Here is a 72,089-nt window from a genome sequence, read left to right as displayed (position 1 = left end):
AGAGAAAATAAGAAATATCAACGACCTGTTAACTTAAATGAGAAAATTGGAGACGGGAATTCAAATAATCCGCAGAGAAAGAAGGTCACCCAAAAATATCAAATGTCCCATAACCACCAATGCGTTTTGATCTGCACGATCTTTGTCAAGGTGTATGAGACAAGTCTAAGCGGGCATTAAAATACCCTAAACAATCACTCAATTGCATAGTCAAATTCAATTAGTGAAAAGATCCTTTACCTATGTATGTATACATCAAACTCAAGCAAAAAGTGGGACAGAAAGTCTATTATACATGTTCCCACCACATGCACTACACCCATCACCAGGTCTCCAACGTCGTGTCCTGAGTGCCCAGTTCACCCCCCGTCACTCTTTCAGTGACGCTCAACTGCAGCTGACGGACTTCCTGTAATGGTTGGCATGGATCTAGATGACTGACTTCCAGAAGTTGAAAGAAAAATCAGGTGTGCCAGTCCACCAGCGCAAAAAAAGACCTGTATCATGCATTTTTGGATTATGCCAATCAAAGCATGTGATTCCAGGCCTTTTTTAATATTCCTAATATGTTCACTTAGACTTAGGAATATTAAAAAAGGCCTGGAATCACATGCTTTGTCCCAACACTTCAAGTTATTACATAATTGTTTCATCTCCAATATCAAACGTTTCGCAGGTATTAAATTAGTAAAAGGAAACTGGAGAAGGAATGATTTAGCAAAACAACTAGCAAGGAGCGAAATGAAATTTATATATGATTTCAATACGCTCCAACCGGGAGGAATTCCGATTTTGAAATTAAATGGTTTTTATAGATTGATTTTAAGTTGACCCTGATATATATATATTTTATTTATATATTTATCACTACCAGCATTTTAGTTATAGTGAGCTTCTTTCCACCTTTTCTGTGCTAATATCATGATTATTGTAATTTTTTATTCTAACATATGTATTTATGTATTTACTTAGTGTTTACACCCTGCTGAATACCCTTTGTTGAGCATGAATGGACCATATCAAGAAACCTCTGATGTATAAAAACAAGAGGACATACAAGAAAATACTAGTGATCCCTCTATTTTATTTGTATATATATTTCCTGTGGTAATTACGTTTACCACATGATCGGACCTTTACATAAAGGAAGACTTCTGTTTTTATTCATTACCATGACAACAGTGGCTCACGTAAAGCCTTTCCAGGATCACATGGTCCGGACACGTGAGCGGAATCCTGGAAAATGTCAGGTACCGTCAACATGCACCACATGGAGAAATACTTCCGTATTGGTCAGTTGCCATGACACCAGATGGACACGAGATGTCACAGCTCCGGACACGTGGAACACACTGCGGAGGATATGATTGGTCCCCGCATCAGGGTAGGAGTGTATGTATAGTTAGATTGAGGTAGGGATTAGGCTGATTGGTTATCAGCGGTATTTAAGGGGAAGAGGAAGTCTCTTACCTATCCTTTGACTTTGCCTTGAAAAAGATCCTAGTAAGGGTTGAAACGTGTCGGTTGCATATAGTGCTTTCTTGAGGACTGCTTTCGCCAGAGACAACACATATCCAGAAGGGTGTTCCCAGGACTCCTAAAGGATTTTCCATCTCACGCTTAACAGAACTGATACCATCCAGTTCTGAAAGGCCTGCTGGTAATAGCCTTTTATTCATAAGAACTCTGGGTGGTTGCACACCACATGTTTTTTTCTTGTCATTTAAAGATCATTATTGTACATTTGTAATTTATGTGTGTCTGCATTAAATGGTGTTACACTATATGTCTCTTCATGTGTTTTATCCTCCATACCATCCATTGTGAGAACATTGGCATGCTGGAAGAGACACAGTGAAAAGGAGAATACACAAGGATATATCTTGACATAGCGTTTGATGAACAGGATGAACTCAGATACATTACAAGGAATGTGATTTTTCCTTAGACTCTAAGTGATACAGGTTTTTTTTTGCGCTGGTGGACTGGCACACCTGAGTTTTCTTTCAACTGCATTGTGTCACAGGTGGTGGGGATCACCATAATAGGGTGTTTTATCCACTAGCAGCAGACTATTGTGTGCACAGTAAACCTCACGTTGCTTACTATTTTGTGCACTTCCAGAAGTGATTGGCGTAACCCGTGGTTACGTTCTCCGTGTGACTGACTTCCGGTAGTGGTTGGCATGTCTGTCATTATCAGAGTTTTAGTTCCTTATTGGCATAATCCGAAAATGCAGCTGCTTAATTTTCTAAATCGCATATAGATAGCAAAGCCCTTTTCTCCATAATCTTTTCATTGCCGGAAATGATGTCTTTCTAATCAATTGACATACTTCCGATCATCACTTGGAGGTAACAATTTTTGTTTGGTTGTTGTCTTGGTAACAGTCTCCTGGACTTGATTCCTTATAGGAGGTAGATACCCTGATGACATATAAAATATATAAATTAATAAAACATGTATATAATACCTCCTACGTATAAATACAACCCTACATGAAAAAATGGGATCTAATAAACATCCATAACATGTAGGAGAACCAGTAATATATAAAACATCAAAAAATATGAACATAAGAAGTATATGTGTTTGGCGTAAAAATGACTAAAAAGTTAAATCCACAATGAACCCTCATAAAATCATACTATACATCTAAAAAACAAAAGCAATCTCATAAAATCATAATAAAGTGAACCACACCATAAAATGTTGGTGAACCCAAAATTAAGAAAGTACAATAAGTAGATAACAGGCGGAAAAATATATAGCTAATGGGAAGAGTGTAAACATATGTAACAGCCAAAATTTAAAGGAACCACTTAATCTCAAAATCCTGGTTAAGACCCGTAGGTGCTAGGGTTTTATAAGTGTAAATTTAATTTCCTGCGTGATATTTGGTATATTATTGCAAAATTGTACAGAATTCTTAACCACTTTTATTCCAAAAAGATTTCTTATTTCATCCATGGAACACTTATGCATCGTTTTGAAATGAGTGGATAGTGAATGTGAGTCTAGACCCTTCCTGATGTTACAGAGGTGTTCTCCAAGTTTAGTTTTGAGGTCCCTTGTTGTACGGCCAATTAAAAGAAAACACATCTGCACTCTATGGCATAAATGACATTTCTTGTCTTATGTTTTTGGGAGAATTAAGAGCCTTAATCAATATGTATGTGGAAAAGGGCACAATCTCAACGATGGAATCTAAATTTCTTATTGTGGAGAAGCCAGTGGTGCTGGTTATATACGTATTGTCCAAAATACATAAGGATCCGTTGAACCCTCCAGGGCCGCCGATTGTTTCGGGCATTAATTCCAACTTGTCCGAATACATCGACTTTCACCTCCAACCACTGGTTCTTTTGAATTTATCCCATCTAAAGGATACTAGGGAATTTTTAAATAAACTAAATAACATACAATGGGTGAGTGAGAGTGACTTCATTATGGTTAGTGCCGATGTAAGTTTGCTTTATACTATTTTTAATCACGACCAGGGCATTAAGGATGTTGAAACCACCTTACGAGGATCAAATATGGAGTCTAGATTACAGGAATTTTTAATACAAGGCATTGAGTTAATTTTAAAACATAACAATTTTATTTTTAAAGTGGACTTTTATTTACAACAGGTCGGCACAGCCATGGGCACTAGGTTTGCCCCTAGTTACACTAATTTATTTATGGGGGCTTGGGAAAATGAGACTATTTGATATAACAATCCCCATGGGGCAAACATAGTGCTCTGGGTTAGATATATCGATGATATATTTTTTATTTGGATGGGGATAGGTTTTTAGTAGATGCTTTTTGCACAGGTCTGAACACCAATGATAGAGGTATCAACTTATAATTTGATAACCAAAAGGAAACCGTTAATTTTTTGGATATTATTGTTTATATAGAGAAGGGACCAAAATCAGAAACCCATGGATTCTCTCTCATATATCCATGTGAGCAGTTGCCACCATGATCAGTGGCTATCTTCTATACCCGGTGGACAATTCAAGAGAGTTATAAGAAACTGCAGTCAATTAGAGGTGTTTAAAGATCAGGCTGAAAAAATGAAGGAAGCATTTCTGGTAGGAGGATATAATGAGGAGAAGGTTGTGAGGAATTTTGAGTTAACTGAGAAAATGGACCGTAATGAATCATAGACTTTGAAACCTAGCAACGCTAAAGATGGAAAATATCAATGGGCATTCATTTCAGATTTTAACGCACAACACAAAGAAATAGAGCTTTCAAAAAACATTGATCCATTCTACAAAGGGATCCAATTTTGGGAGGTGTTATACCATCAAAACCGGTACACATATATCGTAAGGCTGCCAACTTAAAAACAAAATTGATAAAAAGTGCACATTTGGATATTAAGGATAACCAGAGCAATAATAAGGCTGTAGGCTTCCATAGATGTGGTCCCTGTCTAGGCTTTAGGCACATAAAAAGGTTAACAATGAGAAAAAAAACACTGGTTAACTGCAATGGAAGGGAGCATAAGATCAGTGATTTTATCACATGTAACACAAGATATGTCATTTATGCCATAGAGTGCAGATGTGGTTTGTTTTATCTTGGCCGTACAACAAGGGACCTCAAAACTCGAATTGGAGAACACCTCCATAACATCAGGAAGGGTCTAAACTCACATTCACTATCCGCACATTTCAAAACAATGCATAAGTGTTCCACCAATGAAATAAAAAACCTTTTTGGAATAAAAGTGGTTAAGAATTCCATAAGATTTTGCAATAATATATCAAATATCGTGCAGGAGGAAATTAAATTAATTTACACGTATAAAACCCTAGTACCTACGGGTCTCTTAACCAGGATTTTGAGATTAAGTGGTTCCTTTAAATTTTGGCTTTTACATATGTTTACACTCTCCCCATTATGTCTAGATTTTTCTGCCTGTTATCTACTTATTATACTTTCTTAATTTTAGGTTCACCATTTTATGGTGTGGTTCTCTATATTATGATATTATGAGATGTCTTTTATATTTTTTAGATGTATAGTATGATTTTATGAGGGTTCATTGTGGATTTAACTTTTTAGTAATTTTACGCCAAACACATATACTTCTTAATATGTTCATATTTTTTTATGTTTTATATATTACTGGTTCTCTCACATTTTATGGATGTTTATTAGATCCCATTTTTTCATGTAGGGTTGTATTTATATGTAGGAGGTATTATATACATGTTTGATTCATTTATATATTTTTAATGTCATCAGGGTATCTACCTCCTATAAGGAATAAAGTCCAGGAGACGGTTACCAAGAAAACAACCAAACAAAAATTGGTATCTCCAAGTGATGACTGGAAGTATGTCAATTGATTAGAAAGAAATCACTTCCGGCGATGAAAAGATTATGGAGGAAAGGGCTTTGCTATCTATATCCAATTTAGAAAATTAATCAACTGCATTTTCAGATTATGCCAATCAGGAACTAAAAGCCCAATAATGACAGACATGCCAACCACTACCGGAAGTCAGTCATACATTATTGAGCGTCACCAGGGGAACGAAACCACGGGTTACGCCAGTCACTTCTGGAAGTCAGTCATCGAGATCCATGCCAACCATCTCAGGAAGTCCGTCAGTGGCAGTCGAGCGTGACCAAAAGAGTGACGGGGGTGAACTGGACGCTCAGGATATGACATTGGAGACCTGGTGATGGGTGTAGTGCATGTGGTGGGAACATGTATAGTAGACTTTCTGTCCCGCTGTTTGCTTGAGTTTGATGTATACATACATAAGTAAAGGATCTTTTCACTAATTGAATTTGACTATGCAATTGAATGATTGTTTAGGGTATTTTAATGCCCCGCTTAGACTTGTCCCATATATCTTGATAAAGATCGAGCAGATCGAAACGCGTTGATGGTACGGGACATTTGATATTTTTTCTGGACATTGCTACTATACATTTTTTGGGGGGGACCTTCTTTGTCTGCAGATTATTTGGATTTCCGGACAGTTTTTCCATTTGAGATAACAGGTCGTTAATATTTCTTATTGCAACTATTACTTTATTGATTTATTGTATTCTTATCCACACCATATTAAATACATTACTTTTACACAAAACCTAATTTCCTCTTTTTATGTTTTTTATGTATGGGGAGGATGAGTTATTGAAGTAATCGTACTGGTGAATATTGGAATATGTCGAAAGAAACCCTGAGGTGCTTCACTAAATTTTCTCTGGTTGTAAGTGGGGTATGCATCCATTTTTTTCACCAATCAACTAATTATTAGGAGATATACGAAAATATACCTTGATGTGTATATCCCCTACTTGCGATATTGTAAGTTAGGGTACGTCATTTTGTCTGGACACACTTTTAAGAAGTGAAATGAAAGATACCTTGATGGGATTGCTCCCCACTTGCTGTGTTGTAAGTTGGGGTGCGTCTCTGTTTTGTTATACCTAAAAGAGTGTTTTTCATCAAAACCTATAGGATATTATATTGAACACATTTTGAAACAAATCATCTAGAATATTTCTCCTTTATGTGTTTAGTTTTTATGTGCGTCATGGAGAATATCGGGATGGTATGAACCCTACATCAGGAAACACACACAGTGGTTTTCATTCGTCTGGAATCAAATCTCCAGATTACTTATTAAGGATTAAGTATTATTTCTGAACACTATTTTCATATTGCTTATATGATTTCTATATCCAGCGCCATCTCACACTAAGCTGTTCTTTTTATAAAACCATGTCCAGATCATGCTAGATACATACAAGAAATATATCCAGAATATGCACATATCTCACACTTAATTCATGCACTCATTAGGCCTGATTTAGTGATGGATGCAATGCTCATGCTAAGGGCAACATCTCCAATTCTAAAAACTCTCACTTTAGTAAATGTACCCCCTAGTCTCAAAACCACTAGCAGTTTGGATGTGAAACTGAATCTGTTGGACATTTGTGGAAGTTTAGAAACTCTAAAACCTGAAGCGGTTTAGGTGAAATCACCAGAAAAACAGCTATATAAAAACAGAAGAAAAAGAAAGGTGGTTGCCAGAGGCTAGATTGCTTAAAACGCTGGGCCTGATTCAGAGATTTACGCAAAGTGATATTTTCATAGATGGAGCTGCTGTTTCTAAGCCTCACTGCACATTTGCAGCGTCTTCATTGCGATTACTCTCATACATAGGAACCACTCGTTTAAACGCCTTCATGGGCGTGCATAAATTAGTCATTTCGATCACCTTCAAGGCATGAGAACTCTCTGTGTGTCAGGAGAGCGGCGGTGTTTGTGGCTGGTCTGACTTGACTTACATGTTATATTACTGGCTAATGTGCATCAATGATACCGATGTTTACGCTGTTGCATGTCAATGTATGTGTGTGTCACTAAGTGTAATGGTGCTGTTGACAGTATATTTTATACTGTCTACAGTGCCATTACACTTACTGACACACAACACACACACAATGTTAATATATATTATATACTGTATATTATATATATTAACAACACATGTATGCTGAGTGTCAGTAAGTGTAATGGGGGGAGGGGGACATAGGCTGAAGTTCTGCCTAGGGTGCCAGGAAACCTAGCACCTGCCCTGTCTAAAGTATTACAAATCTGTTTTCTAATCTCAGTATGATTCTCTCTAGCACTCTTTTTTAGATTCAAGTGTTCATGTGATTTATTGTATTTTATTATGTTTGTAATATGCTCATAATATTTTATATAAATACATACCACGCCTGTATTTGGTTTATGTTTGTACACATTAGACACTGGTATATTTTTTATACATTAATTATTTTAATAGTTTTTACGCCTCAAGTTCTTACTATTAATAATCAAATAGTACTGCCCCTGTAATATAATTATTAAATAATATTTCCCTGTTACTATAATACAATTTTACCCTAATGTTCCCCACCTACTTTAGTCATAAAATAATATTGGTCCCATAAGTTAATTAATTGTGTTTGTCCCCTTAATTGATAAATAAAATTGCCCTCATAGTTAATAAGTGTATTATGCCTCCACTTATGTTCTGAATGGCTATATAGCATAAAAATCATGCAGTTTTTTGGGGGGAAGTTTATCAAGCTGATAACTTTCATGCTTTAGGGGCGATTCAGTGTAGTGCAGATTATATCGCACATGCTTTAAGCGCAGGTAAAATGCCATGAGCAATTCAATTACAAGTCATAAGATTAGCATCATAACCTGGAACAGGACTAAATACTGCTGTATTTACATGCCCGATGCACCACCAACCACTGTCAGTTTTACAAAATCACTTTTAAGTAAATTCAATCCCCAGCCTGCAGTACTTCAATCACAGTTTAACAAGTCCTTTTAGAATGCAACACATATAAATTCTATTTTATTTTATTGGCTAGATAAGCCATAATAAGATACACTAGAGACACAGTGGGCGTGCTGCAAGGGCGTATCTTAAGGAGTGACTGATACTGTATCCAAGTGGCTAAACTTTGTGTTTCTGTTTATGTCAAGAATCTTGGCTATAAATCAAGACAGTCACAGCGCCAGTTTGCCAGTCAAGAAAGCCCAAGTAACTTCAATGGAAACTGCTTGTCATATAAACATGTATCACTTTGTTTTGTCTTACAATATTCAAGGTGAATTAAACATTGATACACAATCCTTATGCTTCAGATAAGGGCACAGCATCATAGTATACATGAATGTGCATATTATGATTTTATGCAGTGAACAACTGAATGATGTCCATTGTTAAGGTGCAAGTGTTTATTCTGTAAATATTTTTTCTAAAATGTAATATATAAATTATTTTGTTAATGCTATTCTATCAGTGGAGGTTGTCAACAATTTGCATGGAAGACAAGCACAAACAAGTGCCAAAGAGAGCAGGGACCTGGCTCGACCCATTGAAAAGTATACATTCAAACCTATAAACAGTTTGTTCCATTTTCATAGTTGCACTTTGCATTTTTATTTATTATATATAAAACTGAATGGGAGTTGAAGTCAAAGCTTAAATAATAAAGGACAGAAGTATTAAAAAGGCACTTTGGGTGGGTTGGGTCAGAATCCCAACAGTCAAAATTCTGATGCATATTGGCGAGTATTCTTTTTTATTAAAAAAAAATATTTTAATTGAGAAAAGCATCATGCAGAAACAGAAAAATAATAAAATCAAATATCAAACGAAATATAATTCTAAATCTAACACTAAAATTATATGTCAGAGTAATATAATAGTAATGGAACAAGAAAAAAGAAGTTAAACATGAAAAGCACTGTAATGGTGCATACACACGGTACGATTAAAATGCACAATATGAATGATAATGATATTGATCATATCGTTTATATCGTGCATTTTTCGGTGCCTCCAATCCACCAACGACCTGCAATCCACCATCGCCCGTGCATGCAGGCCAACCTGATCGATATCGACCAGGTTACTATAGGGATATTGATCATCCAGAAAACCCGGGAGATTGTTCAATGATATCGTTATTGTTGACGATCGTCCCATGTGTATGCACCATAAGACTGTGCCATAAGTCCAACCCATAACAAAACAACAGCTGGAGGGCATACATAAAAATCTATAAGAAGGATTAACAAAAGGAGACCTTCTATCACATGGGGTTCAAAAACACCTGAATTGATATCAGGGAATGGCCTGAATGTAGCTACATAAAGGGAGCCACAACACAGTTGGTGAGTACTCTTACCCTAACCCACCCCTCCCGCAACCAAACCCTCTCATCCCGAAGCCCAGCCCTAACCCTACCCTTAGTGGCTAAAACTAACACCTAAGCCTAATACTCATGATGAGATTGTGACCGTTGGGATTCTGATGCCTGCTGGGATTCTGGAGCCGTACTGACCATCGGGATCCTGACTACATCCCCTGGTATATACTCTAGAGCAGACTGGCAAGAGAGCAGGCTAGTAATTGCGCACCATATGAGTCCCCCACCATTACTTAGAGGTCTACTGAGGTGGCCAGGGCAAGTTATAATTCAATGTGAATGCTGACTCTGGAATCCCAGTGGTCTGAATCCCTATGGTGAGTATTAGGGTTAGGATTAGGCATTAGGGGGAGGGTTTGGGTTAGGCTGTGTGAGGGAGGTTTAGGATTAGGCTGCGGGAAGGGATGGTTATGGTTAGGATTAGAGGGAGGGTTAGGTTAGAATACTCATGAACATGTGACTAAATTTTAAGCGTCAGGATTTTGACCATCGGGATCCAACACTATACCAGGCCTAGTGCACAATATAATTCTGTTGCAGAGTAGAAGCACCCATGAGCCATTTTCTGCACCAAATACTGCCATTAAATTATGCCGTCTCCATTTCTTTGGAGTCTATTCATCATCACTATATCTATACAAAAGCAGGTGAAAATTTAAATGTTGTATTTATTAGGTATTGGGGACATTCATTTCAAAGGTAACGCAGGAGATATCAGAGGTATCTCCTGCTTACTTTTCAGTTCCAATTTGGTCAGCTGTCACCATACATTAGTATGGGGACCTAAATTCATCTAGCTCCAAAAATACAAGATTTTCAGAGCTTGACTGTAGATTCATCATGCCCCTCTCTTATGGGAAGGAGTCCCGGTCGCGAAGTTGAATCCATTTGAATCCCTCTGCCACAGCTCGGCTCGTTCCCCTCGAAGCCGTGAATGCATGAACCCAAGATGATCTTCTGATAGTAGATCAGCTGTCTACACGCCGGACCAATGTTGCATAGCTCGAGTTGAATGCTTAATTATCGGGGTCGTCCGGCCCCGATAATTAACATAATGAATAAATGCACTCCTCTGTACTTTCCTAGGAATACCCTTACTATTGCCAGCTCCTCTCATCAGTCAGGGCCTAATTTAGAGATGGAAGGAACTGCAGAGCCACATACAAGAGACAGCAATTCCGTCTATCTAAAATGCTAATGCAGCAGGAGGTGTCTTAGGAAACAGACACCTCCTTGCTGCATCTACAATTCCAGCGCTGCAACCGAGGTCGCAGCCTGGGATCACCATCAGTCACAATGGTTGCTCCTTTAGCCAGGCTGAGGAAGCTGAAACTTGCCATAGCCTGGCCAGGTCCCGGTCACTTGCGATATCGGAGCCTGGCCAGGTCCAGGTCACTTGCAAGACTAGGAAATCTGCATCCACTGACGCAGAACCTAGCCTTGTCCCTCCCAGAAAACTGGGGTGACGCCTCCGTTTACGGGAACGGTTGCCTGCCATGCCCCTGCTCCGCCCCTCAAATGCCCCAGCATTTCAATCATGAAGCAGCTTGGGGGGTTTGCAAGCTCTAAAGGAAACTTCAGACTATAACAGAAACTAAACAGTGAGTAGTAGAACAGAAACATTAATCTGCAGCACTTTGTCCTACAACTTATGTGTGCATAGGAGAAAGGGAGGGTATAGATGCATATCTCTATAGGCAACATTATAAAAATGTAAAGGCAGTAAGAAAACCTTGCAGTACCACATATGAACAGCAGATGGCAGAAAGCTCTCATTGAAATCTCAACTATTTAATGTGAATCTCACTACTGTACGATTACTTTTAAGGTCATAAATTTTTTCCATATTGCCTAATGCACTATGTTAGTGTATAAAAACAGTGGCCGATTTAGAGCTACATGCTGAGTTGCATGTATCTATGTGACCTCACCACCCCTATTCTTGGTGCATCCGAAAATCAAGACAGGTCTCTCCATACGAACAGCTCATCATAGACCACAATTTTGCCTATATGCCCTAACTAAACTTAGCAAGTGGAGATGTGACCGAGTTGTGTACAACTTGTAATCTCCTGTAGTGATGGCTGTTATTTTGGTGGAGCATAAATACAGGGGAAAAAACATTATTGATGTAATTTGTTTAATAGATGAAACAGAGCATGTAATAAAAAGCAGCTATGATCAGAGGGCCTGATTCAGCTTTTGGAATAGGACAGGAAGATCTGGGGATGTGATGTACGACCCCGCGGGAACGCGCAGCACAATATCAGGTACGATATCGTGCCCATACACGGCACAATATAGCACCTATATCGTGCCGATCCGTCGGCACGTATATCGTGCCATGTATGGGGGCCTTTACTTATTATATCTTACTCTATTCCCAACTGTGAATCAGGCTTAGAGAGCCAAACAAACCCAGTAATAATATAATGTTACTTAATCTTAATGAAAATGGTGCAGAGCTAGCGCTCACTCGTGTGATAATAAGCAGACACAAATTGTCACTTTCTATATCAATTTATTGAATAATGAATAGATTCTTCATACCCCTTTTTGTCCTTTTTACTCTCTCATTGTTTATTTCTCCATTCTAAGAACTGGCCTCCTTCTCTCTTCTCCCATTTGTTTGAAAAGTCCCCTTAGTCCTTCCCCCCCCCCCTTTCCTTATTATTCTTGTAAATTAACTCCTGCCAATCCCTTTCCTGTTATCATATCGTTTAACAGACAATTTAGCAACATCTTTCACAAGTGACCTTTAGATACTAATTTATAATGATGTACTTTTATACATCATTGCTATTTGTGTTATGTCTGTCTAAAATGTCTGTTGTTTGGAGTCTTTTCATTATGAATCTTTTTATAATTTTTTCTTCTGATTTTCCAGCAATTGCTGTTTATAAATAAATGAATATATGTGTGAATACAGAGTTTCAACAATGAGAACTACTATTTATTTAGACCTAATCTTTGGACAAGCTGTGCACCTGTAAAGGATTATCTACCCCTAATGAATTGAAGTACCAATTGTGAGCACTATAAAAAGAGCTTCAGTACAGGAGAGCAGAATACCCAAACCTTGCCTGACAAAGCCCGCTGTGACGGGTGAAACGCGTTGCCTTGTGGGAAAACGGTACACACTGAATTCACACAGCGTGATAATCAGTCTGCCGGCGGACGCCCTACCACTGCATCCTGCTACCTGGAGTGCTCCTTTTCGGGACAGCGCAGCCACTTTGATCGGAATCTGCCACATCGTGGAGCCGGTAATTATACAGGCTCACCTCGCCTAGTCACACCACAATACTGCATAACAGTGATTCCAGCAATGATATTCTGACCGGGATACGCTGCACCAGAGAGAAGGTAACTTCATCACTGGTTTTTTCTTGCCATGTCGTGTGAGAAATGCCGTAGGTGAACAAAAGTATTTATTCAGATCTACTATCAAGTGCCAACTACACTATATAGACATGCCTTTGCCACTTGCTGGATTTTTCCTCATTAGCAGGACATGGAATTAATTTAATTTTTAATTTTAGAATTTTTTGATTTTTCTATATATGTTTTATGTTTGTATTGTTTAATGTCTGTATACCGGTATTAGCAACCCCTTTTAACCTATAACTGGTAAGCAATATTATTGCCATTTTTTATTGCTAATTTTTTATTTAATTTTTTTAAATCTATTCATTATTCAATAAATTGATATAGAAAGTGACAATTTGTGTCTGCTTATTATCACACGAGTGAGCGCTAGCTCTCTGCGCCATTTACATTCACATATATGTAGGTGAGGTGACCTACTGAGCTGTAGCAGCCCTTAGTGGAAAGTATATGTAGAAGAGCGCTTGTTCTCTTTTCTTTTTAAACTTAATCTTAATGAATCAAAAAATGTTTAGAGCAATTGATGTGATTACAGTATGAGCAATTGAGGGCATGTGAGAAATTGTGAGGGGAGATAAAATGCATCTTATTTCTGTAATTATTAAAATGATATTGCTCAATCAAAATGTATTGGTGATTGATGATATTAATTGTAGATTATTACATGATAAATAGTCAAATTAGTTGAATATTCTCAAAGTAAACTTATTTTGCCAGTGGCAGAGCCAGATAGCCAATGCAAATCAAATCTAATACTATATAGGCAAATATTCTTCCTCACATATTTGTTTTTTCATAATTTAATGTAACCTTAATTTAGAGAGTGGACAAACAATAAAGGTGCATACACATGTAATGATTTTTTGAACGATTTGTCAATAATGACGTCATTATCGTTAAATTGTTAAAAGAAATCGTTCCGTTTATGAGTTATAGCGATGAACAATAATCACAAATGCGCACTCCCGTTTGTAGTTTGTAGTTATTGTTCATCATCCATTTCAGATTGTCCAACATGACGATTTTCATTAAGGGAAGGAACTTAGGCTCTCATTCAGAGGCGCTCGCAAGAAGCGAGCGCTCTCTCTGAATGAGGGCGGCCACTTGATTTTTAAAGTGCAGCCTCCTGGTCGCTAGCTAAGCTGTGTGTTACCACCCACACCTTTAGCGACCGACCAAGTTGATGGTCGCGATGGTCAAGACCATCGGGGCTTGCGACGAGACCCTAAGGTTGGGTCTCGGCAACCGCAAGCCCCTGGGAGCTTCCTGCTCTGATCGAGCAGGAAGCTCCCCACTGACATCACTGCTGATGTCACTGCTGATGTCAGTGCGGCCGCCCACAAAACGGCAAGCGTTCCGTCGGGAACGCCTCCGTTTGTGTAGCCCCCCCCTGCCCCGCCTACAAAACGGGGCAAGCTGTCGATCACCATCGTCAGCCACCCCTTTTGTAGTGAGCTCCGGAGCAAGAGAATTTCTCTCTCGCTCCGGGGCTTGCGCACGCGGACACGCACACGAAAGGTTTTAATCTTTTATTAGAATGCAGATTTTGTGGTCAAACCTCCAAAAATGACATTTTTGGAGGTTTGGCAGCTCACCACATATGCACCAAGCTCTGGAATGTGATACATTCCAGGGCTTGGATGCAGTGGGCAATGCTATCTTTAGATGGTGTGTGCTTCTATTCTCTATTCTCCCTGAAAGGGATCCAATCTAATCCCTCCCAGCACCCCCCACGGTGTGTGCAAAACTCGACGCATGTGCAGAAGGACTTCTGGGGCATAAAACTGAAAGTCCTTCTATCGCAAAGGACAGCCCTTACTGGGAGAGCTGTCCTTTGTGATTGTTTTCTAGCAAATGTCGTTAATAAATAGCATTATGCTTACGATGAGTAGCAGGATGCACAGCATTGAAAATGTGGTGCACCATGCATCCTGCCTGCTTTCTACTAGGCCTTCCATCTCCTTTTAATATCTTTGTCTCCACAGCCTCGCATCCAGGGGACTCAGGGCCTGAATCAGACCCGCTCGCGAGCGCACAAGCGGGTCGATGGTCGGGCAGTGCGCATGGGGCTCACAGCAAAACGGGGCGGCTGTCGATGTTGAATGACAGCTCACCCCGTTTTGTAGGCGAGTCGGGGGGGGGGGGGTGGCTGCATAAACGAAGGCATTCCCAAAGGAACACCTGCTGTTTGTGGGCGGCCCTACTGACCTCACACGTGACGTCAGTAGTGAACTTCCTGCTGTATTAGAGCAGGAAGTTCACTGGGGCTTGCGGTGGACGAGACCCTACCACAAGGATCTCGTCGCAAGCCCGATGGTCGTGATAATCACGACCATCGCCAGGCCGCCCGCCCAAGCTGTGGGTGCTATGCGAGCGGCCTAGAGGCTGATATTTTATTTTTAAAAATCCACCATGATTCAGAGCGAGCGCTCGCAAATAGTGAGCGCCTCTGAATCAGGACCTTAGCTCTTCTCTTTACCACTCAGTCCTAACAAAATCCAGCTCAAGCAGAAAAAGGAAGCTGACAGTTCTGCAGAGATTCTGATCTGGGATCCACTCCGTCGTTGAATGGTATTATTATTCCATTTCACTACAAACACTTATGGTGCGTACACACTGGGGTGATAAAGTGGACGACTGAACGATAACGATATCGTTATCGTTCAGTCGTCCACTTTATCGTCCATTTTTAACCCCAAAAAGATGAACGATGATGACGACGCGCGTTCCCGCGGGTCGTTCGTCATCATCGTTCATCGGGTTGACATGCAGGCCAACCTGGCGATCTCGTCAGGTTGCTGCATGTCAGGGAATGGGGGAGAGAGCCCGGCGCTGAACGATATCGTTAATGATATCGTTCAGCGGCTGTGCTCAATGTCATGAACGACATTGAGCACAGCCTGCCGGGGACAACACTACACGATATCGCTCAGGGAGCATATCGTGTAGTGTGTACCCACCATTAAGGTGCGTACACACATAACGATTTTTTGAACGATTTAACTATAACGATATCGTTATTGTTAAATCGTTTGTAAAATCGTTCATCTTTTTAAGCTGAACAATGAACGATAATCGTTCATGTTTGTAGTTTATAGTTCATTGTCCATTCTGACTGTCCAATAAACAATTTTCGTTCAGAAAATCATTCATGTTGTGCAGAATGAACGATAAATGATGGACGATTTCCATTCACTGTATGCATGATTAAAAAATCGTTCATCGTTTTTGAAAATTGTTCATTATATTAGTAACCAACGATTTGTAGTGAATGATTTTCGTTAACTTTTTCAAGAGAAAATCTGAACTAAAATCGTTGGTTACTAACATCGTTGTGTGTGTATGCAGCGTAACCGTTATCCATTACTCCTCCAGACACTCCCAAGCACCAAATAATATATGGCATACTGTGAGTGCTGCTATCAGTCTCCTTGCTGGAGGCTGGAAATCGCAAGCTCCCCCACTTTGGACGCTCTCAAGAAAAAGATCTAGCTTATTTATGAGATGGAACTGATGACAACATACTTACAGATTCCTCAATCTCATACAATAAAACTTGGGATCCTTGCACTCAACATCATAGCATTTCTTCTCTACTATACTACATATATACTATCCTGATTTATTTTCCCACTGATCTTCTTCACCTTGCTGTAGTGAGAGGCCGCTAACCATACCTCTCTACCTTCCTTCCATCCCTTGTTCCTAATCCTTTTTTACTATGTAACAAAATAATGTTTGCGTACAAATATGGGACTGGTGTTACAAGTATTAAAAATATCGAGGGGTCACTACTGGTATAATTAATATGACTAGGGGCACTTGTTATAGAAAAACTTTAACTTTGGGGCACTGCTGATATGAAAAATTGTGGCTGGTGGCACTATTGGAATAATAACTACTACTATGGTACTTCTGTTAATAAATATAGCCAGAAATACCATTCATGATGGGTCCTTTCCGCCTAGGGTCCTCCTTGTAGTGGGAGCCATTGGAAAGGTGGCATGTGCCCCAGTTCTCACTTTGCATGCATGTTGGAGACGGGACAGACTTTATCATATTATTATAAAGATTTATAGAAGTCCAGTAGCCATTATTCCAGTCATACAGCTGCAGAGATGAGACCGCGGAGCTGCAGGAGAGGGAGAGGCAGAATCCAAGCAGGGAAGGCTACACAGCAGAGGACTAGCCATGGTCCCTGATTCCAGACTGCACCATGGGAGATAGGAGAGGGAACTGCTGCAGTGTGACCACTACCTACTAAGCCTGTAAGGTGGGAGAGAGGGGGACACTATATGGTGTGCCCCAATGTGTGTGTGTGTGTGTGTGCTGTGAGCGTGACTCTGCATGTGATTGTTGTTGGCAGATCCTATGATGTTAATAGGTGTCAGCGATGTGCGATGGAGGTTAGTCCACACAGCAGATAATGTAACCAGGGATTGGTTTATTAACTGGTAGAAAACAAATGCACAGAGTAAATCAGTATGCAACAGGTACACAATGCAGTATCTCCAAGTGGATCCAGGAACATATGAGGTTAATGCAAGGTGTAGCACACACCTATTTGTACCAGAGTGTATATATATATATGTATATGTAGCAGAGTGGATAATATGTATATAGCGGTGGTGACAGTGTTAGAAATGTAACATACAGTATACGTGCAAGAGACTTTCAGGAGCACATTCTTCACTATACAGCATGGGGGAGAGAAGAATGCATTGAGAACCGTGCATGAGCAGTAGCGCACTCTTTGGGGAAGATGCACTAAGTCATGGAGAGTGTTAAAGTACCAACCAATCAGCTCCTAACTGCCATGTTACAGGCTGTGTTTGAAAAATGACAGGAGCTGATTGGTTGGTACTTTATCACTCTTCACTTATTTTATCACTGTCATGTCTGAGGGTTGGTTTGGGTTGGAACAGGTGTGGAAGGCTGAAGAGGAGATTTGAGAGGTGTGGATGAATTTAGGTGATTTGAGCCAGGACCTCCTCGTGTATTGATGTGAGGAGGTAGAGATACGGCAGTGGATGATGGACCTGAAGGTGAGAACAGAAATAGATAAGTCTATACTGAACAGCAGGTTGAAATGGAACTGGATATATAATACTGAATGACTGAGCAGAATAAGATTGGGACCGATGATGCTGGATTGAGAGCTGGATTGGTTTGCGACCGATGTTGATGATTTGAAGAACTTGATGGATTTGAATCCAATGTTGATGAACTGATGAACTTGATTGGTTTGAGACCGGTGTTGAAGAATTGAAGAACCTAATTGATATGTTTCCGATATTAATGAATTGATTAACTTGATCGGTTGGGACTGATGTTAATGAATTGAAGAACTTAATATGAGTCCAATATTGGAAGCATCGGATGAGACTGATGGTTGGAGGTATCGTCTGGAACAGATAGTGGCTGTAAGAACAAATCTCAGTGGTAAAAACCAGACTGGTGTACAAGATGGTATAGCAGACTTGTTTACCAGATCTAGGAACTGTATATACCAGACTGGGGCCATTCAATTAAAGAGTACTTGGGAGCTCAGCACTGAGCTGTAACTACAACAGCAAGAAGCGACGTTGCACTGGCAACTGAGGCCAGCCAGGTGATAGAAATTATAGGGGAGGATCCCCAGGGATTGGATGCTGCGATCAGCTGTTTTGGGAGCAGCACTCTGATTGGAGGAAGAGTGTCAGGTGACAGTCCAACATGGCTGGGCCCATACTGTTGTTTATGCGGGAACTCTTGCGTGCAGCTTGTGTTCCATCATGCTGGGAAGACACACTGTCAGCAAGGGGCTGGAGAGAGCCATCTCCATGCTCAGTGACAGGACACTGAGATGACGGGGCAGGAGCAGCACAGACAGACCTCAGCGCCAGCCGGGAGCAATGTGCAGTGTGAGTGGATCTCTGTGCTATCCTGGAGTGATGCACAGCGCAAGCGGACCTCAGCGCTAGCCTGGACAGGCACTGGAGTGGTAAGAAAGTGGTTTTAATAGTCTGGAGCGTGACAATCACATTTTACAAGGCTTAGTGCATCTCTCCCTTGGTCAGGGTCTGCGGTTGCTCCTCTGGCAGTCCAGGATCCTAGTGCCTGGATGGAAAAGTAGACAGCGCAGAGTGACTCTGCATGTGCCAGAACATGCTCTTTTTGTACAACCTATCAGAGTTCCTGTCCCAGCGATTCAGTAATAATACATTTAGGTGAATGAGGATTCCTTATTGTCGTGAATTGTGGCGATAAGGAATCCTTATTATGGGAACTGAACACATCTATTAATAAATATGCCTCCTGCGTGATCCTGCATTTTAGATTGTTTTATTCCATTCCAGGAATATCAGATGGCAGCCACGCAAAAACTAACCGATTGCAAATTAAATTACGAACTCTATGATGATTAATAGCAGCTTTTATATAAGGTAGTGGTGGTGGTTGTAGAGAATGTCCTCACACCTGAATGCTAAATGCTTAGAAGCGGATTGCTGAGAACAAGGGGAGGTCTGAAGGCTGGCATATTTTCAGATGCTTAAATCAATTCTGACTTTGTGGGACTCCTCTCTGGGAGGTCCTGGAGGAGGATGTCCCATGGGCAACTGGAATTTGTATCATTTTTCAGCAAGAATCAGGGCCTTGTTGATGCCTAACACAGCTCCATCTACCTCAATGCAAAAGTGTACTGGATAGGATGCGGAAAGGTTATCTACTCTCCCGGGATTATGGTAGAGCTCCCCTTAATTCTGGAGTAAATTATGGAGTAACTAATATGCCTGTTGCATTAATAATCTTGCTACATTTTTATCTGCTGTTAGAATCAGAAAAATGAAAAAAAATTATGCTTTTATGTCTCATGTTTTGTTTCAGATCCATATTGACAGAAAGAGTACATTGATTATTTCCCAGAACTCTAGCTTCCTCTTTCATGCCTATGTTCATGCTGTTATTTTAAGCATGCATACTTGGCAGGAAAAGCAGTGTACCAATTCTTTCTAGAGATTGAGGTAGAAACGATTCATTCAAATAACTAATCACCACACTTTGGGCCTGATTCAGACCCACTCGCGAGCGGCTGTCCGCTCGCAAGTGGGTCGATGGTCTGCACTGTGCATGCGCACGACGGAGGGAGCTCCGTCGTGCGCATGCGCGAGACGCGACGAGCGAAGGACTTTCCTTCGCTCGTTGTGTCTGATCAAAGGGGGCGTGCTGTCGATGTTGATTGACAGCACGCCCCCTTTGGTGGGCGTGCCGGGGGCGTGCCTCCCAGACGGGGGCGTTCCCAAGGGAACGCCTACCGTCAGAAGCCGGCCCCACTGACATCACTAGTGATGTCAGTGGGAGTGATTTTGGCTCTGATAGAGCCAAAATCACTCCGGGCCTTGCGGTTGAGAAACTCAACCGCAGGCTTCGGCTCGCAGTGACGATGGTCGCGATGGTCAAGACCATCGCGACCATCATCCTGCACGCTCGTATATGCTGTGGGTGGTGACCCACAGCTATACGAGCGTCCAGGAGGACGCTCCATAATTATGGAGGTGGGCCCTGATTCAGAGCGAGCGCTCTGGTCAGAGCGTCCGGCTCTGAATCAGGGCCTTTATTTGCAAAGTCCAAACCTTTCAACCAACAATCACAATAGGTAGCTCTGCTTGGGATTCAGTGGATGAGGATGGTGCAGATCCCTAAAAAACTCTGCCATGTAGAATCATTAGTTATCCTCTGCAATCCAGGTAAAACATTTGTAAAGATTCAGCAGTTACAGCTATGGAAGATTTTTGGATGAGTTTTTATTTCTGATGAAAGGTTTTCCCTTTTCCTGGTACACACTAGACGATATGTTGTCAGATCCGGCGGACCGGATGACATCGTCCACATCGGCGAGTGTGTAACAGCTATGTCACTGACGATGCGCGCTCTAGCGCATCGTCAGACTCTTCACCCTTCTGACGTGCATGCAGGTCCGATGGGCGATATTGGCAGTATGGCCCCCCTGTTGCCTACCGACATCGGCTAGTGTCATCTGCTGCGGATTACATTGTGCTGGGCACACATCGTTAAGTGTGTACCCAGCATTAGAGTCAAATGGATAGGAACAGAAAAAGCACAAAACTATGTTAGGCAACCAATTTCAAACAAGTACACCGGGGTGTACTGCAACATGCTGTAGACGTGTATTGTATGAGCACAATGTATTTTTGGTATGTTAAGTGTTTCAAAACAGCCTCTATAGTATGTATGAATTTGTTTCATATCTGTGGGTACAGTATGTTTCATTTAATCATCTGCCTTTTGATAACTAAATGCGGGCATGGCCAGTAGTGAAAGTAGGGTGGTAAGGGCCGGTACGATGTTCCTGCCCCTACTACCTTACCACCGCCATTAGCTGCACCACTGTGCCAGCCACAGCGCTCGGCAGCAAGATAGACCCCGGGACATGGGCTGGCTTGAATGAGCTAGGGCAGCCCGGTAGGTCACGGAGAGTGGCAAGAAACAGAGGCATGTCGAGCGGCTTATTTTCTGGGGCATATCCTGGTTGGCACATGGCTGCAGGCACATCCGTCCCCCACAGAAGGACATTGGGCCTGATTCAGAGCCGTTCGCTATTTGTGGTCGTTCGTTCAAAAAGAAGGGGTGGCTATTCAAATGATCCGTTCGCAAATTGCAGTCTGTTCCCACCTCTAAGTCTGAACGAGCGAGCAAAACATACGCTCGTTTTTTTTATAAAAACGCCCCCTGGCCGCACGCACCATACGTCATGTCCGCTATTTATTAGATTAATCGAGTACATCGTACAGCGTATGAACTGCTCGCTATTCTTGTGGTTGGTGTTTTCAACAGCTATTTTGCGAGCAGTTCTGAGGTAAAAAAAACCAAGTGACGTGGTCAATGACGCTGCTGTATTAATTATGCACTCCCTTAAAACGCCCGTTTTGACCTTTAAGCACGCCTGCGTTCGGATCTCCACTCCCCGTTTTCAAGCACCTTCCCCTGTTACCACCCACATACGCCTCATTCTGTCACTCAAAATAGCAGGCCCTCGCTATATTGCGTACCAACGATTTTCGGCCGCACTGACTGGTTCGCGCATGCGTACTAAAAACCGTACGCATGTGCAGATGTGCGAACATCGCTCGGAACGAGCGTACTGCCGCTAGCGAGTGGCTCTGAATGAGGGCCATTGTTTTTGCAATACCCTGTAGTTTACTTTTCGCAAGTTTACAGCAGATTTTGGGGGATCCAGGCTTTAGCCTGTACATACAGTGGTATGCCTTCTCTATCTTCCAGTTTCACTGTACATGGGAAAGAGCATTTCTGATTGTATTTTTATTTATTACCCACATATTAAAAACATTGAAATGTTTGAAAGTTACACATGTCTACAGGAATCTCTGTGTCCTGCAGCTGCCTATGTCATTATTTACTTAAGACATAAATAAAATTAAAATGAACAGTAATTTAAGACAAATGCTTGAAGTGCATAATATGAGTTGGTGGTCCTAAATGAATAGCAGCCTAGACTATAAAGTAATATTATTACTCAACAATTCACATTTGCAGCTGAGCAAAATCACCAATCCTGCCAAATGTTAAGCAGAGCAATTGTGAAAACTGAAATGTAGGAAAGCTTATTGTTACCCAAAAGAAAATGTTTTGTACACCCACATATTTGCAACTTGGAAATTACCTTTTTTTCTCCAAACATTTAATTGAAGTCATCCTTAAGGATCATTTTGTATGTGTATATTTTAATGTTTTTTGTCTTGCCAAGATTTTTCTTTTTTGTTTCATTTCTCAGAATCAAATGTATAATACCAGTGGTAGATTTTACCTAGGGCAGCCCCTCAGTAAAATCTGCCACCTCAATGAGCCAGTTGAAGTCTGTGAGTGCACTGGCTCAGGGGCGTTTGTAGAGGAGGGGGGCCTGTGTGCAGACTCTGTCACGGGCCCCCTCCTCTCAGGCGGGCAGTGTACCGAGCGCCTCTGGGCACTAGAGTGTGCCCAGAGTCTATAGCACATGAGCAAGTCACCGGGAAAATGGCCGCAGTGCCCTGTACTGTGCATGTGCAAAACGATGGGAAAATGGGTGAGTCGGCCATTTTCCTGCTGTTTTTACAGCGCTGACACCGGTGCCGATGTGGGACTCCGGAGAGGTAAGTGCAATATGGGTGCAGGGTGTGCACTGCACACCCTGTACCCATTATAAATATGCCCCTGCACTGGCTACACTGTGACTGGTAGTGGCTTCCCATTGGAAACGCTACCTGCCAGTCACATACAGGCTGGGCTATTTTTCTGGAAATATAGGTTCTGGAACTGTGGATGGAGCTACTGGGGGTGGAGCTATAGAAAAACAATGACATATTATATCTATATATTATATATACATATATATATAGCATTTAGAAAAAAAGGCACTTAAAAGGGAATAAAATTGGGGGCGTGGCCTGACTGGTTTACTGGACAGCAGCAATTCTTTGGAGCTCCTGGTCCTTGTGCTCTAAAGGGCAAATAGACACTGCCTCCTGCCTCCCTGAGCCTCCTCTCACCTCCAACATGTGCCCGCTCTCACCCTGACCTGATTCCTGCACTCTGGCACCATTCTGCGGGTTCTAGAGATCTGCGGCCTAGTGCAGCTCCAGAAGCCGGGGGCTAAATTTTGGAGCCCACATTGCAGTACCTGGATGCTGCCTGCTGAGACCCTGCCAGCTCCTGTTAATGTACTCCTCTCATGTCTCCTCTCTACTCCTGCACCCAGGTTGGTGATTGACTGTTTATTTTTCACTTGCCTTTCTGAAAGGCTGTGATTCCTTGCCTCACCATGCTGTTCTAGTGATACTATGTTAACCTCCTCCATGAGACCTCTTCAGCTCCTGCTCTTCTGATTGAACCTCTGCTACTACTATCCTCCTAATGTGATCTACAACACTCCATACCTATTTGCCGACATACATATCCATCTCCTTCCTATATGACACCATAATCCAGCATCTCTAAAACCAACTAACGTGCAGTCTCTATTTTTCTGACACCTGTGCCTCCAACCTCTGAAGACCGTTATGTCTGCCAAATGAGGCAAACTCTCTACCCTTGCACCCCCTATTAAATTTGTTTCACAAAAAACTCCTGATGCTATATCTGCCGGGAAGACCTTGGTAGCGTCCACCTCCATGGCCGCTTCCCCATCCAGTCTCATGACCAATCTGGACCCCCACTACTGATGCACCGCTTACAGTCTGTATGCTCCATCAGATGCTCCAAGCGTTCCGGACAGATCTCCCCTCTGACTTCCAAACCTCAGTTAAACAATTATCTGCTGAAGTAGCGAATGTGGGTGACCGCTCTAACCATTTAGAAATAAAGATGCAATAACTTGTGTCCTCCCATAACGATCTTCTCACCTCCCATAATTCTGTCCTGATGGAATTAACAGCGGTTAAGGATAAACTCGCTGACTTAGAGGACAGATCCAGGAGAAATAATATTAAGATAAGAGGGGTCCCGGAATCTGTGCTTAATGATGGTCTCCAGGGCTTTGCCCTAACCCTTTTCCAGAAATTATTACCGTCTGCTGAGGTCTGCGACCTGTTTATTGACTGCATCCATCGCTCTCCCTAAACCCCGCACAGCCCCTGGCAGTTCCCCCCGAGATGTTTTGCTACACCTTCATTTTTTCAATATTAAGGAAGATGTCCTTAGAGCTGCAATTTTGGCAGAAGACACAGAGGTCCTTAATAATCTCCAACTATTCCCAGATCTCTCGATCCATACCATCAACAAACGTAGATCTTTCCAACCTATCACCAAGGCTCTTCGTGATAATGATATTCAATGTCGCTGGGGTTTCCCGGTGAAGCTCTTGTTACGGAAAGATGGCTCCACGTTCGTCATTTCGTCTTTGGAGGCCGGTGCCAAGTTGTTATCAGAGTGAAAAATCCCTGTCTCTATTGCATCAGCGTCTCTTAATTCCATTGAATCGGAATGGACCCAAGTTGGATGAAGATTTCCTGGATTTATACAATCTCATTTGTTATTTTATTGGTTGAATCATATGCATTTTCCTGGACTGGGTTGCTACCTTGTAGCCTATTGTAGCACCAACAATGTTTGACCCTTCCGGACGAGACATTCCTATTGTTCCTGTTTCTGTTGGTCGCTCCGCTCTGGGACGCTATGCATTGGTCTTCTTAGCCGCAAGTATATATTGGTCTTAGGCCAAAGTTATCAATAAATCAAGGTCTAGGTTATATCACAAGAATTGCGACTATGGTGCTTGTTATTTTATTACATCCTATTTGCTATAGTAACTAGGATGTCAGTTTCACGTATAGGTTTTGAGAAATGTCTTATATGTTAATATTGTACTGTTTATACTGTTTCTATTTTATTTCTTGTCCTCGGCAGTACTGATAGTTCTATTTTCAATCATATATGATATATACTGCCAATATTGTATTTTCTATGTTTTACAATGTTTGTATATATGAGGTCTCTGGGTGGGTATTGGAACAGTCCACGCCCCACATGTTAACTATTTTGCCATTTTTTTCCCCCACAGCAACTACTGTGGCCCGATATACTGGGCTGTTTGACTTGATTCTGTTTCACACTTTTTTTTCTTTCCCCTTTCTTAAAGATATGTTTTTTTCTTTTGTTTTTCATAACAGGTATATCCACGGTGCTCACACAACTGTATGACTATAAATGGTTAAGATTTTTTCCCTATATGTCAAGGGACTTAACTCCCCACATAAACGTCGAGTAGCTCTCTCCACTTTTCATCAACATAGAGCAAATATTGTGGCCTTACAGGAGATGCATTTCTCTTCTGCACCCCCCGTATTTAAAGACCATAGGTACCCTACATGCTATACTGCTAATGGCCCATCCTAACGGAATGGGGTCGCTATTTTATTTCATGTAAATACCCCATTTGTACTACATAGGAAAATTGAAGTTAAAAACGGGTGTTTCCTTATCCTTACTGGCATTGTTGAGAAAGTGCCAGTTACCCTAGTCTCTATATATGCTCCCAATTCTCGCCAGGTCCCTTTTCTGAGAGAAATTTTTGAAGAAATTGCTAAGGTCCGTCAAGGCGCCCTAATATTGATGGGTGACTTTAACCTTGTCCTTGACCCCAAACTGGATCACTCTTCCTCGCAGGGACACTCTTCTTCCCCCCATGATGTGGGCCCCTCACTTGCTTTTAAGAAACTGTTAGCTGAGTTTGACTTGTATGACGCCTGGCGCACCTTTTCCCCAGATGAGAGGGACTATACTTTCTTCTCTTCTGTCCATAATAGCTACTACAGAATAGATCTTATTCTTCTGGATAAAAGGATCCTCCAGTCCACTAAGAAAATTAAAATTCTCCCCATAACTTGGTCCGATCATGCTTTCCTCCTATGGTCCTGGAGTACTGATAAACATTTTCCCCCTACACACCCTTGGCGTTTTCCTGACTACCATCTCCATGATCCTGAGATTCTAAAGGCTCTTATGGATTCACTTACGCTATATACTCAGACCAACTTGCCTTCGGACACTTCAGTTTTTACATATTGGTGTGCCCTGAAGGCGGTATTTCGCGGCACCTCTATCCAAAAAGGTGCTCAACTTAAAGCTCGCTCCCGTAAATCACAAATCGATTTGGAGTCTTCCCTTCGATCCTTGGAATCTCAGAATCAGGCCCACCCTACAAGGTTGTTACGTAAACAACTGCAAGAGGTCCAACAGCAGCTCCAGAAACTGTTTATGCTCCGCATGCACTTAGCCCTTACTCGATTATGTCACAAGTTCTATACTGCCGGGAATAAAGCTTCTCGCCTTTTAGCTCGCAAACTCCGTGGTCAACAAGCCAGAAATAGGGTTAAGTGTCTTCTCTCCCCCTCCGGTTCCAAATGCCTTAATCCCCTCGACATTGCCAACCTGTTCTCAAAATACTATGCAAAATTGTATAACCTGTCTGAAAATCCCTCCACCCCTCAACCCACAACCCCTATTATTACTTATTTTCTAGATAGTTTGTCTCTTCCTACCTTAGATGCAAGTAGTCTGGCGTCCTTAAACGCCCCTTGGTCATTGGAGGAGATACAGTCTGTAATTAGGCAACTCCCTAAGGGTAAGGCCCCGGGCCCAGATGGCTTTATTAACTCTTTTTTACTCTGAATTCAGAGGCGTCCTTTCCCCAATCCTTTTACAGCTATATCTAGAGGCTTCTAAAACTGGCTCCTTTCCAGCCGAAATGGTGGAGGCACAAATTGTGACTATCCCGAAGCCGGGCAAGGACCCCTCTGACTGTAAAAACTACAGACCTATAGCACTTCTTAACACGGACATTAAAATTTATGCTAAATTAATAGCTAATCATCTGAACCCACTACTTTCTCGGTTAATACACCCTGACCAGGTGGGCTTCGTTACTGGACGTCAAGCTCCCGACAATACACATAGGGTTCTGGACCTGGTGGAATGGGCCTCACATAATAAACGACCACTTCTCCTCTTATCACTAGATGCTGAAAATCATTCGATAGACTCCATTGGGACTATATGCACCAGGTGTTATACAGGTTTGGACTCCAAGGCGATATCCTTAGCTCCATCAAAGCTCTTTACATTGGCCCCTCAGCCCGGATTTTTAGCAACGGCTTCCTTTCCTCACCTTTCCAGATATCTAACGGCACTAGATAGGGATGCCCTCTCTCCCCACTAATCTTTGTATTGGCTATAGAACCCCTCGCCCTCTAACACTTCTCATAAATTGTGTCTCTTTGCAGACGATGTTTTATTGTTTGTGACTGACCCGGAGACTTCGTTGATTCCCCTCCACAATATTTTAAACAACTATAGTGCTGCTTCCTATTACAAATTGAATACAACTAAAACGGAAGCTCTACCTATCAACATTCCCCCTACAATCCTTCAATCCCTGAAAGGACGTTTTCCTTTTTCTTGGAAGGGCTCCTCCCTATCCTACCTAGGCATTTCTATCCCCTCCTCTATTAGTAATGTTCACATTGTTAATTACGCCCCTCTGCTGATACAGTTGACAACTTTAACCACTGCTTGGATGAATCATGAGGTCTCCTGGTTAGGCCGTCTAGCGGCATTCAAGATGATGTTACTGCCCAAACTGATGTACCTGTTCCGTGCTATACCATATGCAATACCCCGTAAAATGTTACAACAAATGCGGAAACTGATGACGTCTTATGTATGGAAACACAAAGCTCCTAGAATAGCTTATAACTGTATGATACGCTCTAGACAACAAGGAGGCCTCAATCTCCCTGACCTACCTAGGTACCATGAAGCTGCCCTGCTTTCTCAGCTGTGTGATTGGTTTCTCCCCCCCCAAACTAAGCCCTGGGTGGACCTAGAACATGCCCTTCCCAAGTCTGCCTTTGATATCCTAAAGATATGGGATGTTAGGCTCCCAACTCATTTTAAATTCACTCTCCCTTCTAGGACCATATCCCTCCAAGCATTAGATAATTTGTTTCCCAATCTCCACATGTTTTACTGGATGCAATTAGGTATTCAGTCCCTAGCAGATTTTCTTTCCCCGTCCTCTATTTTACCGTTTTCTGATTTATGTGCCAAATTTGACTTGGGCCCATCAGCTTGGTTTTATTATCTTCAACTTCATCACTGGATAGCTCAATTTAATACTGGTCCCTCCATGCTCCAAACACCACCAGACCAAATTCTAAATAGACTATCTAGATCCTCTTCCCGTGGGGCCATCTCCTTTTGGTACTTACTGTTGTCTCCTGCTGACCAGATGACCAAATCTTCTGTTCAGCTTCGATGGGAGGCTGATCTTCAATGTTCCTTTACCCTTAAACAATGGGAATCTATCCATTTAGCCTCTTTTTCCCTATCTAAATGCACTAATCACGCTGAAATGCATATTAAACTCCTAAACAGACTATATTTGACACCTACTAAACTACATGGGATATGGCCTACGGTTTCTAAATTTTGCTGGCGTTTATGCCACTCTGAAGGTACGATTTTTTATATTTTTTGGGACTGCCCCTCTTTACGCCCTTTTTGGACAGAAGTATTTTCCCTTATACAGGAAGTTTTAGGTCTCACATTGCCTCTAGATCCCTCTCTAGCCCTTTTACATTGGTACCCTCTTACTATTCCGAAACCTGCTCGTTATGTTCTTGGTCATATTTTAATATCTGCTAGGGCTACAATAGCCCGACATTGGAAGTCCCCTCCCCCCCATTTGCCAAAGTTGTTACAAAAACTCAATTTCATTTTGAAATGGAGGCTAGGGATGCTAGTTACTCTAAGGCTCCGTCTTCACCTATTGTAAAGTGGTACCCATGGCATATCTATGTCACTGATGGTAGAGGTGCCCCCTCTGCGAGCATTAGCCCTCTGGACCCGTCTTCCCCTTGCAATCTAGATGAACCTCCCTCGGAAGATTCAGATGTTTAGTCTATCTATTTGCTATATTTTGTATTGTAATAATTGTTAGATATTTATGGATGTCCTGTTCATACCTTATAATTTTCATTGTTATTGTGTTTTCTTTTACCCCCCATGCCCCTTTCTCCTTTTTCTGTACCCCATTTTTTCTATTTTATTCTCAATAAAAATTTATTGATGAAAAAAAAAAGGGAATAAAACTTATCTTATGGAAAATACATTTTGGGCCAGGACATTATGTCATAGTCAATGAGAGGTTAAGCAACTGTGTTCCTGATTTTTTTTTTTCTGCTGAAAAATAGCACTGCATGAAGGCAGTCCCAGGGGAAGGTGAATCCTACCCCTGAGACTGCAAGTCCAGGCTGCAATTAACAGAAAGTGTGCTTCCAGTGAGAAGCCACTCCCCTGTCTTTCGGACAGCTCTTCCCTGCTTCTAGGGGCTGCAGCCAATACAGTTCCTAGAAGTCTGTGTTTTGCACATGCACCATCCCAACGCCGCTTGTGCACAAGTTCTTGTCCCGGCGACTGCCAGATTCATTGCACAGGCGTCGCGATCCGGCTGGCTTGGGACTGTCTTCTCTTCTCCTCTCTGGAGTCACAAGTGTAGTTCAGGCAGCACAGGCAGCGGCAGCCTCCCTCGTCCAAGAGGGTTAGAGTCGCTGCTGGTAAAAACATAGAAAAATAGGGCAGATCGCTCATGAAGAACACAATAAGAAGTAATATAATGTGTCATAGAGTAATGTATTATTGGTGCAATATTATTTATCGTTGGGTGCTTTATGTGCTTCAAACTCCCCCACCCAAAAAAAAAAATCAGATAAACTTGGAAAAATATATTTGTTCCAAGATTTTAATGTGTTGATATTTGTACACTATTTAAAAGTATTTATCTTGAATGTAACAATTCTATTTTTTTGTCCTAAAGGTAATTAGCGGGATTAGGGTTAGGCACTAGGGGGAGAGTTAGGGCGCGAGAAGCTTAAGTTTAAACACTAGGGGGCGATTCAATTCAACGTGAATTGAATAGCGCCGGGAGCGAGCTCCCGAAGCTATTCAATTCAGTGCGCTGTGTGGTCGGAGAATGCCGGTTACTGCGCCTATCTCCAGGGGGGTGCGAGAAGAAATCCTTAGCGAGCCCAAAACAGCGCCGTGTATTAGCTGCGGGAGCTCCCTCCAGCGGCTATTCAACATCGCGTTGAATAGGGTGGAGGGTTAGGATTAGGGTGCGGGTAGGGGGAGGTTAGGTTTAAGCACTAGGGGGGAGGTGAAAAGTATAGGGGAAGAGTAGGGTAACTCACTGTAAAGTCTGCAGTCAGTGATAAGTTGCAGGGGAAGGTACAACAGCTATCAATGATCCTGTACCCATCGTATGGGCGAGCAGACAGTGTCAGGGTCACTGAAAAAGGGAAGGAGAGAAAAGACAAGGATATAGTGAAAAGAGAACAAGAGAGAAAAGGGCCCTGTCCAAGAGCTAACATCCTATAGAGGGGGATAAACAGCTGGAAGGTGAACTGAGAGAGAGACAAGGTGGGTAGGAAAGGGGAGTTATATATTCACTATAAAGTATTATATGTTTGTTTCTTCATAAGAAAAAATACATATTTACAGTCATTTTCAATTCTTTCTTGGCACTATAATCTTCTTAAAGTGAAGGGCACAGTTAGATGGAACAAAATAACTAAGAGAAGAGCCACATAATAGACCCGACTCAGGGTTGCACACAATGCTGATGTTAACGTAGTTCAGAGTCTTTTTGCTACATTTGCGTGCATGAGAATCCCTAAAAACTGGTATGGTGCATATGTGACACGGAGTGTACGGACTGTATGCACAAAGGCGATGTTGCGATTGAGACAAGTGGTGAAATGTCTTAGAAAAGTGCTGAGCGTTCCAGGGTGGTGAAAAGAAGGTGGCTCTGTGGATGTACAAAATGCTCAGGTTTATGAATCTGTTATGGGAATGTTTTATGGGAGCGCCTGTGCATGCAAACATGTCATTGACACCCTGCGGGTCATCCTGCGGGTGTGTCACTGATGTGTTTGCATGCACAGGCGCTAAATCATTAACTTTGGAGGCCAAACTCAGATGGAAAGTCTGCAACTACCATAGGGCTTGTGCAAGTTTTGATGGTGAGACCGATGGTGGCGTCTGAAGATGCACCGGGCAGTATTAGAGCTTCTACAGGTGCCGACAGTGGGAATCTCAGTCCTTGTACAGTCATACACACGGATGTACACCAGGGATTAATTGACAATCTATTGACACTTTAACTAAACCAAGCCCACGATTTCCTCATTAGTATAAGTAGTGGCTGACGTGGCTGAAAAAATGATGTTACCACATTATATAATGAGGGATGTTTGTATTGTTCTAATGAAATGTACAAAATCTTCAGCATAATAAAAGCATGGCCTGTTTCAGAGCTGTATGCAAACGGTTGACAGTAGCAATGTCTACATTCATAATGTTGTCACCTCAATATCTACAGTTATGTCAACATTGTTAAAATATTGATAGGCAACTGGTCGACATTTCTTAGAATGTTGACAGATGAAATGTTGACATTTTCAGAATGGCGAAATTAGGGTTAGGCTGCGGGGAAGGATTGGATTAGGCTGTGGGGGGGGTAGGATAAGGTTAGGCAGTGGTATCACTAGGGGGGTGCAGACTGCACCTGATAACAGGAATCCAGGGGCCTGACACCAAGATAGCAGAGCAGCTCTGCTGTATTGGTGTCACCCCAAATGGTGTCACCAGGCAGCGCTGCAGCAGCAGTGATGGATGACGTGCGCATGCGGCCGTCATCCACATCCCTCCGTGTCCGGAGAGGCTGTGGGCTGCCCAGAAGCTTCCAGCGTGACAAGAATAGGGGTGGGGGGTAAGATACAGTCATGCCCCCAACATGGCACAAATCACGAGGCCATGCCCCCTTTACATGCGCGCTACAAGGATTAACTCAGTGCCGCACAGGTGTCACCGCCTGTAGTGACGCCACTGGGGTTAGGCACTAGAGGGAGGATTAGGCGTAGGGATAGTAGAGAAATACTTACCGGAACACTGGAGGATCGGAGCTCTGACCCGAAAGTGACATCACATGACCACTGGGAGACGCCAGTAGAAGGTAAGTCACTACTGGGCCACTAGGATGAAATGTGGACATTCTAACATCTCAACATTTCATCACGGTCTACATGATGTGAATGTCCTCATGGTCAACATTATGTCAATATGGAAATAGTTGGGTGGGTTTGAGGCATGGTTTGGATAAATTGTGTGTGAGAATTACATGTCCTGAAAATGTTCAGTGGCATTTAAAAAAAAAAAAATAGCATTGTCTTCTAATTGCATACACTTATTACATTGTATAAATAGTGGTGCATAGGGAACTATAGTAGTATACATAGAAACCCATCATTTTTTGCTAATGTTCTTTTGCAAACCTAAATAAAAGTTTGATTGGCTGCTACAGACTACACACCATTGTCATGTGCGCCAGTTTTCATAATTGTCCCTGAATGTTTTTTTATAGAAACATGTTTGCTGGCAATAAGCCAGAGACAAAATGAGGAAGTAGAAAACTACAGTTCAGTAGAGTGATATTAAATTGTACACTGCAAAAATTTCCCTAACTGCTACAGAGCCAGAAGGAGCCAGATAGAGTGAGGACATCTCTCAGCTGCTGTTTAGAACGTTTGGTTTAGCCTCTGGGTCATTGATTCTGGCATCTTTTTCTTGGACCATTAACTTGAAATCTTCAGGTAAGAGCAAAATCTAAGAAATAATATGGGGAACAGAGTAGAAGATAGGAAGAATTTAAGCTTTGCCGTAATACCCTAAATAAATACTTTTTATTAGAATATGAGGTAAAGGACCTAATTCAGAGGTGGATGTTGCTGCATCCACTCTTGCGCCTGATGGCGGAGTCTTGGGAGCAAACATATGCAAATGCTAGTTTCAGCCTTCCCCTTGGGTACTAGCGTACGCCTGATTGTGCAAGCACTGAGACGCCCACTTTCTGCGTTGATACTTAACTCTGCCACATCAGTGCACCACCGACACTAGCACCAGCACTATGGCCAGTGCAATTTCTCAGCCGGAATGCTTTCACTGACATGCCTGCAACACTCCCATAACACGCCACAGCAGGGCCGTAGCTAGGGTAGTGCGGCCGGTGCCATCGCACAGGGCACCACAGGTCAGGGGGCGCTGTTTGGGCCTATCAAATTTCTGTTTACTATCATTCTCACTTGTAGCTTCCTCTTATTTCATCCCCAGCATCTCCTGGCCTCTCCTATCTCTTCCCTGGCCCTTCCCCATGAGGCCATTCCCTTTTTTGGGTGCATTATGTCCCTTTGAAAAATGAGGGGGGCGCCAATGCTCTTTCTGGCACAGGGCACCAAAAAGTCTAGTTACGGCTCTGCGCCACAGGACAATTTTTTTTTTCCGTGCACTACTATGCACTTCCCAGTCAATGCCCATGAGTGCCCATCACTTTACTGCTCAATTTCTGATGCCGTCTGAGCTGATCGCAGCAGCGGCATCTTAGTGCGCACACTCAGGGTAACGTATTGTTGGAGTTTTCATCATTTTTGGTGCATGCGTAGCAGCAAATAATCACTCAGCTATGTAAATATTGCGTTGCGTTCGGGTTTGTGTCTGACTCAAATTTAGGTCCAAAATGTGTTTATTGTTCTATTAGTCCTTTTTATGAATATTTACTAATAGTAACAAGAGTTATATGCAATGCACAATGTGCTAGAGTGAAGCAATCTGTTTCCCTGAACAGTGCACCACACGTATGGACAATAGTAACAATAGGAACACTTGCACATGCAGATGACAATGTACAAGGGAAGTGGGTGTGAATCTATGTAACCACCCTCATGAAATGTAGATGAGCCCTTTATATGAACATTGGGCACCAGTATGAGACGGCAGCAATGTGTTTTATCTGTTAATTGTTAATTCATTGATATTTATTTCAGTTTAGGATGATAAAATAATGACTCTGAGGGGTTTATTTATGAAATTTCAATTTTGCATATGATTTTACTCACCTGAAATCGAATCAAATCGACATTGGTTATTAATGTCAAAATCCCATATTTACAAGGTTTCGATTTGAATTAGATTTCAAAATCAAATTCGATGTGTGTCGATTTTAAATAGTGGTTTCTTGTTCGGTTTTGGATGGCTATTTCAAAATTGATCATAAATTCACCTATGAAATCGAATATAAAATCGAATGAAATCGAATAAAAAATTGACAAACACCTCCTTATGTATTCCTATTGGACAAAACATATCACATGCCAGAAGCTGCTGTAGTTTCTCTATCTATTTATGCGTACATCTCCGATGGTGGGGCGCATGCACAGGACCTGTGCATGTACAGGATGGATCCTGTGTCATTGCACACAGTGCCCCCTAAGCCACAGACTGTCACCGTTTGGGTGCAGGGAACCCAAAGACTCAGGAGTGATGTGCACGGTGTCCATCTATGAATGAGGCCCATAATTCCTACAGCCACAATGAACCATATGTTTGGGTCACTTCTTATTAGAGATGTGCACAAATCCTCAAGTGTTTCTTAATTTATTTTTAAATTGGTAAAATCATCTAAAATCATGTAATTTGTACCTGTCACATAGAGCCTTTACAGTAATATTTATACAGTATTATTAATATCTGTCCTGATTCATTGACGGACGCTATGACGATGGCATCTGTGATTGTGCACGTTGAGGATGTGCGAAATTATTAAAAAAAAACAGCAGCCCTGAAAAGTACAGAGACGCCCAGCAGAACAATTGCAAATGTACAGTAACTGAGTACACATTCCCAGCGCACACGCACATCCCCAGTAGTTGTCCCCCCTATGCAGTGCCCCCAGTAGTAGTCCCCCCTATTCAGTGCCCCCAGTAGTGCCCCTTATATAGTGCCCCCAGTAGTAGTCCCCCCTATGCAGTTCCCCCAGTAGTAGTCCCCTATGCAGAGCCCCTTATATAGCACCCCCAGTATTGGACCCCCTATGCAGTGCCCCCAGTAGTGCCCCTTATATAGAGCCCCCAGTAGTTGTCCCCCCTATGAGGTGCCCCCAGTAGTGCCCCTTATATTGTGCCCCCAGTAGTAGCCCCCCTATGCAGTGACCCTAGTAGTGGTCCCCCTTATACAGTGTCCCCAGTAGTGTCCCTTTATACAGTGCCCCCAGTAATGCACCCTTATACAGTGCCCACAGTAATGTTCCTTATACAGTGCCCCCAGTAGTGGTCCCCCATATGCAGTGCTCCCAGTAATGCCCCTTATACAGTGCCATCAGTGGTAGTCCCCTATGCAGTGCCACCAGTAGTGGTCCCCCCTATGCATTGCCCCTTATATAGCACCCCCAGTATAGTCCCCCCTATGCAGTGCCCCCAGTAGTGCCCCTTATATAGTGCCCCCGGTAGTAGCCCCCCTATGCAGTGACCCTAGTAGTGGTCCCCCTTATACAGTGTCCCCAGTAGTGTCCCTTATACAGTGCCCCCAGTAATGCACCCTTATACAGTGCCCCCAGTAGTGCCCCTTATACAGTGCCCTCAGTGGTAGTCCCCTATGCAGTGCCACCAGTAGTGGTCCCCCCTATGCATTGCCCCTTATATAGCACCCCCAGTAGTAGTCCCCCCTATGCAGTGCCCCCAATATTGGACCCCCTATGCACAATCAGGGAAGCTGGGAAGGCAGCATTTTCTACCTACCTCTCAAGAAGATCCGGAGGCATCAGCCCAGGGTGCAGCTGCCCCACAGCCCAGCCCGCCTCTGCTCGAAGACCACTAGAATCATGGGACCCTGGGTAGCTGCCTAGTGTGCCCATACATTAAGTAGGTAATGGAATGGTCCTTAAAAATATGCTGGCTTGAATTTGTCTCTATTTAGCTAACAACTATTTGCTACATTGGCCTTTCTCCAGTTATCAGGAATTATACTATTCATAAGTTATTGGTTACCCATATATTACCCATCTTCCCCCTGGGGTAATCCATTTGAATTTCCAAAAGTAAACTATAGAGCGAACATAGGCCCTCATTCAGAGCCGTACGCTCTGAGCAGAGCGCACGCTCTGAATGAGGGCCGCCCTCCATAATTATGGAGCGTCCTCCTGGACGCTCGTATAGCTGTGGGTCACCACCCACAGCCTATACGAGCGTGCAGTTTGATGGCCGCGATGGTCGTGACCATCGCGACCATCGAAACTGCGAGCCGGAGCCTGCGGTTGAGGTTTTCAACCGCAAGGATCGGAGTGATTTTGGCTCTATCAGAGCCAAAATCACTCCCACTGACATCACTAGTGATGTCAGTGGGCCGGCTTCTGACGGTAGGCGTTCCCTTGGGAACGCCCCCGTCAGGGAGGCACGCCCCCGGCACACCCACCAAAGGGGGCGTGCTGTCAATCAACATCGACAGCACGCCCCCTTTGATCAGACACAACGAGCGAAGGACTTTCCTTCGCTCGTCGCGTCTGGCAAGCGGACAGCCGCTTGCGAGTGGGTCTGAATCAGGCCCATTATTCAGTCTACAATTCTATTATCTCCTTCAATATAACTATCATCTTAGCATTATTATTCTTCCTCTTTGTTATTTCTTTTATTAATATATTTATGGTTTTGTCACTGTTTCCATCTGCATATATAATTATGTACTTTGGGCTTCTTCAACAGGTGCAATGCTGAATGCAGATTCCCCGATTATCGGGAAACTGTGCATGCGTAGGACCAATTCTGCAAGTGTGCAGAATGTGTCCTGCGTAATCGCACTCAGTCCCTTCAATGCCTCTGCTTGATGGATAAACAGAGGCATTTAAGGGGCAGTGCCGGGGAGGATTCAGCCGGCATTCCGGAAACGGGGGCGTATCCGCTCTGTTTTACGGGAGTGGCAATGCCAGGGACTGCGTCTACGGATACAGTTTCCTAGCCTCGCAAGCCGGCCAGCCTAATTAAGCTGAGGCTTTCTCACCTGGCCGGAGGCCCGGCATTGTCCACCATCGCGACCATGTACCATCGATGGTCACGATAGTGATCCCAGCCTGCGACCTCGGTCACAGTGTTGGGATCGCAAATGCAGCAGATGGTGTCATACACCTCCTACTGAATTTGCATATTTGCAAGGACATAATTACAAAGCTGCTTGTGTGCAGCTTTGCAATTCCGTCCGATGCTGAATCACCCCCCTTGTCTTTTAGACTCGCTTTATATGTTGATTTAGCCTCCTCTAAAAGGATGTGTCTATTTTTTCATATGCCGTTTTCTTAGCATTTATAACAATTGCCACTTCCTTGGAAAACCATATTGTCTTCCTCTTTCTCTTCCTTTTTCTAACTAATCTGACCTGGGCCAGTGCTAGGGTGTTCGGCGCCCCCTGCAAGATATAAATTTGCGCCCTCACTCCCATTGTTTTATAAAGAGACAGTGTGCCCAAAAAAGGGGTGTGGTCTCACAAGGGAGGGTCATAGCCACACAATAGCACCCCCAATTCAAATTACACCACACAGCAGCACAATCTTATTCATATTTCATCACACATAGGTGATCATTCAGAGTCGGTCGCAAGCGCTGAGCACTCGCAACCGACTCGATGTTGCCCCACTGGGCATGCACACGACGGAGCCGGCTCCGCCGTGCGCATGCGCGAGACCTGGCTAGTGACGGATGCTCTGTCACTAGGGGTCTCGCAGCAGACGGGGCGAGCTGTCGATGGTGAGTGACAGCTCTCCTCATTTGGGAGGCGGGCAGGGGGTGTGCCCGCCCAAACGGAGGCGTTCCATCTGGAACGCTTGCCGTTTGGGGGCGGCCCCACTGACATCATTGCTGATGTCACCCATGTCGGTCACTAGAGCTGTGGGTGTTAACCCACAGCTTAGCGATCGTCAAGGAGGCGGTCCTTCAGGATGCAAGCAGCCACCCTGATTCATTGCGACCGCTTGCAACTAACGACCACCTCTGAATGAGGTCCATAGTGCTCCTGATTCACATTACACCAATAGTAATGTCCCTTATTCACATTACGACACTCATTAGTGCCCCTTAATCTCATTAAATCACACAGTAGTGCCCCTTATTCACGTTAAACCACACAGTAGTAGTGCTCCTTATACACATAATGCCCCTAGGAAAACAAAAAAAGAAACACATTGGCCCCACAGGGAAAAAATAGAAACACATTGGCCTCCACAGGGGGAAAAAAAAAATTAGCCTCCACAAGAAAAAAAAACAAACCCATTGGGTGGGGTGAGTAGTTTTTATTTATATGGCCGGCATAGAGTGAGTAGTATATGTTACTGTGTATGGGGGTAAGGTGGATACTGTAGGGGCCGGGTGGTAGGGTGGGAAGTGTATGTCCCTGGGGTAGGGGGGGAAATGTATGTGCCTGGGGCTGGGGGGGGCAGGTAGAGTGTGTAGTGTATGTCCCTGGGGCCTAGGGGGTTGGGTGGGTAGTGTAGGGGCCGAGTGTAGGGTGGGTAGTGTATGCCCCTGGGGGTGGGGGTAGGGTTGGTAGTTTATGTCGCTGGTGCCCAGGGGGTAGAGTGGTAGTGTATGTCCCTGGGTCCGTGGTTTGGGTATGTTTCAGATTCCAGGGTGGTGGTTAGGTGGGTATTGTACTATAAGGCCAGGGTGTAGGGCTGGTTAGCCTATCTTTCCCCACCGGAGCCCATGCCTGCATGTGTCCTGTGGTACTCACATCATCAAACAAGGTCCTGATGTTGGCTGTCACCAGCAGGATCCCGATGCCTAGAGCAACCGCTCTCCCCACCATGCTGTGCCCAGGACAAGCACAGAGATCCTGGAGCTCAGCCGGGAATGAAGCCTGTCCCAGGGCAACACTTTATCCATCCAGTCGGGCAGCCCCATTGCTCGGGGTTGGCTTCCTGACATGAAGGAACATCCCCGGCCACCAGTGGCAGAACTTGTGAGGTGTGGGCCCAGATGCAAAAATATTATCTCTGCCCCCTCCTCCATTATTCAGGGAGAGGCAGTGGTTGACTGGGGAAGTTAGAAGGTGACAAGGAGATAGTTGATGATATGGAGAGGCATTAGGTGACAGGGAGATAATGGGTGATGGGGAGAGGCAGTGGGTGACAGGGAGATAATGGGTGATGGGGAGAGGTAGTGGGTGACAGGGAGATAATGGGTGACAGCGAGAGGCAGAGGGTGACAGGGAAAGTCAGATGATGACAGCTAGAGGCAGTGGGTGACAGCGAGAGGCAGAGGGTGACAGCGAGAGGCAGAGAGTGACAGGGAAAGTCAGATGATGACAGCGAGAGGCAGAGGGTGACAGCGAGAGGCAGAGGGTGACAGCGAGAGGCAGAGGGAGACAGCGAGAGGCAGAGGGTGACAGCAAGAGGCAGAGGGAGACAGCGAGAGGCAGAGGGTGACAGGGAGAGGCAGAGGGTGACAGCAAGAGGCAGAGGGAGACAGCGAGAGGCAGAGGGTGACAGGGAGAGGCAGACGGTGACAGGTGAAGTCATATGGTGACAAGGAGAGGCAGAGGATGAAAGGGGAAATCAGAGGGTTACAGCAAGAGGCTGTGGGTGAAGGAGAGGCAGATGGTAACATGGAGATAGTGTGACAGCTGTGAGGTGGCTGCAGGATGAGACACTTAGATTTACTGCTGTAAACTAAAAAAAAGAATGCTGCATCCCAAATGTCCTGCCCCCCCTCCCCCTCCCTAACATCTGTTTGAAGCTGCTCGCCTCCTCTCCTCTCGGATTACTCCAGGTGGCACCGCCCTCCAACCCCCCTCCTACTGCCACAGCACCTTTACCAGCTGTTGGGAGACATTTCCCCGGTGAGGCTGCTGGTATCTGTGGCTCTTCTCCTCCTGTACTACTGGGCTCATGTGACCAGGTCTTCCGGGTTGCTTGCTCCTGCTGGGCTGGCACTCACTCCCACCCCGCCAGTGATGCTTACCGCAGCCCTTCCCCTGCTCATCATCAGTTGCGATGCAGCTGCTCCGGCTAACGGCACACGGAAGTGCCAGCTAGCCAGCCCAGAGCAGATAACAGTTTCCGGTTTGCGTTCCACAGTGGAACGCAATCCCGGAAGCGCTGCATTCGATTCAGCAGGAAGTGTGAGTCCGGCAAGACAGAGAGGCGGCTGCGGTGGGGTGGGACTGTGCGAAGAAGAGCAGCTCAGGCTCAGCAGCGCTCTCTGCAAGATGCTGCAGCAACAATTGGCTCAGCAGCAGCTGCGGGGAAAGCGCCTCTCCAGCCTGGCGCCTCCCTGCAGTGCAGATTTTGCAGAGTGGGTTGCGCCGGCCCTGAATCTGACACAAAGTTGCTGTTGCATTTAACAACTTTTTTTTTTAGGTTATTCCACTGTTCCTACAGCCCACCAATTATTTATCACCATATCAGAGATTTACATTACTGCAGGGGCGGCCGGACTTTTGGACTCGGTGATCTACTTTTAAAACGAAAAACCTATTGTGATCTACCAAGCCTGTAAAAGGGGGCGTGGTATGCAAAAAAACGTGCGTGATCTTTCAGCAAGGTGCCTGGGGTCTGTCTTGCCGAAATCACACATAGAATCCCCAATTCAAATTAAGCTACACAGCAACACAACCTTATACACATTACACCACATAGTAGTGTCCCTTATTCACGTTACGGTGCACAGTAGTGCCTGTTATACACAATGCCCACAGTAGTGCCCCTTATAAAAGGACCAATGTAGTGCCCTTATGCAATGCCCCCTGTAGTTGTGCCCATTATGCAGTGCCCACTGTAGTTGTTTTGCCCATTATGCAGTTCTTCCTGTATTAGAGACCCTTATGCAATGCCCCCTGTAGTTGTGCCTGCAATGCCCCCTGTATTAGAGCCCATTATGCAATTTTCCTGTAGTTGTGCCTATTATGCAATAGCCCCTTATGCAGTGCCCCCTGTATTAGAGCCCCTTATGCAGTGATCCCTGTATTAGAGCCCATTATGCAGTGATCCCTGTATTAGAGCTCCTTATGCAATGTCCCCTGTATTAGAACCCATTATGCAATTTCCCTGTAGTTGTGCCCGTTATGCAATAGCCCCTTATGCAGTGCCTCCTGTATTAGAGCCCCTTATGCAGTGATCCCTGTATTAGAGCCCCTTATGCAGTGATCCTTGTATTAGAGCCCCTTATGCAATTTCCCCTGTATTAGAACCCATTATGCAGTTTCCCTGTAGTTGTGCCCATTATGCAATAGCCCCTTATGCAGTGCATCCTGTATTAGAGCCCCTTATGCAGTGATCCCTGTATTAGAGCCCCTTATGCAATTTCCCCTGTATTAGAGCCCCTTATGCAATGTCCCCTGTATTAGAGCCCCTTTTGCAATTCCCCTGTAGTTGTGCCCATTATGCAATAGACCCTTATGCAGTGCCCCCTGTATTAGAGCCACTTATGCAGTGATCCCTGTATTAGATCCCCTTATGCAGTGCCCCCGTAGTTGTGCCCATTATGCAGTGCCACCTGTATTAGAGCCCCATATGCAGTGCCCCTGTAGTAGTGCCCATTATGCAATGCCCCCTGTATTAGAGCACATTATGCAATACCCCCTGTATTAGAGCCCCCTATACAAATCCCCTGTAGTTGTGCCCATTAAGCAATGCCTCCTGTATTAGAGCCCCCTATGTAGTGCCCCTTATGCAATGCCCCGAGTAATGCTCCTAGTAGTGCCCCTTATGCTTTGTCCCAGTAGTGTCCCAGTGTAGAACAGGCCCCTCTCCCCTGTTCAGCACTTACCTCTCTTCACGCTGGGCACCACTCCACGCCGTCAGCGCTCCCGCTTTCACTCCCATAGACGCTGCCGCTGACTGGATCTAACTAAATCCAGCAGGCGCACAGGCTCCTCATATCGCAGGTGATGCGAGTGACGTAATGGCGTACACACAGCTGACACAGCTGCTAGGAAATCTGTGGGACATGGCTGGAGTTCACAGTCCTAACTCTTCCAGATCCTAAAATGTACATAACAGCTCTTCCCCTAGGTAGTCTCTAAAAACCGTTAACATTTCCAACTGGAACCTAATAATCCCACTGAGCAATGTTTAAACTGCATAGAATGGGCATGAAATACCGGCGGCTGAACCTCCCCCCGGTGGTGCCTGACCCTAACCCCCCCTCCCCGCAGCCTAACCCTAACCCTCCCCTGGGGTTGCCTAACCCCTTATTTCCCCCCGGGGGTCCTTAAATCCTCACATCTCCGGGTTAAATGTGATACTTACCCGGATACTTCGTTCTTGATTCCGTCGGTCGGGATGCAGACACTGGTATCCTAATCCCCTCTGAGATAGCGGCGTCGGCATTTTACCAGGCGGCAGGACTCCAGCATCGGTATATGGGCGTCCGGCATCCCTTTCGCTGGCATATTAACTACATCCCAAACTGCATACCTGTTGTACAATTATTATATCTCCTAACATTTGCGCTATATACAAATTGCAAACAGTATTTACACTAATCCAGACAATAATATTTCAAAACAGTACATTCAAAATTACTTCTATTTACAAATTACTTAAAAACTTCTCTTTTTTCATTTGCTATTGTTACACTTTCGTTTTATTTCCCAAATAAAAGACGTATCATTTGTGGCCGAAACTAACTTTCACCAGTCAGGAAATTCTGTCTGGCCATTGACTACAGCAATGTATGACGTATACATTTTGCAATCTATTTATTCAGTCATATCTGTATCTGTATATTCTGGTCTTTTAAATGTTTAGCCAAATTAGCCTCCAGCCATTTAATTTAACAATAACTGGATTACTCAGTGTGTCACTGCTATTAGGATGAATTGGAATAATTGGAATGTCAGAATCTCTTATGTCCTATCAAAAAGCAACATTACTTTTTTGTTTATATTATCTTCTAATTTTTTCAGTTCTCTAAATCAGTATAGGGGTTACAACTTGGGCATGATGCAGGGCCGTAAATAGGGGTGCCTGTTATGGCACCTTGCTGCCAGAATCCCTGCAGAAGTGTTGGCTGGAGCGTCCTTAGGACGCTCCAGGCAGTCACAACGCTGCCCTTACAGCACTCCGGAGCATCCTGAGGATGCTCCGGGCATTGTTGTAATCACCCACTCCCGATGCAGAGTGGAGGCCATGCCCCTCCATGTGACATCATACAGAGGGGCGTGGCCTGCACTGGGTGACGGGAGCAATAGCTACGGCACTGGCATGATGTATCAAGTATTCCAATTAGGTTTCAATGCATCTGATCCCTATACACTATACACAATACCAGCAGTTTTTGACACTGGTGTGCACGATTACTTACCTGTTCATGCCCTAGCCGAGGGCCGCACAATAGGACTCCCGAGTCTTGAATCCAGAAGTCAGTACTTCACCAGGACAGCTCTACATCAGGACAGCTTTACATTGGACGAGTTGTCCTGGGGAAGTACTGACTTCTGGATCTATGACGACTCGGGAGTCCTATTGCGCACAGGTGGTCTTCGGTTTGGGCATGAACATGCGAGTGGGGGGGGGGGGGCCTGGAGAGGGATCCAAAGGGGACTTGTTGCAGAAAGAGGTCCATAGGCCTCTATTTATAGATGCACATGGGCACATTGCAGATTCATAGAATATGGGGACTGCTATGCAGCAGGTTCACAGCAGATATCAGAGATTTTAATACATATGGTGATCCGTATGTATTGTGGTAAACCTCTGAAAAAAATCAGTTTCCTGAGGTTTTACAGCATTGTTTGGATTGATACATCCCACACTATGTGTGATAAGTGTGTACAGAGAACTTCTGTAAACTTTTTAAAATCTCTTGCGGATTATCCAACAGAAGAAATGATCTTATATTTGGAGGAATGCACTTAAGCGCGATGTTGAATAGCAACGGGAGGGAGCTCTCGAAGCTATTCAATACACGGCGCTGTTTGGGTGGTCTAAGGATTTCTTCTTGCACCCCCCCTGGGGATGAGAGGAGAAATCTAACCAAAGTGCCGGGCGCGTAGCTGTTTTTCTGCTTAACGCGGCTCTAACAGCCGTGCGCCCAGCACTTTGGTCAGAGAATGCCGGTTACCGCGCCTTAACAGCCTTGATAAGGCACAATAACCGGCATTCTCCAGCCACACAGCACACTGAATTGAATAGCTCCGGGAGCTCGCTCCAGGCGCTATTTAATTCGCGTTGAATTGAATTCCCCCTTAGAGAGTTACAGGTGAAAAACCATTACCAGTGTTTAATTTCTAAAGGAAGAGCTATTATTTATATCCCTTAATATGTACTGATATCCATTGGGATTGTATTGCAGGTAATTTAAATACTGAAATAGTGTAACATGACATATATAGTACATATTTCACGAAAATGTTACATTAAGATGTTTTGTTTTTCTGATGAAACTGATGCTAGAACATGCAATATATGCACTGGTACACCTCTGTAACCTCTGTCATTAGGTATATTATTAACTTTGTGTGATAAGCCCTATCAAGCTGTGGTGCCTAAATTCAGAAATGAATGAGCACGGGGATAACTTACAACATTAAAGAACCCATATAAGTGGATGAAGTATGATTCTGACTGCTTTCTGGCACACAATATGTCTCTCCATTATCTAAGATGACAGGAGGCTGAAGCAGATGTTCTTCTAAAGTTTTCTCAACTAGGCTTACTAAGAAGATGTATGATGTATGATGGACCATCTGTAACAATGGGCATTGGGCAGATACTGTAAGGCTAAGTACTGCTGTTTGGTCATGTGATCCAGCCCGTTAACTACTTCTCCAGTAATAGTTCTGAGTAGACAAAAATAAGCCAGCAGTAAGGAAAACCTCTTACCTTACATACATAGTTGCTGTGTTGTGTGCCTTTGTTGTGAGTGGAATAACACTCCAGTACCTTCTATTCCCCTTTGATGGAATCCATCCTTAGTCATGAGGGATGTCAGCCAATGAAGAAATCAAACACCTTCTCCTTGATTCTGATACCTCAGTAGTTTTCTAATATTTATACATTTCTCATTTACGACTGTGTGTAAATGTTATACTTTGGCTCCACGTTTACTTCCAACCTTCTCTTTATAACTGTGCACTATATATATATATATATATATATATATATACACATATATATTACACAGGTTATTTTTTACATGTACACAGAGCATTTTGGGTATATTAGAATTACTAATCTCAACTGCAGTATGCATATATTGTATGTTCATTTCATTGTATCACTTTATAAAGATTTGTGTGTGTGTGTGTGTGTATACGTTTATGTACAGTCTGTTGAGTGAAACTTTCATGTCTCTGTTGCACAATGCTTGTAGCTCATTTCCCGTTTCAGATACTTATATATAGCTTTACAGGTGGCATGAACATATACAAATTTCCCTTTTTTCAAGTAACGAAACATTACCAAATATTCTTTTTAACAATGCCTACATTTTGCACTCATTCAAAAATAAAACTACAGCAATCTGGCACATATTTAAATATAGCTAAACACATGTGCAATAGTGATGGAAGCTGTATATTTTTTACATATATTGTAATTGAAGCAATGTATAAGACAATGGACAGTAAACATACTGTAGGTAATATGTATACACTCACATAGGCAGACCCAACATAAAGGAATTGAAAGGGCCAATTAAGCATTGAGGATAATACTGACAAATAGACATGTGGCCATCAAACAGTGAGAAAAACGTACATTGGTAGCCCATAGGGACAAGAAAACAAGCAAGTGCCGAATTTACATTGAAATTGGAGTGAAACTGAACAAAATAAAGTAAAGCAAAGTTCGATCTTACCCCCTATGGTCACATCAAAATTGGGGGGGTTGCCCTCAACCATTCGTAAAAGATACATGGAGGTATTACCCAAGGAGCTTTGAATTTGGGTCTGAATAAGGGGTCACAATAAAACTCTCCCACATTTAATTTTTTTTCCGTTTTAGCCTCCTTTTCTTGCACTACCTTCACCCATGCCGTGCGAAAGAGATAAAATAGTATATTTTTGTTGACATGGTTGTAATGTCGATGTTAAGTATGATGAGATGCTTGGCATGTTGACATTGACCAAGTTGACATTCAATATGTTGACACTGATAAAATGTGGACATTATTAGATTATTGCCAAAATGTTCCTGGTGGACTTGGTAAGGCAGATCCAGTGGCTCCAGCGGTGTCTTTCGGGTCAGGTGTTGACAGCAGGATGACTTCAGGTGGATCCTTTGTCGCTTTCAGTGGCAATTATGACTAACCAAAACATCTAACCATAACTCCTAACCCTCCCCCTAGTGCCTATCCCTCATCTACCATAGCATAACCCTAACCCTCCCCTACCGTAGCCTAAACCTAACCCTCCTTTGCCGGCCTGTGCAGTATGTCGGCATTTTACATTTCACATGTCGACACTGTGAGCATGCCAACATTCTACATATGCTGACATGTTCAATGTCGACATAAAACATTTCAACACTGTGGTGTTGGCATTATGAATGTCAACATTGTAAATGTTGGTATAATAACTACATCCCATATATATATTTTAAAAGTTACTTATTAATTAATTACATGCTGTTGCAATGGAAATGATTAATTATAAAGCGGGGAGGTCAATGACACTTTTAATAAAGTTGAAGTAATAAAAATATGTACACATTATAGTGCCGCTGATCTTTCTAAGTTTGTGTGTGTATATATATATATATATATATATATATATATATATATATATATATACACACAGTATATTTGACAATATTTTCCTTCATTCCAGATATGCTGTCAGAGGGATATCTGTATAAAGTCCAGCTTTGGTATGAAGATGACATAAGTATGTTGCATCAAAAGAAATTGACCGAAGGACCAAAAGAACTGGCTGGTGTGTATACGCTAAATTATTCCTCTGCACATGAGACTGGGAGCAGGAGAATTTTCCAAAAATTTGGCTCAGTTGATAGGTGCAAGCCTGAAAAACAGCTACAGGAGAGCACACAGGACATCATGCAAAGGCATATAGGGCAGGAAGAGGTGGAAGGCTTGATGTATGATAGTGAAAAATCCCCCTCTGCAAGTATAAATGGAAACTCACACTCAAATAAAGAAACCTACTTGGTGCCACCATCATGTAAAGATATCTGCAGAGACTATAATGATTTGCATATAGCTGGTGACCAGGTGTTGGCTATGAACTCGGTCATAAGTGATTTCACGAGCAATAGCAGCTTTGACTTTTGTGAAGGCCCTTTTCTACAATCTTCTCAAATTCCTCCTACTATGGATTCTTTATGTGTCACAACCAACGACCTGGCTAAAAAACCTACCAAACGGGACTCTTGGAAAGTAGTCAGCATGAAAGACAAGAGCATATCAAATCATGAGCAACCACTGTCTAATTCGATACTCAATGAATACTTGGAGAGGAAGGTCATTGAACTCTACAAGCAGTACATGATGGACATTAGCTGCAGCGCATCTTCTGCTCACATCATGAACTCAGAGCTCATCATGAACAATGTGCAGCAGATTAGTGTTCAGTTATCACGAGAGCAAAATATGGAGACCAACAAAGCCAAAGACATGGTCATCAGTTATCTGCTGAGACTTGCTAGTGAAAAGCAATCTAATGTTATCAGCACTCCTGATCTACAGATCTCATCCAACCTTATATAAAATCATTAATAATAACATTGGTATAAGGTCACAGATATACATTTAATTTACCAAAATTCTGTAATATATAATGATTATTTTTATTAAATATGATTTGATTACTTTTCACAGTTCCCTGACAATATGTATACACAATTGGGAATAACATGAAAATCACTGGAATTATGCAATTGAACAAGTTTCAAAACTGGGTCTACGGTGGAGATTGTTAGCCCCAATAAATTTAATTTAGGCTCCCTTTTCCCCCCCAATACCTGTGTTAAGTCTCCCTTTCCCCCCCCAATACCTGTGTTAAGTCTCCCTTTTCCCCCCAATACCTGTGTTAATGACCATTAAATTAACATTTTAATGGGCATTAACACTGGTCTTTGGGTGTTAACAAACTGAGGACCTCATTCAGAGTCGGTCGTTGTGGCCACACGGTCGTACGCCACCGATGTTCGCTAAACTGCGCATGCGTAAAATTTGCGATGCGCATGCGCAAACTAGCTAATACGATCAGAAATTGCTCTCTCCTTCAACTTGGCCAGGTCGTTAGTTTGAGTGACAGGATGAGGCGTTTTTGGGTGGTAACAGGGGAAGGTGCTTGTGAACGGGGGAGTGGAGATCCGAACGCAGGCGTGCCTGACTATGCAAACGGCGTTTTATGGGAGTGCATAATTAACTAAGTAGTGTCATGGCACATGTGACATGGGAGGTTTTTACACTGACTTGATCGTAGTGCTTAAGAGAGGGTATGGTCAACCTTAAGGTCTACGAGCAGCTCCGATGGTTCCCGATGGTCTCGATTAATCCTTATATGCCCGGAGATGACGTGCAATGGGAACGAGAAGGGGGCGTATTTTTAGTCTTACGGCCGCATCCTCCCCTCGCTCGTCCAGCTAACGATCCCATATTAACGATGCAACTTGCGAGCGCTTCATTTGCATATCCGGCCCCTTTTACCTTACGACTGTGCGGCCGCAATGACCGACTCTGAATGAGGTCCTGAATCCGTAAAAAGGTCACAGTTTTGTGCATAACTGGTTGTTACCACCCAATAACAGCACAGTTATCAGGGATTTATTTTCGGGTCTCATGAGACCCGAAAAAAAATCCCAGTTAAGTGGGGCTAATTGAATAGAACACGCTAATTAGCCCATGGTAAATTGCAGCGGCTAATTGGATCTCCACCTATGTGTGACTTTAGTGTTATGTAATCCCATACAATTAAATACTTGCAATATATACATATTGCTCTTAAGAAAGCAAGATATAAGAATTGAATATATAGATACATATTTGTGAGTTATTCTTAAGGCAGCAACAACGGATAAAGCAATGGGAATTGTCCTGCACAGTGATTTACAATACAAAGAGAACAAAATATCAACATTCAAAAAACAAACTGTAACTAATGAGTGAGAATAAGTAATAAAATATACTGTATAAATATATTGCACTGAGGTGACGAACACAACCAGTAACCTATGAAAACAACCTCTAAAGAGAAGGGGTGTTCAAATCTATGTCATATTTAGAGGATTTTCAGAGGGACCCAACTATGGGCTTCACCAGTGCATGCAGACTATCGGGAATCTGCGCGTGTGCAGAATGTGTCTTGCTCAATCGCACGCAAGCCCTTGAATGCCTCTGCCTGTGTGACAGACAGAGGCATTTAAGGGTGGTGTGGGGGCGGGGGCAGCCGGGAGTGGCCCACTCAGAGACTGTGTGGACGTACGCAGTCTTCTGGGCCCGCAAGCCGGCCAGCCTGAGAAAGCTGAGGCTTACTCAGGTGTCCGGCCGCTCGGCACTGTCCACCATCGCGACCATCGACCACCGATGGTCACGATAGTGATCCCAGCCTGCGACTTCTGTCGCAGTGCTGGGATGGCAAATACAGCAGGGGGTGTCATACACCTCTTGCTGCATTTGCATTATTGCAAGGATCGCAATTGCAAAGCTGTCTGCGTGCAGGTTTGCAATTGCAATCCTTGCTGAATCAGGCCCTATATCTTTCATGAGAAACAATAGCATTGACTAGACCAGTCTATGAAGAAAGAGAAGGGCAGCCATCCACTTCCTGTCTATACAATCTTTGGCCAGTCTAAGTAAAATAACATATGTTTGTAAACAAACTATTGAGGACATCACTGAGTCCAAGACCAAACAGACAACAGGGTCAGTGAGGCACATTCTAATCCCAGAGGTAGCCACACATTTCAGGAAATTAGACCAGAAGTCAGCCACTAGAGGGCAGGACCAGAGAAGATACCAGAAATCAGCAGCCATCTCTCCACATTTAGGACATTACTTAGATGCAAGACCTCCAATTTTTCCAAGACACAGCAGTACACTCTATGGAATATATATAATTGTATCTGCTGAAATCTGACATATGCCATGGCCATGAATCAATAACAATGGCCCACTCCTCATTTGTAAGGGTACTCAAATCTTCCTCCCATTTAGACCTTAATACTGGCAAGCAACTCACATCCAAGGCTAAGATTAAGGAGGACTATATACATGAAATACATTTTTATGGAAGTGAGACTATGCAGCATAGTATGCACGGGTGATTCCACAAAAGCAGAAGTACCCCCATCCCACTGTGCACACAATGCATGTCTGAGCTGTAAATAGGTATAAGAACAGACAGTGGGAAAGCGAAATCAGTACCGAGCTGCATGAAGGAACACGGGCTAATTCATTATTGGGAATCTATGCGTGTGCAGGACCCGTTCTGCGAATGATTGACAGGCAGAGGCATTTAAGGGGCGCTGTGTGGTGGGGGGTAGGCCGACATTCCTGGAAACGGGCACGTCCGCACCATTTTCCGGGAGTGGCAAGGCCAGGGGCTGCGTTCACGGACACAGGGCCTGATTCAGACCCGTTTGCGAGCGCTGAACGCTCGCAAGCGGGTCGATGGTGCCATAGTGCGCATGCGCACGACGGAGGGAGCTCCGTCGTGCGTATGTGCGAGACCTGCATAGGGACGGCCAAGCCGTTATGGGTCTCGCATCAAAGGGGGCGTGCTGTCGATGGTGATTGACAGCAAGCCCCCTTTGGTTTGGCGTGCCGGGGACGTTGCTGCCCAGACGGAGGCGTTCCCATGGGAACGCCTTCTGTCTGGAGCCGGCCCCACAGACATCACTAGTGATGTCAGTGGGAGTGCTTTTGGCTCTGATAGAGCCAAAAGCACTCCTGGGCTTGCGGCAGCGAGACCCTACCGCAGGGTCTCGTCGCAAGCCCGATGGTCACGATGGTCTTGACCATCGCGACAATCTTTTTGGCCGCTCGCATAAGCTGTGGGATTGTATTCACTCATGTGGCTCCGTGATCTACTTAATGTGATTGGCTGGAATTTCCACGTGACCAAAAACACCGGAGAATAAAAAGCAGTTTTTTCACTAGATGCGTGTTGACAGTGTGACCGCAATTACAGTGAGAACATCATCCGGAGGAAATAAGCCGCACTATACTTTCCATCACATCCCCAGTCTGCAGCGTGGATGCCGGCTAGTGTGGTCAGACTTTTTTCCGGAGCGGTGATTATCCACTGATTTTTTAGATGTACCTCTGCCTACTAGCAGGATTACCTTAATTAATTTTTGTGTTTTTGTTATTTTATTCTTTGTGGACTTTGGCCCTGATTCAGACCCACTCGCGAGCGGCTGTCCGCTCGCAAGTGGGTCGATGTTCTGCACTGAGCATGCGCACGACGGAAGGAGCTCCGTCGTGCGCATGCGCCAGACGCGACGAGCGAAGGACTTTCCTTCGCTCGTTGTGTCTGATCAAAGGGGGCGTGCTGTCGATGTTGATTGACAGCACGCCCCCTTTGGTGGGCGTGCCGGGGGCGTTCCTCCCTGACGGGGGCGTTCCTAAGGGAACGCCTCCCGTCAGAAGCCGGCCCACTGACATCACTAGTGATGTCAGTGGGAGTGATTTTGGCTCTGATAGAGCCAAAATCACTCCGGGCCTTGCGGTTGAAAACCTCAACCGCAGGCTCCGGCTCGCAGTTTCGATGGTCGCGATGGTCAAGACCATCGTGGCCATCAAACTGCGCGCTCGTATAGGCTGTGGGTGGTGACCCACAGCTATACGAGCGTCCAGGAGGACGCTCGATAGTTATGGAGGCCGGCCCTCATTCAGAGCGTGCGCTCTGCTCAGAGCGTACGGCTCTGAATGAGGGCCTTTATCCGGTCTTGTGGAGTATTTGTAATAAATTTTTGTGTTGATTTGATATACCTGGTGTGCACACTATTTGAAATCCGGTGGCTCAGGAAACTACAGCATTGCCAGTTTTAGGGTCTAAAGAAAACCTGATGTGAATTTGAGACACAACTAGAAAGTAAGTTTCTGTCTGATAGAAAAGTATCCCCTCCCTGCACTACATTGTATCCAGTTTGAATTATATAAAGAAACCTTTTGAGACAAGCGGGATAGAAATAGAATGTAAGTGCCGTTACAACGGGGGATTTGACATTTCATCATATATTGTTTTAGTGGTCTGTAGAAAAATACCTTTTGATATACACCTGCTGGAATACGAATGTAAGTGGGATTCCAGCTTATATGAAAAAGTAGAGAGACCATATCGTAATTAGAGGAGAAATAACATCCAGCGCTGGTTATTCCTTATTTTTATTTTTCATTATCATACCTACAGAGTATTGGGTGTACTTATATACGAATTGATACTGCAGCTGGTTTTGTGTTTCTAGAGGCGCAGAGTTAAATATTTTGACTTCTCTGAGTATGCTGAGGTTTACTCTGCTGGCTGGCAGTCTGGTGCCATCCACCATCGTGACCAATGGTCGCGATGATTATCCCAACCTGCAACCTTGGTCGCAGTGCTGGGATACGGGGTGAGGGAAGGGTATATATTACAACATGGGCAAGGAAGTGGAATCGGTTATTATAAGGGTGCGCGAGAGTAATGTGTTACTCCAGAGGTGAGGGAGGGGATTACATTGCTACATCTGGGAATGAGGGTAATGAGTTCCTACAAGTGTGATGGAGGGATTGTATTTCTACACAGGTGAGAGAGGGGAATTTAACATTTTTTAAAATGACGGCGAGGGAGTTAAATATGTTACTACAGAGGTGAGGGAGTGGAATGTGTTAGAGCACAGGTAAGGGAGGGCAGTGTATTACTATAGCAGTGAGGGAGAGGATGCATTACTACAGAGATGAAGGATTAATGTGTTACTGGAGTGATGAGATGGAAATGGGAACAGTAAATTTCTAAGGTCTAACTGGGTGAAATCGGGTACATTAGCTAGTACTGTATATACAGGTATGTGCAGCTAGAATTTACCATCAATAGGTGATCCAACATAGCAGTCGGTCCAAGGTGTGCAATCTTGTATCATTGTTATCCACTTGCAGCCCAACAGTAAAAGCTGTTACTTTGGGGCCCATTTATCAACGAGTTTTATCATATGTAATATCCCGATTGACAGTCCACAATCTCCTCATGCCTCTCTATAATCTCCTCTCTTGGCCTCTCCCAATGGACTGACTCCTCTACTCATCAGGATGGCCACTGCCTTGATCTAGTATACACCAGACTGTGCTTAGTTTCTGATTTCACGAATTCTCCTTTCCCTCTCTCAGATCATAACCTTATCACCTGCATACTCTCCTCCATTACCTCAACCTCAGTGTCAATCAAATCAACCAAGCCTCCTCAAACCAGAAGAGATATTAATGCTATTGATTGTCAACAGCTAGCCACCTCTCTGCAACAATTACTACTTACAGCTACCCATCACCTTGCCTTTCTGCTCCATGGGAGGTTTCTGTCCTCCCTGAGCTCACCTTAGGACACCTGCATTACGGTTTGACAGGTGTACCACCCCAGTCAAACGCCCAATGGTTAGACGTCAACTGTTGCATTCCAAATTGACAAGACACCTACAAAAACTTAGATGTCAACCATTGCATTCCAAATTGACAAGACACCTACAAAAACTCTCACGTAAAGTAAAATGTCAGTGGCGTTAATCTCGTACTCCATATGACTTCCTCACATATAAGACTATCTACCACTCTTATGATAATGCACTAGATAATGCCAAACAAGCATGTTTCCAATCTGTCATCTCTGCCCAAGCCGCTAACCCCAATCAACTTTTTAATACATTTAATTCACTTCTTGCCCCTCCCTTCCTCACCCAACCCACTTGCTACTATCAGTGCACAAGATCTTGCTTCCTATTTCAAGGACAAGATTGATAATATCCGAAATGAAATGGTGGGCTCTTTCTTGGCCAGTGACCTGCTCAATTCCTTACCTGAACCCACTGGCATATAATCTTCATTAGTGGGGTCAAATGAAGAGAAAGTATGCACACTACCTCTCCTGATCCTATATCCTCACAAATCAGTAAAGCTATGTCTCCTGTGCTCGTCCCACCCTTAACTAAAATCTGTAATCTCTTCTTCTCTACTGGTATCTTTCAATCTTTCAAGCATGCAGTAATTACTACCATTTTGAAAAAACAAAATTTTGACCCTAACACTCTCTCAAATTACCATCCTATCTCCCAGCTCCCTTGCCCCTCCAAGCTACTGGAGAGACTTTCCTACACTCCCCTCACACACTTTCTTAATGCCCACAACTTATTGGCACTTCACTTCAGTCAGGCTTTCATTCCCAACACTCCACAGAGACATCACTGATTAAAGTAGTAAATGACCTGGTCATTGCCAAGGCTAAGGGACATTACTCACTTCTAATTCTTCTAGATCTCTCTGCTGCCTTTGACACTGTTGATCACTCTCTTCTCATACAAACACTAAACCCTAGGTACTCAAGACACAGCCCTTTCTTGGTTCTCATCCTACCTATCTAACCGCTCTTTCAATGTTCGCTTTTCTGATTCTACCTCCATTTCGCTACGTCTATCAGTTGGGGTACCGCAAGGCTCAGTCTTAGGTCCTCTGCTTTTCTCAATCTATACCACCTCTCTTGGCAAACTAATCAGCTCTTTTTGTTTTCATTATCATATTGGATGGCATCTCGCCACCTCAAACTTAATGTATCCAAAATAGAATAAATTATATTTCCACTGGCAAATAGTAGTTACCAACCATAGGCGAAACTAGAGATCTGGTAATGGGTGGTCCTAGTTTTAGCACCATGTCAGATATTGGGAAAAAAACACCAGTGGCGCCCTTCCCCATGGTGTCACCCAAAGCAAGAAGGTATGTTGTGTGCGTGGTGTAGCTGCGCGCCGCAAAAATGGGGTGTGGCCTCATGATCAGGGGGTGTGGTCACTTGAGAAGGGAGAATGGCCTCGCAGCCCGAATCCCGGTGGTCTGGCGTGTGTCTAAGAAGTACGGGTGAGCACTATGCAGTGCCGGCTCCCTCACACTGTCAGGAGCCAAGTGCTGCATTTGATCCTACAGTGCAGCACCCGGCTCCTGTCACCTTGTTGTCACCCCTAGGCGGGTTTTTGGGACCCCAGTCAGTTTGAAAGTCTTTTCTTACCTATATGGTGGTTTCTCTGCAACGAGGAACCTCTGAGGAATTTGAGCCTCACTGGGCAGCTTCTTCAGCCGGTATTCACTATTCATGTAGGAAATAACATTGTCTGGAAGATGCCTGTTTACATAGAAATATAACCCATGTCATCATCATAACCAAATAATATAAACAGTACTGTAGTAATAGAAGCTTTTGTGCAGGAAAAATGTGAATTTCCCTGATGAAACTTCTGTGTCTCTCCAGGCTCCCCTGTATTACTCCAGACCAGTGGCGTAACTAGGGTATTTGGAGCCCAGGACAAATTTGAAAATGGAGCCCCCCCCTATGTGCGCGCGCCTGCGGCACGCAACAAAAAATGGGCGTGGCCACTGAAAAATGGGGCGTGTCAACATGACACACACCCTTTTCTTGTCACTGGGAACATTTCTTTCCATTTGCACCTTAATGCAGTGCCCCTTGTACAGTCCCCCCTATGCAGTGCCTCTAGTAGTGGTCCCCCTTATGCAGGCCCCCAGTAGTGCTGCTTATATTGTACCCCCAGTAGTGGTTCCCCTTATGCAGCCCCCAATTAGTTCCACTTATACAGGCCCCCAGTAGTGGTCCCCCATATGCATTGCCCCTTACACAGTGCCCCTTGTAGTGGTCCCCCGTATGCAGCCCCCCATTAGTTCCCCTTATCCAGTGCCCCCAGTAGTGATCCCTCATATGCAGGCCCCCAGTAGTGATCCCCCATATACAGTGCCCCTTATACAGTGCCCCCAGTAGTTGTCCCCCTTATGCAGTGCCCCCTGTAGTGGTTCTCCCTTTTCAGTGCCCCCTGTAGTGGTCCCCCCCTGTGCAGCGCCCCCAGTAGTGAGACCCTTATATCGTGTCCCCAGTAGTAGTCCCTCCTATACAGTGACCTTTATATAGTTCCCCCAGTAGGAGTCCCCCTTGATGCAGTGCCCCCTGTAGTAGTCCCCGGTAGTGGTCCCCCACGATGCAGTGCCCACAGTAGCATCCCCCCCAGTAGTAGTCCCCAGTAGTGGTCCCCCATGATGCAGTGGCCACAGTAGTATCCCCCCCAGTAGTATCGCCCCCCAGTAGTGGTCCCCCCCTGAAGCAGTGCCCCAAGTAGTATCCCCCCCGTAGTGCCCCCCCCGAAGCAGTGCCCCCAGTAGTATCCCCCCCAGTAGTTGTCCCCAGTAGTGGTCCCCCACGATGCAGTGCCCACAGTAGTATACCCCCCCAGTAGTAGTCCCCAGTAGTGGTCCCCCCCCAAAGCAGTGCCCCCAGTAGCATCCCCCCAGTAGTATCCCCCCCAGTAGTGGTCCCCCCCGAAGTAGTGCCCCCAGTAGTATCCCCCTCAGTAGTAGTCCCCAGTAGTGGTCCCCCCACCTAGAGCAGTGCCCCCAGTAGTATCCCCCCCAGTAGTGCCCTCAGTAGTAGTCCCCTCCTTTGTAACAGAGCGCGCCCCCCGAAATACACACTGAAATGATACAAAAGAAAAATACTTACCTGTATCTACGCTCCTGCTCCCGCCTCTGTCCGCACATCCATCCTCCCGGGCCAGCCCGCTCTGCATTACGGGAGAGATGTCATGATGTCATGACGGGGCAATTCCCCCCCTTCCTCTCTGCAGTCGCCGCCAGCACTTACCTCCTGTTCCTCTGTTTTGCTGCTTGTTGTGGGAAGAGCTATTGCCGAGCATGCGCAGCAGCTCCCCTGGTGGCCATCTTTTTTTTTTTTAGCGAACTGGGCTAAAGGGTGGTCCTGTGCACCCTCGGACCACCCCCCAGTTTTGCCTATGTAACCAACCTGATATCTCTATCACTGTTGAAAACTCAACAATCAACCCCACCCCACAAGCTTGTTGCCTAGGTGTCATCCTTCAATCTGTCTCAAAATCCTGTTACATACATCTAAAAAACATAGCCAAAATTCGACCATATCTTATGCAAGACACTGCAAAAACTCTAATCCATGCCCTCATTATTTACCGCATAGACTATTTCAATAGTCTCCTTACTGGTCTTCCCAAAAACAGACTCTTGCTGCTACAATCCATTATGAATGCAGCTGCGAGGCTGATCTTTCTCGCCAAATGTTCATTGTCTGCTGATCTGCTCTGTCAGTCCCTCCATTGGCTACCGGTCTTCTACTATATTCAATATAAAATATTTACACTCACACATAAAGCTATTAACCAAACCACACCAACATACACCTCTTCACTCATCTCAAAATGTCTCCCAACCTGACCTCTCCGCTCAGCACAAGATCTGCGTCTCTCATCCCCACGCATTACTTGCTCCCATTCATGGTTACAGGACTTTTCTCTGGCTGCAGCCTGTGGAATGCCCTCCCACGTGCAATAAGACTTTCTCCAAACATTCAAGCGATCCCTGAAAACTCACCTCTTCAGACAAGCCTATCAGATTCCAGAATATTACACATAACCTTCATAGCTTCCATATCTAACTACATCACCTTTAACAGTCTACATCACCTCTCGCTGTCCACACATAACCTCAACCATAGTCTTTTCATTGACATACTCCTGACCCTAGGGCAATTTTCCTGTGTGACAGGATCATATAGTTCACCAAGAACCTCTGCAATCTGGCTGGACCAATTTGCAATATGTAGCACCTATCCTTGTGTATCAACAACTACTTTACTATAGATATTTAAGCTGGCGAGCAGGGCCCTCTTACCTTTATGTCTGTCTCTTACAACCCAGTCTTGTTCTATTAATGTTGTTTCAAATTGTAAAGCGCAACGGAATATGCTGCGCTATAAAAGAAACGGTTAATAAATAAATAAATTAATAAATAAATAAATAATAATGCAACGAGTTTTAAAACCTGTTGCTAATGATAAATGGTGCTCAAGCCATTCAGCTCCCAGCTGTCATTTTCAAACAGATGACAGTAGGGAGCTGATTGGCAGGAGCACCATTATCATACGCAACAAGTTTTAAAACTTGTTGCGAATGATAAAACTCATTGATAAATGGGCCCCTCTGTCTGATAAGTGCAAGTGTAGTATAATTATATTCTCTAACTTTGTTGCTTTTGGACATATTCATATGATAACATCTCTAATGACCTGGCTAGTGTCCTGTCTACCTATAAATCTCAATAGGGGCCTGGTTCAGAGGTGGACATCGTGTCAATGTCTAATGCAAGCAGTTGATGTTTTCAGTCTGCGCATGCGTCAGAGTTATACTGCGCATGCGTCCTGATCGGTACTGCTCTGTGATGCAGAGAGAGTGATTTTCAGTGGGTGTTTCTGGATGGTAATGGGGTGACTAGCCAGACACAGGTGTGTCGCAGTTAGCAACTGTGTCTAAAGACGCAATGGCACTGACACAGGTGGCTATGTTCAGAAGGATAATCTGCTGGTGCAATCTTTGATGGTGTGACTGATGGTGTGACTGATGGTGCAATCTTTGATGGTGTGACTGATGGTGCATCTTAATACGCACAGCAACAGATTAGCACCACAGACGGTGGAAGTCTCAGTAAGAAGGTCTGGCTGCAACTGTGTGTACCTCTGATTCAGGCCCTAATACCTTATTGGTAATAAGCCTCTACTAGCTAGAGCTGAATGCCTGGAGGTATCTGAATTCATGTAAGCATTTTCCGCTTCACAGTTTTCAGTATTTATGTAGGTATTCATAACGGGAAGCAATCGGGAAGCCGACTGCCTAAATACCGGCAGCCGGCTTCCCGACTGTCTTATCCCGGCATGGGTGAAATGCCGGGCATCTAGATGTAGACGCCCGCATTTCTCCGACACCGGGAGACCGGCGCCCGGCATCACGATCGTAGTGATGCTGGGCGCCGCGAGCGGACAGCCGCGGGGGGGGGAGGGTTAGGTTTAGGGCTCCCGGGGGAAACTTAGGGTTAGGCACCCCCCGGGAGGGTTAGGGTTAGGCTAGGGGGAGGGAGGGTTAGGGTTAGGCACCCCCGGGGGGGACTTAGGGTTAGGAACCCCCCGGGGGACTTAGGTTTAGGCAGCGGGGAAGGGGGTGGTTAGGGTTAGGCACTTAGAGGGGGGATTAGGGTTAGGCACTTGGGGGGGAAGTTAGGGTTAGGCACCCCTAAGGAGGGTTAGGGTTAGGGGGGTTAGGTTAGGTTAGTGTATACTTACCTATCCACGATCAGGATTTCCAGTGCTGTCGGGCTTCTGCTGCTTCATGCGGCCGGCGGTATATTATACCCATTCCATCATAACGATTGCAGCGTTCTGCTAAGGGCTCCAATTCCTCCATCAGATGCTCACAACCTTCATCTCATTATCAGAACCAGATTTCAGGGAACATCTAGCACATGAAGTTTCTCCTCCATCCTTCTCTTAAGCCTTTCCTCCTCCATATGTCACAGAGCAAGCAAAGCATAAACACCAGCCATGTCCCTGTCACCACCATTTATATTATGAACCTTTTTACAAGCATCATATAGTAATCTCACCTTTTAAAACACATGTAACATTTCTGCCTTTTTTGCTGGTGGTACATTGCAATATTTGTATAGTTGTCACGTGTAAAAAAAAAAAATCAGTATTGCGGATTCAGATCTGGCAGTTGGAAATAACGCATTTTGCTGTGTGGTTTGGCCTCTAGTATATTGCATGGTTTATACTAGGGATGTGCGCCGGACCATTTTTGCCGGATTTGGATTTGGTTCTAATTCGTCGTCCGGCTTTGGATTTGGATTTGGATTTGCCAAACTGCGGTGACTGGCTTTGGATTTGGATTTGGATTTTTTTACAAAAATTTACAAAAAAAGCTAAAATCACATAAATTGGTATTTTTTTTCTTCCTAGAGTATTATTAACCTCAATAACATAAATTTCCAGTCAATTTAGACCATATCACAGCTTATAATATTGTTTTCAACTGAGCTGACTGGTTACTAAGCGACAAAGCAGCGGCACAACGACACAGACGCCACAGTATAAAGCACATCTATGACACATTGCCACACAGCAGTGGCAGAAATGAAAAGTAGTGCACCCACCCAGTGGGGTACGGCCAGCAGAATCACAGTACTTGTTTACATAGTGGGCTACGGCCCAAGGAGTCACAGTGCACAATCTTATTCACATTACACCACACAAAGGGCCTGATTCACATTACACCATACAGTAGTGTCTCTTATTTATGTTACGACACACAGTAGTGCCCCTTTTACACAATGCCCACAGTAGTGCCCCTTTTACACAATGCCCACAGTAGCGGTGTCCCTTACACAATGCCCCCAGCAGTGGTGCCCCCTATGCAGTCCGCTTAGAAGTAGGGTCCCCTATGCAGTGCCCCCAGTAGAATGCCCTCCAGTAGTATGCCCCCCATTAGCAGGCCCCCCCAGTAGTATGCCCCCCATTAGCATGCCACCCAGTAGTATGCCCCCCATTAGTAGGCCCCCCCAGTAGTATGCCCCCCATTAGCAGCCCCCCAGTAGCAGGCCCCTCAGTAGTATGGCCCCCCCAGTAGCAGACCTCCCCAGTAGTATGCCCCCCCCCAGTAGTATGGGCCCCCCAGTAGCAGGCCCCTCGCTAGTATGGCCCCCCCAGTAGCAGACCCCCCCAGTAGCAGACCCCCCCCAGTAGTATAGCCCCCCCCAGTAGCAGGCCCCTCAGTAGTATGGACCCCCAGTAGCAGACCCCCCCCAGTAGCAGACCCCCCCAGTAGTATAGCCCCCCCAGTAGCAGACCCCCCAGTAGTATAGCCCCCCCAGTAGCAGGCACCCCCAGTAGCAGACCCCCCCAGTAGCGCCCCCGGCCCTTGCACAAGTTAAAAAATAAATAAATAAAAACTTACCTGATTCCCCGCTCCCGCGCCGTCCGCTCTGCTGTCACACGCTGAGGAGGGAGCCGGAAGACGGAGCTCATGTGTGAGCTCCAGCCGGCTCCCTCCGTGCAGCAGCTAATGAGAGTCTGTGTGACCGCTGGCAGCTGTGTGTTTGTGTCTGTGTAGGGCAGAGCGCTATCACAGCGCTCTGCCCTACACAATAGGAGCCCTGATGTCGGATTCTCTAGTGAGAATCCGACATCAGGCGGCCGCCGTTCGGCCCCGAACGGGGATCCGAGTCAGGCGGTGAACACTCGGATCCCCAATGTTCGGAGCGGTTCGGATTCCACAGAATCCGAACTGCTCATCTCTATGCACACAAAAACCACTGTGATTTGGTGAAACCACACTTTAGTGACCCAAGTAAATGCACTGTTTCCTCCCCTTGAATCTCATAAATATCATGTCCTTCAAAAATAAACCTAATTTTTGCATATGGGTGCAGTAGTAGTGTGGTTAGGAATGCCCAACCTGCATTTTGGGAATAGGAGAAAGCTGATTTGGAAAAACACATGGAACACACAGTCACCACTGAATAATATGTGGCTAATCAGAATTCAAATAATGCCATAAAGGAGAAGTTATTTAGATAACTTAGAAGTACATAGAGCACTATACTCCAAGGAAGCCTTGACATGTTCATCAACAATCTATTAAAGCAAGGACACAGTACAAGGTTTTCACTAGCTTTGTTTTATCACTCACATGTATATAAGCCCTTAGAGTGTTGCAATTCTTTTATTATACATACACTCAGCATATACAGCTCAATAGTGCTCAAAGATACATTAAATTGAGTAATTTTTATTGAAGTTTGAAATACACACCCCACAAAAAAATAAAAAGTAAAAAAATATATAAAATGAGGCAGACATGGAAAGAAATTTGGCATACTGTACATAATGGCATAAGGCAGAGTACAATTTCAGATCAGAATAATCAAAACAAGATATACATAAATTCCCAAATCACCTAAGGAGAACATGCCAAGTAACCAAAGGTGTCATTCTCTGGTTCTTTGAGCCGGAGGCCAAAGAGGGATATAAAAGGCACATAATAAAACATGGGACAGTTTACACAATTACCCTGCCAGTGTAGAATCTAAGTAGAATAACCACATATCAAAAGAGAAAAAATTCTGAAAACAAAAAGCTAACCATTTCCGCCAAAATAAAAAGCTGCAAGCAAACCTCACCCATAACCCCCCAACCTAGGTATACTTGGATTCCATAATACCCCCCCCTAAACTACGCTAAGCTACCTCTAACAACTCATCCCCCCAATATAAAGGATAAATATTCTATAAATAACTGAGGCAAAGAGATAAATGGCCATAATCTAGAAAGAGCAGATTTCTCCCATAAAACAGTGAGTTGTATGCAAATATTTAGATAAAATATGCTGGAAACAGACATAATATAAATACTGGGGAATTTAAATAAAGAAGTGACCTTAACCAGATATGGTAGGGTGATCCGAAAAAACAGTAAGTTATATAAAAATATTTAGATAAAGAGCTAAATACAGGTATAATGTACTGTAAATAAATGGTCAACTAAATAAGAGGCCTTGAACTAAATAGGGAAGAATATACCCTTAAAATAACAACTTGTATACACACATGTATATCATAAGAGCTCTGAATGAACCATAATACAAAGATACAGTTATACGAAAATATAAAAAGGATCAAACTAGGGGTGAGCGGGTTCGGATTTCTGAAATCCGAACCCCCCCGAGCCCCCCCGATCCGAGTCCGATCCGAGTCAGGCTCGACTTTTCCCGCCTGACTCGGATCTGAAATCGAGACAAAACGTCATCATCCCGCCTTCCGAGTCTCGCGGGTTTTGGATCCTATATAAGGTACCCGCGTCGGCGACATTTTCTCACTCGGCTGTGGACAGTGAAGAGGGAGGGTGGGAGTTAGTGCTGGCTGGGCTGTGTAGTGTAGTGTAGTGTAGTGCTGCTGTTGTCCACTACTTCAAAGTCCATAGGGGCTGGCTGTGTTGTGCTGTGCTGCTGTTGTTAATAGGGGCTGTGTCCACTACTTCAAAGTCCATAGGGGCTGGCTGGACTGTGTTGTGCAGTCAGTTCTCCATAGGGGCTGTGTCCACTCCAAAGTCCTGTGCAGTGTCCCAGTCCTAAAGGGGTGCTGTAGTGTTGTCCAGGGGGTGCTCTATCCATCAGGGGTGCTCCCCCAAAGTGCTAAAAAAATAATATATTTTCTGTGTTTGTGAATTGTGTGCGCAGTAGCCGCACGTGCATCAACAAAGTAGTGCCAAGCGTGCGCCTGTGTCTTAAGTAAAGGGCCGGCTGGCTTGACCGTTAAAGGGTGCTGTAACCCCCAAAGTACACTCCAGTCCAAACCAAAAAAAAAATTATTTTCTGTGTTTGTGAATTGTGTGCACAGTAGCCGCACGTGCATCAACAAAGTAGTGCCAAGCGTACGCCTGTGTCATAAGTAAAGGGCCGGCTGGCTTGACCGTTAAAGGGTGCTGTAACCCCCAAAGTACACTCCAGTCCAAAAAAAAAAAAATATATATTTTCTGTGTTTGTGAATTGTGTGCGCAGTAGCCGCACGTGCATCAACAAAGTAGTGCCAAGCGTGCGCCTGTGTCATAAGTAAAGGGCCGGCTGGCTTGACCGTTAAAGGGTGCTGTAACCCCCAAAGTACACTCCAGTCCAAACCAAAAAAAAAATTATTTTCTGTGTTTATGAATTGTGTGCGCAGTAGCCGCACGTGCATCAACAAAGTAGTGCCAAGCGTGCGCCTGTGTCATAAGTAAAGGGCCGGCTGGCTTGACCGTTAAAGGGTGCTGTAACCCCCAAAGTACACTCCAAACCCAAAAAAAAAATATTTTCTGTGTTTGTGACTTGTGTGCACTGTGGCTGCACGTGCATCAACAAAGGAGCAGCGCCAAGCGTGCGCCTGTGTCCCATAAGTAAAGAGCCGGCTGGCTCATTTCTTAAAGGGTGGTGTAACCCACAAAGTGCACTACTCTCCAGCAAAAATAAAAAAATATTTTCTGTGTTTGTGTGCGCTTTAGCCGCACGTATATATCAATATAACATAAATGGAGGACCAAACTTTCTCCGATAAAAATAAAATAGGGAAAGATCAAGAACCACTTCCTCCTAGTGCTATTGCTGCTGCTGGGAGTTGTTCATCATCCCAGAGAGGAAGTAGGAACATCACTACTTTTACTAAACAATTGACCCTCCAACAGTCCCTAGCGATGAGTATGAAGTACGACAGCAGTCATCCTGAAGCATAACGTATAACTGTGGACTTGACTGCTATGTTGGTGTTAGACGTGCGTCCGGTATCCACCATTAGTGCAGTGGGATTTAGACAATTGATGGAGGTAGTGTGTCCCCGGTTCCAAATCCCATCTAGATTCCACCTGCATCCTCAAAGCAGCAGCGACAAGCGTGCGTCTGTCTGTTAAAGGGTGGTGACACCCTCAGAGTGTGCTACACAAACAATTAAAATATTGTTCTTTTTTTTCGGTCTTTGTGAAATGTGTGGGCTGTAGCCGCACCTGCATCCTTAAAGCAGCAGCGACAAGCGTGTGTCTGTCTGTTAAAGGGTGGTGACACCCTCAAAGTGTGCTACACAAACAATTAAAATATTGTTCTTTTTTTTTCTGTCTTTGTGAAATGTGTGGGCTGTAGCCGCACCTGCATCCTTAAAGCAGCAGCGACAAGCGTGCGTCTGTCTGTTAAAGGGTGGTGACACCCTCAAAGTGTGCTACACAAACAATAAAAATATTGTTCTTTTTTTTTCTGTCTTTGTGAATTGTGTGGGCTGTAGCCGCACTTGCATCCTCAAAGCAGCAGCGACAAGCGTGCGTCTGTCTGTTAAAGGGTGGTGTAACCCTCAAACTGCTCCAAAAAATAAAAAACTATTTTTTTAATGTGTTTGTGACTTGTGTGCGATGTAGCCACACGTGCATCAACATGGTAGCAGCGCCAAGCGTGCGCCTGTGTCATAAGTCAAGGGCTGGTTTGGACATCTGGTCCGGACTGAAGGACGTGCCAACAATTTCTGTCAAGTCTACTGTCACTGCATATGATACTGTCCTCAAAGCAGCAGCGACAAGCGTGCGTCTGTCTGTTAAAGGGTGGTGACACCCTCAAAGTGTGCTACACAAACAATAAAAATATTCTTCTTCTTTTTTCTGTCTTTGTGAATTGTGTGGGCTGTAGCCGAACTTGCATCCTCAAAGCAGCAGCGACAAACGTGCGTCTGTCTGTTAAAGGGTGGTGTAACCCTCAAAGTGCTCCAAAAAATAAAAAACTATTTTTTAATGTGTTTGTGACTTGTGTGCGATGTAGCCGCACGTGCATCAACATAGTAGCAGCGCCAAGCGTGCGCCTGTGTCATAAGTCAAGGGCTGGTTTGGACATCTGGTCCAGACTGAAGGACGTGCCAACAATTTCTGACAAGTCTACTGTCACTGCATATGATACTGTCCTCAAAGCAGCAGCGACAAGCGTGCGTCTGTCTGTTAAAGGGTGGTGACACCCTCAAAGTGTGCTACACAAACAATAAAAATATTGTTCTTCTTTTTTCTGTCTTTGTGAATTGTGTGGGCTGTAGCCGCACTTGCATCCTCAAAGCAGCAGCGACAAGCGTGCGTCTGTCTGTTAAAGGGTGGTGTAACCCTCAAAGTGCTCCAAAAAATAAAAAACTATTTTTTTAATGTGTTTGTGACTTGTGTGCGATGTAGCCGCACGTGCATCAACATGGTAGCAGCGCCAAGCGTGCGCCTGTGTCATAAGTCAAGGGCTGGTTTGGACATCTGGTCCGGACTGAAGGACGTGCCAACAATTTCTGACAAGTCTACTGTCACTGCATATGATACTGTCCTCAAAGCAGCAGCGACAAGCGTGCATCTGTCTGTTAAAGGGTGGTGACACCCTCAAAGTGTGCTACACAAACAATAAAAATATTGTTCTTTTTTTTTCTGTCTTTGTGAATTGTGTGGGCTGTAGCCGCACTTGCATCCTCAAAGCAGCAGCGACAAGCGTGCGTCTGTCTGTTAAAGGGTGGTGTAACCCTCAAAGTGCTCCAAAAAATAAATAACTATTTTTTAATGTGTTTGTGACTTGTGTGCGATGTAGCCGCACGTGCATCAACATAGTAGCAGCGCCAAGCGTGCGCCTGTGTCATAAGTCAAGGGCTGGTTTGGACATCTGGTCCGGACTGAAGGACGTGCCAACAATTTCTGACAAGTCTACTGTCACTGCATATGATACTGTCCTCAAAGCAGCAGCGACAAGCGTGCGTCTGTCTGTTAAAGGGTGGTGACACCCTCAAAGTGTGCTACACAAACAATAAAAATATTCTTCTTCTTTTTTCTGTCTTTGTGAATTGTGTGGGCTGTAGCCACATTTGCATCCTCAAAGCAGCAGCGACAAGCGTGCGTCTGTCTGTTAAAGGGTGGTGACACCCTCAAAGTGTGCTTCACAAAGAATAAAAATATTGTTCTTTTTTTTTCGGTCTTTGTGAAATGTGTGGGCTGTAGCCGCACCTGCATCCTTAAAGCAGCAGCGACAAGCGTGCGTCTGTCTGTTAAAGGGTGGTGACACCCTCAAAGTGTGCTACACAAACAATAAAAATATTGTTCTTATTTTTCTGTCTTTGTGAAATGTGTGGGCTGTAGCCGCACCTGCATCCTTAAAGCAGCAGCGACAAGCGTGCGTCTGTCTGTTAAAGGGTGGTGACACCCTCAAAGTGTGCTACACAAACAATAAAAATATTGTTCTTTTTTTTTCTGTCTTTGTGAATTGTGTGGGCTGTAGCCACACTTGCATCCTCAAAGCAGCAGCGACAAGCGTGCGTCTGTCTGTTAAAGGGTGGTGTAACCCTCAAAGTGCGCTCCACAAACAATAAAAATATTCTTCTTTTTTTTTCTGTCTTTGTGAATTGTGTGGGCTGTAGCCGCACATCCTCAAAGCAGCAGCGACAAGCGTGCGTCTGTCTGTTAAATGATTACATCGGTGACAGCATCCAAGTAGGCATGTCAGACAGTCCGTACCTGTACTGGCAGGAAAAAGAAGCAATTTGGAGGTCCCTGTACAAACTGGCTCTATTTTACCTGAGTTGCCCCCCCTCCAGTGTGTACTCCGAAAGAGTGTTTAGTGCAGCCGGGAACCTTGTCAGTGAAAGGCGTAGGAGGTTGCTTCCACAAAATGTGGAGAAGATGATGTTCATAAAATGAATTATCAACTCTTCCAGGGAGACCAGCCTCCAGAACGTACAGAGGGACCTGTGGTTCCAGCGGGGACGAATTAATACTCTGTGAGGATGAGGATGTACACACTGAAGAGGGTGAGGAATCGGTGGATGAGGAGGATGAGGATGACATCTTGCCTCCGTAGAGCCAGTTTGTGCAGGGACAGATTAATTGCCAGCTTGGTTTGCGGGGGCCCAAACGAACCAATCATTTCAGTCACAGTTGTGTGGCAGACCCTGGCGCTGAAATGATTGGTTTGTTAAAGTGTGCATGTCTTGTTTATACAACATAAGGGTGGGTGGGAGGGCCCAAGGACAATTTCATCTTGCACCTCTTTTTTTTCTTTGCATTATGTACAGTTTGGGGCCTAGTTTTTCAAACTGCCATCCTGTCTGCCACTGCAGTTTCACGCCTAGATGGGTCACGTGTTTGTGCCGCCCACTCGTGTCGCTTAGCATAGTCATCCAGCTACCTCGGTGCAACCTTTTGGACATAAAAACACTATTGTGAGGTGTGAGGTGTTCAGAATAGACTGGAAATTAGTGGAAATTAAGGTTATTGAGGTTAATAATAGCATAGGAGCAGAAAAACCTACAAATTCTGTGATTTTAGCTGTTTTTATGCTTTTTTTCAAAAAAATACAGATCCAAAACACAAAACCCAGAACCCAAAACACGGAAGGGTGGTTTTGGCAAAACCAATCCAGATCCAAAACACGAAGAAAGATCCAGATCCAAAACCAAAACACAAAACACGAAAAGTGGCCGGTGCACACCCCTAGATCAAACAGTACTGCAAAATAGTGGACTACAGGTTATCAATCCTTGATAAAGCAGCCCACTGGTGAAACGCGCATCAGCGTTTCCTGATTGACCGCTGGTCACTATCACCACAATATATAGTAATGTAATTACTATGGACTCACCGATCTGACCTTACAAAGAAAGACAGTGTGATTAGACATACAGTACATAAACAATATCCATGGAGCTACAGTATGTGTATGTGAAAGCCGGGAGTGTAAAGAAATTCTGGAACCAAGTGGCCACAGTTTTCAGAGTTTGCTGAATATCAGGTGGTTCTATTCAGACCCCTCATGATGAATGGCCCGGTAACCTAAATATGCAGAAACTAGCGTTTCCGCATGGTTGCCGGGCCATTTATCGTTTGATTAATAGGCCCCATAGAGAGATATCCATTCTTGATGTGTACAGACTAGCAGGTGAGTTGAAAGAAGAAAGCCAGCAATAAAGAATCTCTGTATATGAACAGGGCAGGAGTGAAAAGTCACCAGGAGCCTGTGAGTGAGGAAATGGAAGCTGACAACCAGGAAGGATTGCAGAGGAGGGGTGGTGGAGGGAATGGGCAGGAGGAAAGATGAAGGGCACTCACTGGGAAGCACAACCACTTCTAGGCTGTGTAGTTGTTAGCAGGAGAGGTTCAGGATGCAGACAGACACCAAGAAGCAGCACTAGATCCGGATCAGCAGCCAGGGAGAAAATGCAGTCGCGTGTCCCTGCAGACAAAATGGCTGCTGGGCCAGTCAGCACACCACAGCCACACAGCTTCAGCAGACTCAGGGAGATCAGGCTGTCGGGTGGCCATCCGCACACATCAACACTGGAAGAGAAGGGATTGTAGGAGCCGCAGGACCCTGAAGGAGTTGCAGAAGATCACAGGTTATGCTGGAGATCGCGGTGATCCAGTAGTGAAGGGTAGTCACTCAGGCATGGAGCAGGAGAAGGCCACACATACCTGGGCAAAACAGCAATGCTAAGCGGGCTAGCCAGTCACCTGAGGCAGGAGAAGTCCCCCAGACACAGACTTGGGTAAATCCAGCAACGGGAACAGGATAAAGCTGGTGGGTATGAGGAGGGCCGGACTGGCCATCTGGCAATTCTGGCAAATGCCAGAAGGGCCGATGCCAAGATGGGCTGGTCCGGCTCCTGAGAGGCCGGCGCACACCACTTGTGAAAATAAATTATATAAGAAAAATCCCTCCCAAAATGGCCGCCATGTAATAGCCAGAGCCCAGAGGGAGAGGTGGGCTCTAGTGTCCATATGGCAGCACATGCTCAGCTGGAGGCGGAGCTGCTGCTTTCTTGGGTGTTGCACATCATAAGTGCACACACCCCCAATAACAAGAGCGCCAAATCCCCCCCCCGCGGGCACCCCCTCCCCCGCGATCACAACAGCGCCCCCCACCGCAGATATCCCCCCCGCCGCGATTACAACAGCACCCCTCGACCTGCGAGTGCCCTCCCCGCGATCAAAACAGCCCCCACCACGGGTGCTGTTGCCCCTCCTACCCCCGCGATCATAATAGCAAGATCACAGGAGCACCACTGACCCCACCGGTAATAACAGCGGCACCAACCATCAGGTAGGTGCTGATGTTGGAACCCCCTTGCAGTCCTGTGTGTGTATATATATATATATATGTATATATATATATATATATATATATATATATTAGGGGTGTGCAGCGGCCACTTTTCGTGTTTTGTGTTTTGGTATTGGATCTGGATCTTTCTTCGTGTTTTGGATCTGGATTGGTTTTGCCAAAACCACCCTTCTGTGTTTTGGGTTCTGGGTTTTGTGTTTTGGATCTGTATTTTTTTGAAAAAAAAGCATAAAAACAGCTAAAATCACAGAATTTGTAGGTTTTTCTGCTCCTATGCTATTATTAACCTCAATAACCTTAATTTCCACTCATTTCCAGTCTATTCTGAACACCTCACACCTCACAATAGTGTTTTTATGTACAAAAGGTTGCACCGAGGTAGCTGGATGACTATGCTAAGCGACACGAGTGGGTGGCACAAACACGTGACCCATCTAGGCGTGAAACTGCAGTGGCAGACAGGATGGCAGTTTGAAAAACTAGGCCCCAAACTGTACATAATGCAAAGAAAAAAAAGAGGTGCAAGATGGAATTGTCCTTGGGCCCTCCCACCCACCCTTATGTTGTATAAACAGGACATGCACACTTTAACAAACCAATCATTTCAGCGCCAGGGTCTGCCACACAACTGTGGCTGAAATGATTGGTTCGTTTGGGCCCCCACAAAACAAGCTGGCAATTAATCTGTCCCTGCACAAACTGGCTCTACGGAGGCAAGATGTCATCCTCATCCTCCTCATCCACCGATTCCTCACCCTCTTCAGTGTGTACATCCTCATCCTCACAGAGTATTAATTCGTCCCCGCTGGAACCACAGGTCCCTCTGTACGTTCTGGAGGCTGGTCTCCCTGGAAGAGTTGATAATTCATTTTATGAACATCATCTTCTCCACATTTTGTGGAAGCAACCTCCTACGCCTTTCGCTGACAAGGTTCCCGGCTGCACTAAACACTCTTTCGGAGTACACACTGGAGGGAGGGCAACTCAGGTAAAATAGAGCCAGTTTGTACAGGGACCTCCAAATTGCTTCTTTTTCCTGCCAGTACAGGTACGGACTGTCTGACATGCCTACTTGGATGCTGTCACCGATGTAATCCTTTAACAGACAGACGCACGCTTGTCGCTGCTGCTTTGAGGATGCAAGTGCGGCTACAGCCCACACAATTCACAAAGACCGAAAAAAGAAGAAGAATATTTTTATTGTTTGTGTAGCACACTTTGAGGGTGTCACCACCCTTTAACAAACAGACGCACGCTTGTCGCTGCTGCTTTGAGGATGCAAGTGCGGCTACATCGCACACAAGTCACAAACACATTAAAAAAATAGTTTTTTATTTTTTGGAGCACTTTGAGAGTTACACCACCCTTTAACAGACAGACGCACGCTTGTCGCTGCTGCTTTGAGGATGCAAGTGCGGCTACAGCCCACACAATTCACAAAGACAGAAAAAAGAAGAAGAATATTTTTATTGTTTGTGTAGCACACTTTGAGGGTATCACCACCCTTTAACAGACAAACGCACGCTTGTCGCTGCTGCTTTAAGGATGCAGGTGCGGCTACAGCCCACACATTTCACAAAGACCGAAAAAAAAAGAACAATATTTTTAGTGTTTGTGTAGCACACTTTGAGGGTGTCACCACCCTTTAACAGACAGACGCACGCTTATCGCTGCTGCTTTGAGGACAGTATCATATGCAGTGACAGTAGACTTGTCAGAAATTGTTGGCACGTCCTTCAGTCCGGACCAGATGTCCAAACTAGCCCTTGACTTATGACACAGGCGCACGCTTGGCGCTGCTACTATGTTGATGCACGTGCGGCTACATCGCACACAAGTCACAAACACATAAAAAAAATAGTTTTTTATTTTTTGGAGCACTTTGAGGGTTACACCACCCTTT

At 44.4% G+C, this 72,089-nt stretch overlaps 1 protein-coding gene across 2 annotated transcripts; it reads left to right on the top strand.

Annotated features, from left to right (window-relative positions):
* Window positions 1-19,061: 19,061 nt before the first annotated feature.
* TASL (TLR adaptor interacting with endolysosomal SLC15A4) lies at window positions 19,062-48,255 on the top strand. 2 transcript variants are annotated; one of them, XM_088454076.1, is made up of 2 exons: window positions 19,062-19,120; window positions 47,332-48,255. In XM_088454076.1, the coding sequence occupies exon 2, from the start codon at window positions 47,334-47,336 to the stop codon at window positions 48,225-48,227; it is 894 nt and encodes a 297-aa protein (XP_088310202.1). In that variant the 5' UTR covers window positions 19,062-19,120; window positions 47,332-47,333; the 3' UTR covers window positions 48,228-48,255. The 2 variants fall into 2 exon arrangements, with proteins under 2 accessions (XP_088310202.1, XP_088310201.1); XM_088454075.1 differs by lacking the exon at window positions 19,062-19,120 and adding an exon at window positions 33,277-33,338.
* The last annotated feature ends 23,834 nt before the right edge of the window (window positions 48,256-72,089 follow it).

This window comes from Taudactylus pleione, unplaced genomic scaffold (genome assembly GCF_031769625.1).
Source record: "Taudactylus pleione unplaced genomic scaffold, aTauple2 ptg000609l, whole genome shotgun sequence".
NCBI lineage: Eukaryota > Metazoa > Chordata > Amphibia > Anura > Myobatrachidae > Taudactylus > Taudactylus pleione.
Note: the sequence above shows the minus strand (reverse complement) of the source record. Positions and strands in the feature narration are given on the sequence as shown.

Coding starts and splice junctions, on each gene's coding strand:
- TASL (XM_088454076.1), top strand. CDS start 47,334: ATGCTGTCAGAGGGATATCTGTATAAAGTCCAGCTTTGGTATGAAGAT.